Here is a 53,148-nt window from a genome sequence, read left to right as displayed (position 1 = left end):
AGGGGGGGGCCCTCCCCTGACCATTTCAACTGAACAACATTTCGCCTTGCGGCGGAAGTGGGTAGGTTACCTGCCCTTGCCCGGGCCGATCCCACTAACCCCTGACCTCCCCTAACTGCAGCAGAGTAACTGAGCCCCGATCCAGCCCCAGGGGCACTCAACATCAAGGGGGCATGACCAGGGGAAGCCGCCACACCAGCAGCAGCAACTGAAGGGGCAGATGCTGATGAGCCATGACCTGGGGGAGCCCGGGGCTGGGGACCACCCATACCAGCAGGAGAACCCACCTGAGCCGGACCCGCAGGAGCCTGGACCTGAGAACTTGGAGCCCCCTGAGGAGAAACCGGGGGACCTGCTGGTTGCACACCAGAGGCCACCATGCCCCCCAAAGGGGCGGGGCCCAGTGGGACCACCACCGAAGGGGAAACACCCTTAGCCAGGACTGTAGGGCTAACCTGCAGCTCAGACAATTTTGCAGGCATTATACCCGCTACCCCAGTGTCCAGAACCATCTCACCAACACAATCAGCAGAGTCCTTCTCCCCTTCCAGTGGCTCCCCTGCCTTTGCCAACACGTCCTTGGGGATGCGTTGCAGCATGACAAAGGCAGCATGCTCTTTCACCACCGGCTTAGCCGGCTTGCGGGGGATGACATCACTTTCAGCTTCTTCCTCTGAGTCCTCGGACGTAAACCTGAAGTCGGCTCCACGCAGCTCTGCAACCGCCTCTGCCAGGAACTGCAATCCGCCCACTATCTCCTCCTCCTCCTCCACCTGGGTCCCCCAATCCACAGGCAGCTGCCCAGGGGGGAGGGACTCTGATGATCCTGCCACCACGCTGTCTTCCATGATAGACGCCATTTCCTCTGAGGGTGCTGTGGGCTCAACCTGCCCCTGCTCGCCTTCCACCAGCAACTCCCCCGACAATTCCTCCACCGAAGAGGCCTCCTCCACCGGACCCCGCATCGCCGCAACACTGCGGCTTCTTGCAGCCTTAAATCTCGCTTCATTCAGATACTTCTCGCTTAGGACGCCGCTCTGGCGCTGCAGCGCCGCCACATACCTCCCCTGCTGTGACACACGAAGTTCCAGCGCCTCCAGGTCCGGTTTCATTGCCTGCCGCTTAGTAGACCATACACGGTCGTAGGATGACCGGAGCTTCTTTAGCTCCAGAGTCAGCTTCTGGAGCTTGGCTTCCTCCTTCTCTATTAACCTGGCCCGAGCGGCCACACGGTCCCGGTAGGCAGAATAAACTTCCCCCTTCCTAGGGGCCATTCCCAGGTCCTCTACTGGTGGAAAAGAGAGGCCGGTACTAGGCCCCTCCAGGGCCTTCTCCCCGCTGGACCCAGGCCCAGGATCCGCCATCCTGCCTGGGCTGGGCAGGGCACTTTAGCCCCAGGCTTCTCGGGCCTTTCTGGAGCTCAGCAGACAAGTGCAACACACCCTCTCTCAGGAATGAATTCACCAATAATGGTGGGACTCACCTGCCTTGTGGGTTGCAGTACCAGGACTGGCCAGCGGGTGCTCTCAACAACCAGAGGCTCACTCCGGCAATTAGCCACCAGCTGGGGCTGATTGCAGGTGGTGTATTTAAGGGATGGCCAGACCTGCAGTCAGTGCCTTGTTGTACTGTTTGCTTGGCCCTGGTTTCCTGATCCTGTTACTTCTGTCCTGACTCTGCTTGAACTCTGCCTGTACTGACCTCGGCTAGTCCTGACCACTCTCCCGCCTGCTCCTGGTACTCCGTTTGCTACCGACCCTGCCTGCCTGACTACTCTTGTATTGTATGTTTGTTATCTGTTGGAGGTTTGGTTCAGTTTGTTTGCACTGTGTTTATGTTTAGTTTTGCACTGCGTTTGTATTGTTAGTCTTAATAAATTATATTATTTACTATATCTGAAGCCTGCGTTTCCCTGTGTCAGTCCACACACTTCTGGTCATACCCGCATCCCTGACACCGTCATTTGACTATAGGCCGGGCGGCAAGTGGCCTCCTGGAGGGCGTCATATGATGTCCTTCCTGGGTCGCGCTTTTTGCATGCCCTCAGGGCTGCGCTGTGGCAAGATCTATCACTGGCTATGTACCGCGGACATGGTCGCTGACATATCTTTTCCCCCCCGATACTAGTACCATGTGACCTGCTGTGACCAATCACAGCAGGTCACATGACAGCTGTGAATGGCCCAGTGGGCCAATCACAGCCCTTCTGTGTTATGTGATTAGCCATGGCCAATCACAACAAAAAAAGCTGAATGAATCGATTTCATTCAGTTAAATGCTTGCTTATAGCAAAGAAATTCTTTGCTATAAGCAAGCAAATTGTGTAAAAAATAAAATAGAATCACTTTCCCAAAGATGTCCAATGTTACTATGGTAACATTATACTACTTTGGTCATAGTGTAATATGAAAAAAAATCTTTAAAAAGAGAAAAAAATGTTACAAATAATAAAAAACTAAAAAAAACCTGAAAAAAAATCATCAGTTTTTTTTTTTCTCTTATTGTCACCAGTCAGTGTCCCTAATCACTGCCACACCAGTTATATAATGACGCTGTACTGCACTGGTGACAGTATGTAAAAAAAAATGTGAAAATATTTTTTTTTAATTTCTTCATTATCCAAAACATTATTACAAAAAAAGCAATTTAAAAAAACTCGCCATGCCTCTTATGAAATAAGTCGGACTGTCTACTTTGCAAAAAGGGGTAATTTGGAGGACATTTTTGGGATTCAAGAAATTAGATTAGCCATCAGTACTTCAGGATTGATCAATTTTCAGATATATCCCATAGTTTGTGAACTCTATAACTTTCCTACAGACTAAATAATAAATACTGATTTGGGTTATTTTCACCAAAGACATGTAGCAGAATACATTTGGCCTAAATTTATGAAGAACAATTATTTATTTGCAAACTTTTATAACTTTTATAATTTTTGGTCTTTTTTTGTTAATTTAGCAAAAAATAAAAACCCCAGCGGTGATTAAATGCCACCAAAAGAAAGCTCTAGTTGTGCGAACAAAATGACAAAATTTTAGTTTGGGTACAGTGTTGTATGACCGTGTAATTGTCATTCAAATCGTGAGAATACTGAAAGCTGTAAATTGGCCTGGGCAGGAAGGGGGTAAAAGTGCCCGGTATTAAAGTGGTGACAAAACTTCACCAAAAACGCTTCCAAGAGGAGTTTTTAAAGCGCTTTTCAGGCGTTTTAACTCGCCAAAGATGCTGAAAGCAGACGTTTTTACACCGCACCGCAAGCGAAACGCCTCAGTGTGAAAACATACATAGATATACATTCATGTACACAGGGAAGCATTTATCTTGAGCTTTTCAGACGCTTTTTTACCGCAAAAACGCTGCAAAAACTCCTCAGCAACAGCCTTATTGTTTCAAATATGATTATCTGCTATGATCGACAGCGCCATCTAAGGGCCATAATGCAGCCACTACATGGATTTGATGATCACAGGAGAAAATCATATTACAAACAATACGGCAAGTTTTTTTTCTTATTCATGTTTCAGGACTGTGTTGCAAAATATGAGACACTTGGCAAAAAAGGGATCAGGTCAGGTCTTTGTTTAATCAGAGAAATCAAGGGAGATTTGTGCATTATGTAGGGTGACAGGGATAAAAAAACAGGGTGAGTTGACATGGATGCTTATAGTAAAATAAAATTTATTTCTCAGGATATGCTGGAAATTCAGCAACATTGCTATATAGCTTCCAACTGTCCCTATTTTAGACTCTTGTTTTTTGTTTCTCTTTTTTGGTTTAACCACTTCAATACTGGGCACTTTTACCCCCTTCCTGCCCAGGCCAATTTTCAGGTTTCAACGCTCTCACACTTTGAATGACAATTGCGCGGTCATACAACACTGTACCCAAACTAAAATTTTATAATTTAGTTCAAACAACTAAAGCTTTCTTTTGGTGGTATTTAACCACCACTGGGGTTTTTATTTTTTGATAAATTAACAAAAAAATATCGAAAATGTTAAAAAAAAAAGTTTCTTCGTTTCTGTTATAAAATTTTGCAAATAAACAATTGTTCTTCATAAATTTAGGCCAAGATGTATTCTGCTACATTTCTTTGGTGTAAATAACCCAATTCAGTATTTATTATTTAGTCTGTAGGAAAGCTATAGAGTTCACAAACTATGGTATACTGTATATCTGAAAATTGATCAGTCCTGAAGTACTGATGGCCAATCTAATCTCTTGAGGCCCAAAAATGTCAGAACAGTACAGATATCCCCCAAATGACCCCTTGTTGCAAAGTAGACAGTCCAACGTATTTCATAAGAGGCATGGCGAGTTTTTTTGAAGTTGTAATTTTTTTGTCATAATTTTTTAGAAAATGAAGAAATTAAAAAAATTATGTTCACAATTTTTTTTTACATACTGTCACCAGTGCAGTACAGCATCAGCATATAACTGGCATGGTGATGATCAGGGACACTGGTGACAGTACGAAAAAAAAAATGTATAATTTTTTTTCAATTTTTTTATTTTTTATTAAATTTTGTTCTTTTTTTTAAGATTTTTTTTTTCATATTACACTATGACCAAAGTAGTATAATGTTACCATAAGTAACACAGTACTACTTTGGGGAAGTGATCAGTATTTTTATTTTTTTATTTGTGATTAGCCCAGCCTGTGCATGTGACCACTGTGACCATTCACAGCTAGATACACTTGTATACAATGGATGGAAGCCATCCATTGTATACAATTGTCATGTGACTTGCTGTGATTGGTCACAGCAGATCACATGGTACTGGCAACGGGCCGGTACACAGGTCTGTCATCGGACGTGTCCGAGGTACACAGCCAGTGACAGATCTCACCACAGCGCAGCCCTGTGGGCACGGCAAGGCATGATCCGGTAAGGTATGTCATATGACGCCCTACTAGAGGGACGAGTGGTTCGCCTGGCCGTCATTTTACTATAGGCCGGGCGGGAAGTAGTTAATACAGGGGTCAGCAACCTGAAGCACATAATGCCATCTGACGTGGCACACCATGGCTTGGCTGTACTTGACAGCTCCCTAGGCTGTAATGTAAACTACAACACCCAGCCCACCCACCTCTCTCAAGCTGAGTCATTTTGGTCCTCCTGACTTTTTAACTGTAAAACCAGGCGGATTATTTGTTATGGGTTTTGTTAATGTCTCTGCATTGTTCAAATGTCGTTTGTCTTAGGTTTTTAATAGTTTCTGTCATATTTCAGGTTGTCAGTAAAAATGTAGCTTGTCAGTAAATGTTATAGGTTTTGTCAGTAAAAACAGTCATGGGGGCTTGGCAGCCCTGCTTACCACATCCCCACTGCAACATTCAAGCCTGTATGGTGTTGGCTGGTCTTGGAAATAGAAGGGGCATGATGTCATACCACATGATGTCTACACTATATAAGTCATCTTAGACTCTATTTAACCACACCCCTTTAAGTCACACCCAATATTTAGCGCAAGTCTAGGGCCCAATTTATGATCCTGCACACATGCCCACTGATTTCTTAAAACGCCCCTGCTGCTGTACCCTGTAATTCTGCGAGATACCAGATCTTGACTAAGATTACAAAAGACCCAAGGAACTTTTGGAGGGGAAAAAAAACACATTCTACTGTGTGTGCTGCATGCTGTGGCAAATGGTTGTTATGGTCAGAACCCGAGCTTAGTCTCTCTATACACTGCATGTCTATGCCACAGCCTTTTTACCAACAAAATACTCCTAATTACTGTGTTACAATCGGCAATCTCACAGACACACACATAAACCTCTGGGCATTTAAAAAAAAATGATACAATTTTCCATTATGTTTGCTTTTTGAACACAGAATGATATCACTTTGTCTGTCTAAACCTACCTTAACCACTTGCCTACTGGGCACTTTTATCCCCTTCCTGCCCAGGCCAATTTTCAGCTTTCAGTGCTGTTGCACTTTGAATGACAGTTGAGTGGTCATGCAACACTGTACCCAGCTGAAACTTTTATCATTTTTTCACTCAAATAGAGCTTTCATTTGGTGGTATTTAATCACCACTGGGTGTTTTATTTTTTGCTAAATAAATAAAAAAAGACCAGAAATTTCGCAAAAAAAAAAAAGGGTTTTCTTAGTTTCTATTATATATGTTGCAAACAGGTAATTTTTCTCCTTCACTGATGTGTGTTGATGAGGTTGCATTGATGGGCACTGACAGGCTGCACTGATAAGGCGGCACTGATGAGGTGGAACTGGTGGGCATTGATGAGGAGGCACTGATGAGGCTGTACTGAAATGCAGCCCTGATAGGCGGCAATGATGGGCAATGAAGGGCACTAATAGGCAGCATTGAAAGGTGGCACTGACTGATGGCATTTATAGGTGGCACTGACTGGCAGTACTGATGGACACAGATTTGCATCACTGCTGGTAACTGATTGACATTTATAGTCAACACTGCTGGGTACTTTTGGGGCTGCACTAATAATCAGGGTACTGATAATCAGTGCCCTGATTATCAGTGTAGATGCTTCCTTTCAGACTTGCCGCTGTGACAGCATGAGATTGGACACTAGTACACTGTGACAGATGTTGATCGTCCACTGGCAGACACCAACAGATGTTGATGTTGTAATGGAACAATATTGCAGATGTTTTTGTGCAATATTACACTGTTACAGATGTTGATGTGACACTGGTATACTGTAACAGAAGTTGATTGGACACTAGTACACTGTGACAGATGTTGATGTGACACTGGTATACTGTAACAGATGTTGATTGGACACTAATACACTGTGACAGAAGTTTTGAGCACTGATACAAATGTTGATGTAACACTTGGGCAGGGACAGAGATAGATGGTGCTTGGTGTACTGTGTGGGGCTGGCTGCAATCTGTGTGTTCTCTGCATAACTGAACACTAAAATCATCAGCTATACAAACAGCTTTCATAGGCTACAGCATTGCCCCCCCCTACTGAGCTCAGCAGGAAGCTCTGACACAGAAACACATCTTTATTTACTCTCAGTGATGGCTGTGATTGAACACAGCTATCACATGATTGGGACGGTCAATCACAGCGCCCTTGTCCTGGTCTGTGATGTGCTGTGTCTGGGGGAAACAGCCATTACAGGATCGTGCCGCTGCATGGCCCTGAGGCAGCGCAAGGTGCACATTCTGACAGGACGTTCAGGAATGCCCATTTTGAACGGGAATTCTGGACTACACCTAACTAATCTTAAAAATGTTCCCCCCACCTACACTGACTAACCTGTGTAAGAAAGATATATACAGTTACTTATTCTCAGGCCGCTCCTGTTTGATCCTTTGATCTCCTCTAGGTCAGCCAGTGGTGGCTGCAGGGGAGAGGAGAAAGTGCGCTGACAACACCTACAATGCCTAGGAATGGTGATGTCACCCATAGGCTTCAATGGTCCATTGGTTGTCAGTGTTCCCTCTTCTCCCCTGCAGTTGCGACTGGCTGACTCAGGGGAGATCACATGACTGGACTGAAGCAAGTATATAGATTAGGGTTGCCACCTTTTAAAACCGAACACATATTAATTACACAGGTTCTGGGGCTAATTTAATGCAGGTAAGTCCTAAAGAGAGTTTAATTGTCACCTTAATCAGTCACAGAACCTGTGTAATTAATATGTGTTTGGTTTTAAAGGCATGAGGTGGCAACCCTAATACAGATCTTTCTTACCCAGGTTAGTCAGCAAAGGTTTTAGGAAGGGGGATGGGATATTTTAAGACAAGTTAGGTGCAAGCCTGGAATTCTACTTTAACCGCCTCCTGCCCACCATATAAAGAAATGACGGGAGGGTGGTGGCTCTTATTTTGGGAGGTCATCATATGACCTCCTCCCATTCTAGTTGCGCATGTGCCTCTGGGGTCACACGGCGTGGCGATTGGTGGTGCACTGTGTCCCTGGGATCACCAATCGCAGTAAAAAGCCAATGACACAGGCTCTATCATGTGATCAGCTATGTCCAATCACAGCTGATCACATGTAAATAGGAAATGCTGGTTATTGCCAGTCTTCTTCTCATGCTGACAGGAGAGGAGAGGTAGTAAGCGGCATTCCTTAGAGGGGACATCTACACTGATCATCAGGACACTGATCATCAGTACCATGATTATCAGTGTAGCCCCATCTGTGCCCATAATTGCCACCTGTCAGTGCCCATCAGTGCCACATATCAGTGCTCATCAGAGCTGCCTGTAAGTGCCACCTATCAGTGCCAGTCATTGCCACCCATCAGTGCCATATATGAGCGATGCCTTTCAGTGCCCATTGGTGATGCCTGTCAATGCCCATCAGTGTTGCCTATCAGTGCCCATCACTGCAGCCTTATTACATCAGTGGAGAAAAAAACTTTTTTAGTTTGTTTAGCAAAAAATAAAAACCCAGTGGCAATTAAATACCAAGAAAAAGCTCAATGTCTTATAAAAATGTAGTTTGGGTGCAGTGTTGCATGACCGCACAATTGTCAAAGTGCGATAGCACTGAAAGCTGAAAATTGGCCTGGGCAGGAAGGAAGTAAAAGTGCTTGGTAGGCAAGTGGTTAAGACCTCTCTGGCAGTGGCATCTCCACCAGAAGGAAACGCTCCTGGCAGCCTTGAGGGTCACTTGGACACCCATTCTACAGAATCCTGGAAGCATTTGTCTAGTACAAAGCCAGGATCAGACAGTGCTGAAGAATCTGTATAACAAGGTCAGCTGACTGGTACAATGTCACCATGACCTGTTCCCTTCACGTGATGACAGGGCGTGATGGGAAATGCAGTCCTGGCCTAGGGTCATACATTTCCTCATTGGACGAGCGTAGCGCGATTCACGCCGGGAAATGTAGTGCGTTCTGACGTTCGGCTATTGCCGCCTGTGATTGGTCGGAGTCAGAGCAGGTATGCTAGGACATGTAGTTTTAGTAGTGACGGTTGCTTTGTGATTGGCCGGCCGGTGAGCGGTGGCTGATGGGCCTTGTAGCGTGTGAGTGGTGTAGGGCCGGATCTCGCGGCGGGTGTTGTAGTGATTCCGGCTGTGTTGGGTGTTCTGGTTCTCTGCATGGCCGGGAGCTGTAGGATTATCAGCGCCTCAATAGCTCAGCTAGTGCTGAGGGGCCGGGGAGCTGCGCTACTGAGGAGAGGAGTGCCCGGGGTACAGAGCTGTCTGCTGGGAAGACTGCCGGGGAGCGTGCAGGCCCCGGGGCTGAGCAGGCCGTACAACGCTGCCTTCTGCACCAACTCACAGGTATGCGAGTGAGACGGGAGGGGGCGCCTTCCACCCCTCTGTTATTCAGGACGGCCACCTTCACTGGCAGCACATGGCTTGTCATAGGGAGAGTACAGCCCTCCTCTGGGAGTGAGGGGAGCTGCCACTGTCACCCCCATACACCTCCATGAGTCCTAGGCACTTATATCTTCACTCAGGGTCCTATAACTTAACCACTTCAATACCGGGCACTTTCACCCCCTTCCTGCCCAGGCCAGTGTTCAGCTTTCAATGCTGTTTCACTTTGACAATTGCGCGGTCATGCAACACTGTACCCATATGAGATTTTTGGCATTTTCTTTTTTTACAGAGCTTTCTTTCGGTGGTTTTTAATCACTACTGTTTTTGTTTTGTTTTTGTTTTTTTGCTAAACAAACAAAAGACTGAAAATTTTGAAGAAAAACTTTTTTTTGTAGTTTGTTATAAAATTTAGCAAATAAGTAATTTTACTGCTGCGTTGGTGAGGCTGCACTGATGGACACTGCTGGGGCCAGCTCAGGGGCTGGATGATCAATGCCATATTATCAGTGTAAACAAAGCACTGTCAGGATTTCCAGTTATCAGCTTTCATTTCCTCACACTGTTTCAGCACTAAAGGAGGAAAAAGTCGATAACCATCAATCTGTTTTACACATCCCTTCCCCCCCCCCCCCTGCGGGGTCACTCCGATCCCGACTTTGAAATCATGCAACTTACAGGGAAGTCGCACAATTTCAAAGTTGAATGTCATTCTGACTTGCGGTGTGATTTGCAAGACCTCTGCCTACATGTCAGTTTTATTTATTTTAGGTACTTGTATAGCGTCAGTTTACATATATATTGTACATTCACATCAGTCCCTAACCCTCAAGGGGCGTACAATCTAAGATCACTCTCATACATACACATATTAGGGCAATTTTAGACTGGATCCAATTAACCTACCAGCATGTCTTTGGAGCGTGGGAGGAAACCCACGCAGACAATCTACTTGTCCAGATAAAAAAAAAATACATTTGAACCAACAGTGTTTTTGAATCGGAGGTAATTTTGGGAATGTCTGGGGCTTTTAAAATTAAAAGGGTTAATCTCCAAAATAAACAACATCTTGATAACCCCGAACCCCTCATTAGCACTCCTACACATCGGGATCGAGAAACTCCCTCCTTATTCCCGAACAATTATTAGCCACATACTCTTTGCCGCCAAAATTAACATTACCAGATTATGGAACACAAATAATACCCCCTCAATCACTTCATTAACTACAGACCTTAACACCCAATGTCAAATGGAAAAACTATCCGCAATTAATACTTCTTCCTATCACAAATTTAATAACCAATGGACCTGATGGCTAAACCACTCAAAATGTTCTGTACAATCCTGATGACACTTTATTAGTTGAATTACCGCCCAAACCAAGACTGGTATTTCCTCAATTACCCAGTTATTTCCCTTCTCCCTTAATCCTCTCCTCCCCCACCCCCCCTAACAACCCAACTCCCCACCAAGGTTCATCATACATATATGAATACCTCTGATGATATTGCTAAACAAGATCTACACCTCCACCTACCATTGGGTGGAACAACAAAAATGTTTAACTATATATCGTCTAAAGTAATACTGTATGAATGAACTATATTGCACTTCCTTGATTTTCTCTGAAAAATTTAATAAAAGTATTGAAATATAAAATTAAAAGGGGCTTTATGGCGACTTAAACGTGTGATAATTTTAACATTGTGCTGTTTATCTCCTACTCCCCTCTGCCTGTCTACAGCACTGCATTCGGGGACTAGCAGGGAGGGGAGAGACCTTGCAGTGTAATGAGCACCGATTGGGTGCTTATCAGGAAAGGGGAGTGTCTGGCTTATCCTTTATCCCTTTCGATGCCAGAGCCATTTTTGCGTTTTTTGTTTTTGCACACGTTTAAAAAATAATTTAAGGCCTGAAGATTACACAAAACCCCCAAACATATTTTCTGAAAGCAGACACCCTAGAGAATAAAATAGTGGTAGTTCCAATTTTTTATGTCACATGATTTTAATGCAGAATTTCAGGAAAAAGTACAAAGCAGTTAATTTTATGTCACAAAAAAAGCAATAAATGACTTTTTTTTTTTTGGTAAAATATAAAATACAAGGTTACACCAAATAAATAGATATCCAACATGTCAAAACTTAAATTTGCGACCGCTTGTGAAATGGCGACAAACTTCAGTACCCTGTAATTTCTGTAGGCGACACTTTTAAAGCCCCTTATAGGTCATCAGTATAGTGTTACGGAGGAGGTCTGGTGCGAGAATTATTGCTCTCATTCTGGTGTGCACGGCAATATGTAACGTGTAGATATGTGGAGGGTCTAATTTTTTTTTTTGGGGGGGGGACGGGTGGTGTGATGTGCTTGGATGTTTTACAATTAAGTAAAAAAAAAAAATTTTTTTTTTTTTTTTTTAATTAAATTTTCTTTTTCATCACATAGGGTGCTTTGTCCCCTATGTGATGATTTTTGGTGACAGGGTCTCTTTACTGAGACATGCAAGGTCTAAAACACCCTGGATGCCTCCCCTGAATGTAATACAGTGCACATGATACTACATTACATTCTTTCCTGGCTTCGATGGCCGGGAAATATTTGAACAGGGACCCGGAAGTGACATCATAATGTCACTTCTGGTGCAGGGCAAGGGGGGGATGTTTCCGTCTCTTTCCTCCTCTCCAGCCGGCGGCGGTGAGCAGGTCCCAGGCCCGCAGATGGGCAAGCGGAGCTCGGGAGACAGTGAGCGGTTCACACGGGGGGAAGCGGAGGCTGGCACTGTATGGAAGCAATCGGTGGCAGTTCTGCCTCCCTAATGTTTCCCCCTGACAGGTAAGCCCTGCTGCTTTCCCGCAGGAGGGCTGAACGATAAAAAAAACTACCTGCCCAGTACCCGGAACTACATGTCCCAGGCATCAGGCAATATGAATTCAACATCCCTGAATTGGGTGCGACTTGGCATGCAATTTGCAAGTCTCATGGCATGCATATTGCATGCCAAGTCACACCTAGTGCGACCAGGGTTCTACTCGTGATCAGCTGTGATTTGACACAGCTGATCACATGTTAAAGGGTCACTGCGATCAGCCCTTTACAATGATCTTTGATCGCTGTATCCAAAGGACACAGCAGTCACAGATTGCATCCTAGGCATGTTCTGGGAGGACATCTATAGATGCCCACCCAGAACGAGAGCGCCACGCTGTAGCTTTTGGCTATAGTGCGGTAATGAGATGGTTAAAGTAGAATTCCCGTCTAATCCTAACTATACCTTATGCCCCATATACAAGATCAAAATATTGTACGAAAAATGCCACTTTTAAAGCGATAGTCTAATCGTTAGTGCACAGCAATCATCCAAAGAAAAAAAAAATAGAAGGGAAAAGCACGAAAATATTTATCGTACGATAATGGATTGTACAATTTTCAGTTAACCAGTACAGTAGTCCGAAAATACAATACAAATAAATGATGTTCAGAATTTTTATTCCGTCGTTTAGGAATTTTTCGTAACTTTAGGAACCTCTTTACTTTTGATATGAGACTAGCATGCAGCAAAAAAGCAGACGATCATTCATCTGATATTCTAAAGTGTATATGGGGATTAAATCTACTCCCACCCCCATTCTAAGCCTATTCTACTCTCTAAATAAAAGGTGTCTATACTTACCTATTCTGAAGTCCCTCTGGTCACCTGATAGTCTCTGAGTGCTGGATTCAGTGTCAGGGGTGTAGAAAAGTTTGAAAAAACTACTTGTCCAAGGACTGAATTGGTGTCCCAATCTACTGGTGCTTCATGACAATCTACTTGTTCAGATCAAAGAAAAAAAATAATACGTTTTAACCAAAACTGTATTTAAATTGAAGGTGCTTTTAGGAATGTCTGGGGCTTTTAAAAACAAAAGGGGCTTTATGGTGACTTAAACGTTTAATATTTGTAACATTGCGCTGTTTATCTCTTCCTCCCTGCCTGTCTCCAGCACCACACCTGGGGACTAGCATGGAGGAGAGAGACCTTGCAGTGCTATGAGCACCAATTGGCTGCTCATCAGGAAAGGGGAAAGTCAGGCTTTCTAAAAGACCCTGCATGTCTTCCCTGTACTCCACTGGTTGCAATGCAGTGCACATTGGCTCAATGGCCAGGAAATCTGTCAACGGGGACCCGGAAGTGAAGTCAGGACAGGGAGGGGAACGACTGTGTCTTCTCTCCTCCCTCCCCTATACCCGCTGGCACCAGCTGAACCGGTCACAGGCCTGCTGGTGGTCTAGGGGGCAGAGGCTGGCTGTGTAGAAGCAATGGAGTGGAATCACCCTAATGCTTCCACCTGACAGGTGAGCCCCACTGTTTCCTACAGCAGGGCTAAAGGTTAAATAAAAACTACTTGCCTGGCGCCTGGAACTACATGTCTCGGGTGATATAAATAGTACATCTCTGAATATAGAGGAGTACTTGCTGATAATGGCTGCAGATTCTGGGAGATTGTCACTTATAGATTTACTATGGGGCATCCATTGTCAGCTGTCCCTCCTCTACACTGAAGCCAGTGTGGGAACCAATAATGTGACCGAACCGGAGCAACTTCAGAATAGGTGAGTTTCTAGATCTTTCCTCTACAGTGTAGCTGTAATAGGTTTAGAATGGGTGAGGGAGTAGGTTTAAGTCTAGTTGGGAGTTAATTGGACTTCCACTTTAAGGCTATGTTCACACTGGTATTGAAAGCTGGAGTTTGGGGCACGTTTTTGACTCTCCCTAAATTCCTAGTCAAGCAGTCTAGAATCAATACTATGGACAGCACTCAGTGCTGTTCACATTATCAAAACATGAACCGTTTGCATCATAGCGTCTTGCAGTGTTTCAAAAATGAAGCTTCATATGGAGTTTGGAAGGTGTTGAAGCATCTCCACTCCTTTGCACGTCTATGGAAACGCACCATAAGCTCACTGGCATGTTTTTGCAGCGCTTTTGCAGGGAGTTGGGCCTTGTTCACAGGAGCTAAGAAAGAAATCTAGGCATCTGTATTTTTAATGCTTGTCAAACTCATGTCAAAAGCACATAGGGCATTTGGGGAGTGCTTTTAACTTGCCTTTAACATGCATTAAGTGCGATACAAACGGAACAAACAACTCACTTTAGCGCTATAGATGTGTGTTTAAGTGTCTGTAGTTTGAGCAAATGTGAATAGGACCTTCACCAGGGTGGATTTGATATAAATCAAAGTTTTCTACATAAAGACTAATTCTTGCTGGTATAACTTTAATATGCAAGTAGATGAAGATTTTTAGAATAACAACTTTTCATATTAGTTTTTTTATCCCCAGTTTAATAGGCTAATCAGTCATATTTAGACAACTTTTCTGTTGTACTTAGGAAGGAGAAAAATAATCATTACCTTAATAATAACAATTTAAATAGATTTATTCAACTGAAACAATAACATTACAGCATGTTATTAGCTTAAACATCCATGTTTGTTAACTAATTTGGCTAAACAAAATATATATATTTTAAGAAACTTAGACTGTCAGCCCCTTCCTCCTCACACTTAGTTTCACTTTCTTCTTGTGCAGATCTATTCCACTCCAAACAATCAGAAAAATATTGTTTCTATTCTATTCACTGAACTTCTTGAAACTTAGCAGTGAAGGGGTTGATTCTGTATTCATAGGTTTGTAGAAGTTGGAATTAAGGTCTTTTTCTTAACTCTGTTCATGTTATAACATTTTTGCTGTGAAGAAGAGGCATGTGATCTCCGCTGAGTCAAATTCAGTTTTGAGAACTGCAAAAGTAAACCAAGCATCTGTGATAATATCTTGTAGGCAGAGAAACTGCCCAATAATCTTACAAAAACCTCTGGAAGAGCATGACATTGTGAATGGATTAATGGAATTTATTTACCAAAAAAATTAAACCTATACAGCCTTATTCTACATAATTAAAAAACTAATCTTTATTTCATGATGGAATAACCTTTTGGATGGCAATATATTTTCCTCAAAAAGCATTTTATTTACAAAAAATCCGATTTAAATAAAAAAAATCAGATTTTTTTTTTTTTTTTTTTTTTTTTTTTTAAAATCATTGTTTTTTATCCACCCTGACCTTCACCCTTCTGGCTCCTCCCACAATTGAATGATCGTTTCTTAATTCTTTAAAGATTTCTGACCATTGTTGCCTACAAGTAATGCACCTCCTGCTTCCAGAAATGTACATATCACACATCCTAATTCTACTTTGTTTTCCTTTTCAAGCAAAGTGAAAATGTAAACTTACTCCAAATATCCTGCCTACTCCTCCGAGCCACACTGCACATAGCAGCTCGTGATGCCCCTTATGCCTGTATAGCAGTCCATACACCACAATACACAGCCCTGAAGTGAACATCCATCATAATGCTCACAATTACAAAGGGAGGGTGGAGGTCATGTGGGGGGCAGGGGGACAGGTGCAGCACAATGGAAGTTCAATGTGCAGGCGGACCAGGAAGTCTAAAATTTGGGACCCAGGGGCCTGGTCTGTCCAGAAAAGAGTCAGTGACTCCAGGCCTGCATGGCAAAATGAAAGTACTCACGGCCTTTGGGAGATGCATTCAGCCTGGGTCAGAACGAGGTGAATCCGTCATTGGAGGGACTGATGGAAGAAAGCATCTCCGGTTCTGGACCCTCTCCCAGGAACAGCCTGAAAGTGGAGCTGGTGATCTGGCGATTGCCCACGTTGGGTTAGAGCGTTTCTCCTTGGGAGGCAATAGATGTAGTGCAGACAGGACCGCTTGAGCTTCATCCGGAGTGGTCACCGTGTGGGTGCATCCCTTGTAAGAGAAGGCTAGCTTGAACGGGTAGCCCTATCGATAACTAATTCGGTTGGCAAGGAGGGCTGACGTGTAGGGCTTCATCTGGCGCCGTTTCCCGATAGTGGTCTGGGATAAGTTGGCGAAGATCTGATAACTGTTGTCTTGAAATTGTAGATCTGAATGTTCTCTAGCCGCCCGCAGGAGGGTTTCTTTTGTGCGGTAGAAAGTGAATTTAATGTCCCGAAGAGGGCCATCAGATTTTTTTGGGCCCAGTGCACGGTGGATCCGATCAATTCCAGGTGGTCGATTGGAATTGCCAGGACCAATTCCTGAAACACGCAGTGGGCATGGATGTAAGATCAGTGATCATTTCAGGGAGGCCTCAGAGACGCAGGTTACCCCTGCGGGCTCGATTCTCAAAAACTTCCAGTCGGAGCAAAGTGTTTTGTAAATCGGTGAGGTTCTGTTTGTGGTTTTCCAGTACTGTCGTGGCCTCATCCATCTTCTCTTCTAGCTCATTAGTGCAGGAGCCAAGTTCCCTAATATCTTTAATCAACTTCTGGTGAAGCCATTCCTATGTTGATTTGGATTAGAGATGAGCGAATCGAACCAGGCGAACCGGAATTCGAGTCGAATTTCAGGAAATATTCGATTCGCGTCGAATCCAAAATTTTGCCTACTTCGGGTGCGCGAATCGAATATTTCCCGATCAGCCGGCAAAAGTGTCCCTGCAGTGAGCTCCGCTATTTCTGACAGTTCTCTGACAGAAGGAACACATGTTTAGCGGTTGAAACATTGTATCTATTAGTTTCCATTTAGGATACAGATGTTTCAACCGCTGTACATGTGAAGAAGCTGTCAGAGAACTGTCAGAAATAGAGGAACTCTGCACATACACTTTTTGCCGGCTTGGAATTATTCTTATTTTCATCCTACTTCTTCTTCTTCATCCTCATCCTCAGAAGAAGAAGAAGAGGATGAGGATGAAGAAGAAGTAGGATGAAAATAAGAATAATTCCAAGCCGGCAAAAAGTGTATGTGCAGAGCTCCTCTAAGTGTATCTGCAGAGCTCCTCTAAGTGTATCTGCAGAATAGAGGAACTCTGCACATACACTTTTTGCCGGAAACCGCTGTATGGAGGGAATGTCCCAGAACTGTCAGAAATAGACTATTTATGACAGTTCTGGGACATTCCCTCCATACAGCGGTTGAAACATTGTATCTATTTGTTTCCATAAATGACATTCTGCAGATACACTTAGAGGAGCGCTGCAGATACACTTTTTGCCAGCTTGGAATTTAATCTTATTTTCATCCTACTTCTTCTTCTTCATCCTCATCCTCATAAGAAGAAGAAGAAGTAGGATGAAAATAAGAATAATTCCAAGCCGGCAAAAAGTGTATCTGCAGCGCTCCTCTAAGTGTATCTGCAGAATGTCATTTATGGAAAAAAATAGATACAATGTTTCAACCGCTGTATGGAGGGAATGTCATAGAACTGTCAGAAATAGACTATTTCTGACAGTTCTGGGACACTCACTCCATACAGCGGTTGAAACATTGTATCTATTTGTTTCCATTTGTTTTCATCTCCAAGGGCATTTAAATTAAAGGTACAGTGTTCTGCACTAATTTAAAGGCTCTCTGAAGCCTAGAAACCCTTTTAATAAGTTAAATTCGTAGCGAATTAATTCGCATCGAATCGAATTTCATACTGGAATTCGCCGAATCAGCCGAATCGAATTTTTGAGAAATTCGCTCATCTCTAATTTGGATGTATGCTTTGGGTTATTGTCATGCTGAAAGATGAAGTTCCTCTTCATGTTCAGCTTTCTAGCAGAAGCCTGAAGGTTTTGTGACAATATTGACTGGTATTTGGAACTGTTCATAATTCCCTCTACCTTGTCTAAGCCCCAGTTCCAGCTGAACAAAAACCGCTCCAAAACATGAGGCTGCCACCATGCTTCACTGTGGGTATGGTGTTCTTGTGCAGTGTTGTTTTTGCGCCAGACATATCTTTTGGAATTATGGCCAAAAAGTTCAACGTTGGTTTCATCAGACCAGAACATGCTTTTGGGAGACTTCAGATGTGTTTTTTGCAAAATTTAGCCGGGCTTAGATGTTTTTCTTCGTAAGAAAAGACTTCTGTCTTGCCACTCTACCCCATAGCCCAGGCATATGAAGAATACAGGAGATTGTTGTCACATGTACCACACAGCTAGTACTTGCCAGATATTCCTGCAGCTCCTTTTAATGTTTCTGTAGACCTCTTGAGAGCCTCCCAGACCAGTTTTCTTGTCTTTTCATCAAATTTGAGGGACGTCACTGTTGCGCCATATTTTCTCCACTTAATGACTATCTTCACTGTGTTCCATGGTATATCTAATGCCTTAGAAATTCTTTTGTAGTCTTCTCCTGCATGATGCCTTTTAACAATGAGATCCCTCTGATGCTTTGGAAGCTCTGTGCGGACCATGGCTTTTGCTGTAGGATGCGACTAAGAAAATGTCAGGCAAGACCTGCTAGAACAGCTGAACTTTATTTGGGGTTAAGCAGAAGCACTTTAAATGATGGCAGGTGTGTACTGACTCCTAGTTAATATGACTGAATGTGATTGCTTAATTCTAAACACAGCTACATCCATATGTATGTGTATCTATCTATCTGTCTGTCTATCGTACACACTCTTCCATATATATTTGAACACAGGCACAACTTTCATACTTATGGCTCTGTGTGCCACCAGAATAAATGAAAACAAAACAATCCAAATGAATCTGAAGTGCAAGGGGTTGAACATAAATATTAAGTACAAATTTTAGGAACTGTAACCATTTTTATACACAGTCCCTCCATTTTCAGGGGCTCAAATGTAATTGGAAAAATGAATATAATCCATAAATAAAATGTTCATTTTTAATATTTTTTTGAGAATCCTTTACTGGCAATGACTGCCTGAAGTCTGGAACCCATGGGCATTACCAAAGACTGGTTTCCTCCTTTTTTGATGCTTTGCCAGGCTCTAACTGCAGCTGTCTTCAGTTGTTCTTTGTGGGTCTTTCTGCCTTTTTAGTTTTGCCTTCAGCAAGTGAATTGCATGCTCAATTGGGTTGAGATCAGGTGATTGACTTGGCCATTGCAGAATATTCCACTTCTTTTCCTTCAAAAGCTCCTAGGTTGCTTTTGTAGTATTTTGGATCAATGTCCATTTGTACTGTGAAGCGCCGTCCAATTAATTTGGCTGCGTTCGGCTGAATCTGGGCTGTCAGTATATCTCTAAACGCTGCAGAATTCATCCAGCTGCTTCTGTCACATCATCAATAAAAACCAATGACCCAGTGCCACTGCATGCCCATGCCATCACACTGCCTCCACCATGTTTTACAGATGACGTTGTGTGCTTTGGATCTTGAGCTGTTCCAAGCTTACTCCACACTTTTTTTTTCTTCCCGTGATTCTGGTACAGATTAATCTTAATTTTATCCGTCCAAAGAATGCTTTTCCAGAACTGGTCTGGCTTTTTTTAGATATTTTTTGGCAAAGTCTAATCTGGCTTTTCTGTTCTTCAGGCTTATGAATGGTTTGCACCTTGTGGTGAACCCCCTGTATTTGCTCTAGTGAAGTCTTCTTTTGATTGTAGACTTTGACAATGATACGCCCACCTCCTGGAGAGTGTCCTTCACTTGTCTGGATGCTGTGAATGGGTTTTTCTTTACCATAGAGAGGATCCTGCGATCATCCACCACTGTTGTCTTCTGTGGATGTCCATGCCTTTTTATGTTGCTGAGCTCACCCATGCATTCTTTCCTCAGAATATACCAAACTGTTGATTTGGCCACTACTGATGTTGCTGCTATCTCTCTGATGGAATTTTTTTTTTTTTTTCGTTTTTAAGCCTTACAATGGCCTGTTTAACTTGCATGAACAGCTCCTTTGAACGCATGATGTAGGTTCACAGCAATAGATTCCAAATGCAAATACCACACTTAGAATCAACAACAGACGTTTTATCTGCTTAAGAAATAACGAAGGAGTAGCCCACACCTGGCCATGAAAAAGCTTTTGATTCAATTGTCCAATTACTTTTTGTCCCTTGAAAAATGGGGGATGGCTACTCTTAAGAGCTTTAATTCCTAAACTCTTCCTCCAATTTGGATGTACATACCCTGAAATTAAACCTGAGAGTGAGCACTTTCAGCCCATATCCATCATATAACTATAGCTTGAATATGTTTTGGTAAATACCTAAAAAAAAAAAAAATAAAATTGTGCCTATGTCCAAATATATATGGACCTAACTGGTGTGTGTGTGTATATATATATATATATATATATCCAGAGATGTTGAATTTGTATTGCCCAACGCCCGGGACATGTAGTTCTGGGCACTGGGCAGGTAAGTTTTTTGTTTACCTTTTTAGCCCTGCTGCGGGCAAGCAGCAGGGCTCCCCTGTCAGGTGGAAGCATTCGGGCACCGCCGATTGCTTCCACACAGTGCCAGCCTCCACCATCGAGGCTGAGAAAGAATGTAATGCAGTGCACATCGCACTGCATTACATTCAGGGTAGGGACCCTGGATGTCTCAAAGAGAACCTGTCACCAAAAATCATCAGATAGGGGACTTTGTCACCTATGTGATGAAAAGTAAAAAGAAATACAATAGCAAGTTACACCCAAGCACATAACATCCTCCACCACCACCCCAAAAAATTGGGGCCCCACCCCCTCATATACGCATGTACAAATGTAAGTACACACTGGGGCACCTACACATGAAAACATGGATTGCGATACACGTTCCATATCACCGTGCACGCCAGAATGAGAGCAATAATTCTAGCATGAGACCTCCTCCTTACACTATACTGGACTTTTAAAGTTTTGCCTACAGAAAATATAAGGTACTGAAGTTTGTTGCCATTTCATGAGCGCACGCAAATTTAAGGTTTGGCAAGTTAGATATACATTTACCCTGTGCAACCTCATCTTTTATATTTTACCCAAAAATAGAGTAATTGGGCAATAGGGTATTGCTTTTTTTGTGCCCTAAAATTAACTTATTTTTTACTGAAATTTTGCACTAATATGTGACATAAAAAAAATTGGAACTACCACTATTATATTTTCTAGGGTCTCTGCTTTCGGAAAATATCATCAACATCATGTTTGGGGGTTTTATGTAATCTTTGGGCCTAAAATGATTTTTTTAAACTTGTGCAAAAAAACGCAAATATGGCTCTGGCAGTGAAAGGGATAAAGGATAAGCCGGACACTCCCCTTTCCTGATGAGCATCCGCTCATTACTCTGCAAGGTCTCTCTCCTCTCTACTAGTCCTCGGGTGTGGTGCTGGAGACAGGCAGGGAGGGGAGGAGAAGATAAAAGGCGCAATGTTAAAATTATTACACAATTAAGTCGCCATAAAGCCCCTTTCGTTTTTAGAAGTCCCAGACATTCCTAAAATCACTTCCGATTTTAAATACGGTTTTGGTTAAAATTAATTTTTTTATCATCAGGACAAGTAGATTGGGCACCGATTTAGTCCCTGTACAAGTAGTTTTTGCAAAAATTTCCACACTCCTGAGTATAGCATCAAGTCAATGAGTCTGTTTAGTTAAGTAGTGTATAGGGATAAATGTGATCCTTACTATCTCCTCCATCATAACAGTACATCTTAATGAAATAACTGTAATAAAAGTGTTCAATTATATCATAAGTACATGAGTGTCTTAGAGTAAATTCCATTACACTAGTAGTGGCTATTATTATTATGCATATATACATATACACAATTATAAGTTGATATATACAACATTTAATATAAATTGCATTTTTCTATTTGTAATAAGCAGCTAAAATGGCGTCTGAATCATTTCTGTTTTCTTAAACACATGTTCCTTTTGATCCACTATACATACAGGTGTTGGTAAACTGATAAGTAATGATGGGTGTAGCCTGTGCTAAAGAAACCCTATAAAAATGTGAACTGTGTTCAACTCAATCAGAGCACTAGGTGGCCAGAGGGCGTGCTCTCATACAGCTGTATCTTCACCAATAAATATGAAATTTGGAGCTCTCGTGCTGACAGGTTGATCATTTCAGGTTGAAACCACAAAATTGCATACTCAGTAGCAGAGGGGTTTGTTAATCAGTCTCAGCTGCTTTGGTGTTAATGAAATGAACAGGTGCACTAAATGGGCAACAATGAGATGACACCCAAAACAGGAATGGTTTTACAGGTAGAGGCCACTAACATTTTTTCTCTTCTCATTTTTTCTGACTGATTTTCACTAGTTTTGCATGTGGCTAGGGTCAGTGTCACTACTGGTAGCAGAGGTTGCACGGGCAGTCCCAACTCCTCCAGGATGGCACATCAATACGTGCCATTGCCAGAAGGTTTGCTTTGTCTCACAGCACAGTCTCAAGAGCATGGAGGAGATTTCAGGAGACAGGCAGTTACTCTAGGAGAGCTAGATAGGGCCGTAAAAGGTCCTTAACCCATCAGCAGGACCAGTATATGCTCCTTTGTGCATGGAGGAACAGTTTGAGCACTGCCAAAGCCCTACAAAAATGCCTCCAGCAGGCCACTGGTGTGAATGTCTCTGACCAAACAATCAGAAACAGACTTCATGAGGGTGGCCTGAGGATCTGATGTCTTCTAGTGGGCCCTGTGATCACTGCCTGGCACCATATAATGCGATTGGCATTTGCCATTGAACACCAGAATTGGCAGGTCTGCCACTGGCTCCCTGTGCTTTTTACAGATAAGAGCAGGTTCATCCTGAGCACATATGACACGTGAAAGGGTCTGGAGAAGCCATGGAGAACATTATGCTGCCTGTAACATCGTTCTGCATGACCGTTTTTGTGGTGGGTCAGCGATGGTCTGGGGAGGCATATCCATGGAGGGACACACAAACCTCTACAGGCTAGACAATGGCACCCAGACTGCAATTGGGTATCGGGATGAAATCCTTGGATCCATTGTCAGACCCTACACTAGTGCAGTGGGTCCTGGGTTCCTCCTGGTGCGCGACAATGCCCGGCCTCATGTGGCGAGAGTATGCAGGCAGTTCCTAGAGGATGAAGGAATTGATACCATTGACTGGCACCCACGCTTGCCTGACCTAAATCTAATAGAACATCTCTGGGATATGTTGGGATATGAGAAAAATCAGACATGTATAATGAAGAATCGAAAAATTATAAATTTTGATGGCTTTGTTCAACCCTACATATTCTGTGCTAATCAAAAAGATTTGGAGTAGTGGCCATTTATAAATAACAGTAACCCAAGTAGAATGCGGTTGCTGTTTTGAGACTTTGCCAACAGGTTGGTTGGCAGTATTGGGCCCTTACCATCTGTTATGAAGACTATGGGGCTGATTTATTAAAGGTAAAATACTGTGCACCTGCAAGTGCATTTCAAATGCACTGCAAGTGCATTTGCTTTATATCGGAGGGGAAGCTCTGAAATGTGATTATTTGCTGATTTCTATTCATCCAATCGTGCAAGCAAAAATGCTGTGGGTTTTTTTTTTTTTTAATTTTACTTGCATGTTCCCCTAAGATCTAGAGCAACTGCGCTGTCCATGCACTTGCAATGCATAGACTATTTACCTTTAGTAAATCAACCCCAGTATGTGATTCTACACACAATGCTGACTCGCTTTTGGTTATTAATGTAATACTCATCACATCATTAAAGTTATAGACAAAATCTGCTTTCTAATCAATCTGTGACTTTTTTCCTTTCCTAGGATTCTGGTGATTTACGTGCAGTTGATGAGTACCCTGCCTTATCAGAGTATGATCCACATGCTATAACTGGAGTCCCAAAGAAGATGTTCATTGTGCGTGCTAGAGGGCTACCTTGGTCTTGCACTGCAGAGGATGTGCTTAATTTTTTTTCTGGTATGTATTCCAATATGTTCTACTGTTAGGTTTGGAAAGAGGAGTTTAGAGGATATCCAAGCATCTCTCTAGTCCATCAACATCTAACAATCACGCTGTTTTTTACACCAGTTAACCCTGAGTTGGGTTGTTCCTCACCCCTCAGTACACATAAACAAATGGTAAGGATGCTGGTGATGTAATTGGCCTTTTATTACCAACCCATTGCCCATATTTAGTCAGTGTTATTTAGTTCAGTTTTTTTTTTAACTTAAATTTTTTATTTGATTTTTATAGTTGTATGGGCACCCAAAGAGTTTTCACAAGTGTGTGTGTTTGTGTATGTCTGTCTCTAAATATAGGCCTCTTAAATGATATGCTGTTAAGCAGGGTTGCTTAACCTTTCGAAGAGCACGGGACACCTAAGTGGTTTGGTAAACTAGTCACGGGCCACAAAGAAATGAAATTCGTTCAGAATTTGGATTTTTTTTTTTTTTATTTGAAATCGCATAATGAAGAATCGAAAAAACAGTCAGGATCATCATTTTCTGTACTTTTTTTGTTTACAAACTGTTTTATTTTGCAAAAATAGACTGTAAAACAACAGTACAGTTTCAAGTGATACAGCAAAAACAAGGCACCTTTGAAAAGTACAATACAGAAAAGTATATCAATATAAGAAAGAGAGGAAATAGAAAAGAGTAGATTGCAAGTACATGAAAAACATAGACGTTAAATAGGTTGAATGATACATCAGTCAACAGTATATGCCAGTCAATCTTCACATGGAATGTTGCTAATCATGCAATAAATGTCTATAGTCCCTCCAGGATTTCCATTTATTATCAAATAAGTGCATCTTATCCAGTAAGGTATAATGAATACGTTCCATGAGCATCACAGCATCAACTCTGTGTAAAACGGAGGCTAAGGGTACAGTATTGGATTTCCAATGTAAGGCAATAGCCCATAAAGTGGCAATACAAATAGTATATATCAATCTCATAATGGCATCAGAGACCCCCGGGATATGAGCCCCCAACAAACAGGTCTGTATAGACAAACGTACCGGGAAACCAGCCAATGAGGTAGCCAAATCAAAGATATGGTCGGGCAATCCCAGAACGTATGAACCAAAGTACATGTGAGGCCACAGCCCCGGAAACATAAAGGGGACGTTTGAGGGAAAAATACGTGTAGTCTTGATGGGGTATAATACCATCTGGTTAAAACCTTAAGGGCCGTCTCATGAACGGAAAGAGATCTAGAACACTTACATATGTTATCCACCATGGAATCCCAATCCTCATCTGAAAAAGTGATACCACTATACTCTTTCCATCTTTGTCTATATAAAGGGGGCGTAGGAGAAAAACAGATCAAAAATTGGTGATAAAGATCAGAAATAAGACCCCTACCCCTAGGAGAGTCACGTCTGATACGTTCAAAAAATGAAATCGGAGAAGAGGGTATGAGGCCAAAATGTGAATTAAAAAAATGTCTAATCTGTCGGTAACGATGGTATTCACGAAGAGGAACTTCAAAAAGCACGCGCAGCATGTCAAAAGTAATATAAGATCCTCCTCTTTGAAAATCAGAATATCTAATAAAGAAAATCGATCATACCACCAACGAATTGTTTGAGGGGAAGAAAAAGCTGTAATAAAAGTAGGATCACCAAAAAAATTAAACACCTGGAGCAATAGAAGAAACTAGATTTAATTTAAATTTGTATTTGGACCAAGGTGTCAGTGAATGGGTCACTATGGAGTTATGAAAAGTAAGCAATCGAGGGGAGATTTTGGACCACAAAATACCCGGTAAATAATATGGGCGTATAGACTGAGATTCAAACTTAATCCACGGGATCTGAGAGTTAACAGTTGCCCATCATTTTCTGTACTTTACCTCTGTAACTATATAGTTGTTGCTTTAAAGAAATAGTAGTTTCAGATTATAATTTCTGAAACCGTACACCCAAAATTGTTTTGCCCATACCTATGATTTTTATTTTGTTCGGAAAATGAATCATTAGCTAGTCACTTTTGATGTTTTACTACACAGATGTCTTATAGAAAATGTAGTCACCAAAGGTGAACTTAGTTCACGAGTTGTGTTTTCTTTTTTTTTTTTTTAATCATTTTATAATGTATATGATCTTTTCAGCCAGCCTTTTTTATTTATTTCTCCAGAATGCAATGTTTGTAATGGTATAGATGGGGTTCACTTCATCTTCAACAGAGATGGTAAACCACGAGGAGATGCAATCATTGAATTTGAAACAGCAGATGACTTGATGAAAGCTTTGGAACAGCACAAAAAGTACATGGGGCAACGCTATGTGGAAGGTGAGCAGATGACTACTTATTATCTTACTTGCCGTTAGAAGGGTAAAAGCTGTATACATGGGCAATTTTCTAAGCTTTATATTTTGGTGATGCATAAAGATGAATTCTTGTGCAGAGAAACGGCTTTTTACGTAGCATTTTTACTTCTAATGTGGATTATTTACATTACAGTTTAAATTAAAAAAAAAAAAAAACGTCCAAAACTGCTGCATGTGATTGAACAGGACTTTTGTTTGTTTATAAATTTTAAGCAAACGCAAAGCAAAGTGATTTGAACTGGGTTGGAAATCCAACCAAAATCCCATTCAGTTGGTTGGAATAAAGGTGGTTTTGGTCAAATTGCTGTGAACTGATCGACTTGCTGAGATACTTTGGTTTTCCACAAAAAAAAAAGTTGCCATAAGGCAAAAAAGATCTCTAATCATACATAGGTGTTTTTCTTTCCACGTGTGTCTATCTTTTTTGTCTTTTATTACTTCATTTCATTTGTTGTGTTGCAGTTTAAAGTATTATGCCTGAATAGGGAAAATGTGGACTTACTTTTTAAGCAGCCTGTTTGGTATATTGCAGTGTTTGAAATGAGCCTCAAGGATGCAGAGCTACTACTGCATAGAATCCAGACTTCTATGTCACCGACTAGAATGTCATCAATGTCCCAGACTGCACAGGCATTGCCTGCTAGTCCAAATGATGCCACAGTGAGGCTTCGTGGTTTGCCCTTCAGCTGTACGGAACAGGACATCATCAATTTCTTTTCAGGTGACTCCACACTGATTTATGTGCTGATATTGATTTGACAATTACACACACACACTTTTCTTTTTCTGTGCATTTTGCTAATCTAATGTATTTGGTGAAGATTCCTTGGAGATAGCCCGTTGTCTTTGAAAGAGACCTTACCAATGACAAAGCAAATGTACTCAAACAGTCACTGTCACCTTGCCTATGCAGAGCAAAATGACAATGGCTCTGCAACCGACAAAACCTTTATGCTTGCCTTACTTTGCAGCTCCTTTCGCGTTTGTGGCCAATGATGAAAACCGCAACCCTGGGGAGTAGTGACATGTATCAGTGCTTGAGCCTTGACTCTTTGGTTGGAGCACTGTCACAGGTTAGCAGGTAACATGCTCCTCCATACCTGGAAGGTCAGGCTATTTCCATCATATCATGTAAAATGTGTCTGCAAGGCAAGTATAAGGGGTTTGGGGGATGCCTGATGCGCGCACACACAATCACTTTTTGTTTTGTTTTGTTTTTTTTTTGTAAATCTGTACTTTGCTCTTGCAAAGCCTATTTCCCAGCAGCACATACTCCTGTCCTTTCACTCCCCCACTGCTGCATTCAGCTGCTGGGATAATAGAGAAATACGTGGCACAACTGGGTGTGGAGGAGTATGGCACTTGTTCACCTTCCTGCCACATGACAACACTGATTCTTATAGATTGGTTCAGTGCAGTGCTGTCACATGAGGGCTGGAAGCTTCCTTCCTTTCTCCTGATGGGTGGGGTGTGCAGAGGTGATCATAGGGAATGTAAGGATATGTGGAGGGGAGGTAGTTAATTGAACTTGTATATTTGCACCGCACAAGTTCACTGTAAAACTATAATTTTGTAGAGCGCATGGAAAAATAAAACGAAGTTTGTATTGCCAAAAAAAATGATTTGTGCATAGAGAAAAGTGTGGTAAGTTGCAGATACACATCTCTAAAGAAAACCATATACCCCAGTATTCATCCAATCGATATTGCAAAAACATCATCCCATCAGTGATCCCTCTTTAAAAAAAAAAAAATGTTTAGTCTTAAGAATTTCTACAAAAAAGTATACAACTATACACTTGTTAAAACTTGCTTAATTTCAGACATGTTAGATACCACTGCCATTTATATTTTCTCCACAGAGGTCAGTGACTTTTCGCATAGTTAAAGCGCTAGCGTGCTGCAAGTAGTTTTAGGGGGCCTCATGAAAATGCATATTGTGCAGGCAGTTAGAGGAAGTTAAAGTGGTATTAAACCCAAAGACAAAAATGTATTGAATTGCAACTTGCCAATTCTTAGATGTAGTAGCTGCATTGATTTTTGTTTTAGGTTTCTTTTGCACCTGGCAATCCAGCCAGTAAGTCTGTTATTTTTTAACTTGCTTTAAGGCTACGTTCCTACTAGTGTGACTTGTCATGCAACGGTGTCCAAAGATTTCAATTTGGCCCATTCCAGTATATGCGACTTTGTAAAGGTTCCTGCACTACTTTGATGCAACCTTAGTGCCAGAGAGTGAAAGTCGCAGTTGGTCCAAGTCAAACAGTTTTTATCCTGGAAAAGAATGCTGCTGTAAAAAGTAGATTAAATAAATCTTCATGCTTTACACATTGATGTGTAGGGTCTTGGCATGTGTTCTCTGTGGACAGAGACCAAATAATTTTCTTTTGACAAGAAAAAGATACATTTTTTTTTTAGTTTGTTTTATTTATCCATACCTTCTACAGAATTATAGTTTGCATTGAACTTGTGCAGTGCAAATATGCAAGTTCACCTAACTACCTCCCCTCCACGTATCCTTACATTCCCTTTGATTCCCCCTCTGCACACCCGAACCACCAGTAGAAAGGAAGGATGCTTCCAGCCCTCATGTGAGAGCGCTGGACCAATCAATAAAAAAACAGTGGTGTCATGTGGAGACCTTCGCCAGCAAAAAGATGCATTGCTAGAGGGCACACCAACAGGAGGAAGAGGTTCTGATTCCTCTATATAGATCTTTAGTTAGACCTCATTTAAGAGTACTGTGTCCAGTTCTGGAGGACCTCACTTACAAAAATATATTGACAAGATAAGAATGAGTATAGAGACAAACAACAAAAATGGTGACAGGTCTGAGGGAAAACTTTAAATAAATCAAGGGAGTGAATTCTGATCAGGCAGCATTTTCGATATGAAGCTAAGATCAAGAAAACCGTGATATGACCTCCAACTAACAGGAATAAACTAATCTCAGAAATTATTTTTATTTAAAGAATAGTTGATTGGAATAGACTTCCATAAGAGTCGTTCATCAGTAGGTGGATTCAGATATGCTTGGGACAAACAGATCTATACTTAGACAAAAAAAAACATGGGCAGACTTGATGGACCATTTGGTCTTTATTTCTGCTGTTGCTCTTCTGTGTGTCTAAAAATCAGGCCATTTTCAAAGACATTTCAAACTGTAAATCTCCCAGCAATCAGCTCTGGTTGGCATGTTAGGGTGCTTCTGCTTTTCGCAGTAGGCAGAAATCTTGTATGCTCTTTTCTAATATAATTTGACAATGTTGTGATGCTATGTTTACAGGACTGAGCATTGCAGATGAAGGTATAACTTTTGTTTTGGACCAGAGAGGACGTAAATCTGGGGAGGCATTTGTACAGTTTGTCTCACAAGAAAATGCTGAAGAGTCACTTCTGAAACACAAGCAAGAAATTGGCAGCAGGTAATGTTAACGATCTGCTGGTAGCTAAACTCGGTCAGAAGCTTTGGCCTCATTACTTAAATTATGGGTGTAGTTATAATAATAATATAATACAAAATATACACACACTTATTTTTTAATGATCACACTTGCCCACATGCAACCTTATACATCTGTTTGTTCTGTTTTTAGGTATATTGAGATATTTCCAAGCAGAAGAAGTGAAATTCAAAATGCCCGCCTGAATTTTAGAAGAAAGAAAGCTGTTACATTTGCCCCTACCATGAAAGACTTTTATGAACCAGATATCTCCCTTAACCATGCTAGTAAAGATATGCATGCTGATGTAACCACTGAAAATAATGACATAGATGGTAAGATGGTGTAAATTTTTTTTTTTTCTTTTTTTTTGTCTCATTTCCTCACTTGAGTTGCCCCGATATAGGTAATACAGCATACTGCCTAATATTCTTTCTGTAAGATGTAGACTACTGATCCTGATCACTCATCCTTCCCTGTATGATGCAGCAGTTATGGAAACAGTAGTTGTGTGTTTAAGATGGGGACCGTATTGGCACATCATGCTGCTTTAGGCACACCTGAATAATAGCTTTTGACAAAGCTCTGCCCCTTGTGCATTTGATTATTTTAGTAAAAGCTATGCTTTGAAAGTGCTTTGGAGGCATCATGCTTTCTGTTTTCTATGCATAACTACTTTTCAGCTGTACAGACCACCAAATAAGAGGTGTAACATGGCTTCACGCTTTATTAAATGTAAAGAGCCGGCTCACACCTTTTAACATCCCCTGCACTCCCTCCTCTCTACACTTCTATAACTAAATTTAAGCCAAATATTTCACAGTTTGTAAATTTTAAGTATTGGTGCTGCCCCCTCTAACCCTTCTGCCCCCTAGGCATATATTTAGGATTGCTCTTATGGTAAACAGCCCCTCATTATCATTAAAATTGTTAAATGTATGTAAAATGGCAGCTAATGTAAGGAATCCTTGCATTGTACCCAGTGTTGATCTCCTTGGTCCCCCAGAGCGCTTGGTGGTTTCACTTGTTGACCTTCATGTCCCCATAGTATACTGTAATGATATTGAGGTTAAAGGGAGAACCAAGGAGAGTGACACTTCCAGAAGAATTTCTTATAAATGGAGTGGCATCCTGACAGCATGAGTAACAAAAATAACTTTCACATTTTTCTCAAATAGGTGTACTTGTACTGGATTTTTTTTTCTTTCTTCTTAAAGGGGGTGTTTTACAGAGTTCCAATTCAGAAAGTAAAGGCAAACGTTCGGTAGTAGTTACTGTAAGGAACTCTCGCCTTTCCAGAGCCTTGTAAAAAGTATCTGCACATATATTGTGGTATAAAACTCTCTGAACCCCGCCTACGTTTGGATGCATACTACCCTGCCTACTAAGAGACCAGTTACTAGGCCAATGTTCTGTTACCCTGCCTTTTGGGTTCAGAGGTTAATGTTGTGGTGTTTTTTTCAAAAGTGAACACACACAAAAATGTTCACTTAACCATTTGCTAACTGCGCTATAGCCGAATGACAGCTACAGCGCGATTTTCCAATTCTGAGAGGGTGTCATATGACATCCTCCCAGAACGCTCCCTCCCACATGCCCCCAGCACTCTCCATGTTTGCTGTGTCCTACGGACACAGTTGATCACATGATGAGGTAAAAGGCCAATCACAGCAGCAACTAATAACATTTTCCTTGTGAGTTTCACACTTTTTGAACAGTCATTTTGATTCCCTTTGATTAAAATAAGCAGCAACTCCTTTTTCAAGCATTATGTTGATCTGTTTGCTTTTTCAGAGTATGTAAAGGAGATGTCTGGCAAGTGTATGGATTCTCAGGACTTCTCAGTAGGATTACCTGTCCATGACATCCACATCAGAGGGCTCCCATTCCATGTATCTGGGCAGGATATTGCCAATGTAAGTTAACGTTACTTTAGAATAAACCTGGTAAATGGCTTAATATGCTTTTAAAATACATGTGTTTCCCTTCCAATAGTTTTCAAGTTAGTGCAGATCTATAATCACGCAGTTTAGCCAGGCAGTTGACACCTATTTCCCTTTTCCACCTTGCAGCTTCATGTGTCACCTGCCTGTTCATTGGAGAGTAAATCTGCTTCGTTACAGTGCTGATTCATGGTCCATTGACATAACAGGTGACAGATAAAGCTGAACCTGGAAATAACTGGCACTTGGCTATACACCTCAAAAAAATAATTTAGAAGGTAAATTGGTTTACATTTATTTCTGGCATACCAAGATCCTGGTAGTTAAACGTTTTTGTCAGCTACTGGTGTATGGTGTTACTGGTAAATGTACAATATACGAAGAACTGTGTTTTCTCTTTAGTTTTTCCATCCTGTCATGCCCCTGAAGATTAATATTGAGTTCAGTGCGGATGCAGGGGGTACTTCTGGGGAAGCTGTTGTAAGATTTCTGACTCATGAAGATGCCATAGCTGCCATGGCCAAAAACAGATGTCATATGCGTAAGTCAATCTGCCATCTTCAAAAATTATTTCTACAATGCTTATTGAGTGGTTATTTGTGGTTGCAAATTATATAGTTTCACATCAACCTGTTGATTTAGCCCATTAATATATTTTTGATATACATGTACTTCTATTAGATGTAGCAGGCAGTGCACGTATGTCCTACCTTTCCATGAAGGGATTTTCCATGTCCCTATTTCTTTAACTGAACTGTGATCATAGTGAAAAGTTTGGGGTCTGTGGGTACACATGTTTATCAGTCTGTTACAACTGATGGACTATGATCATTTTACAGATCAGTTATGTTAAAGTAGATTTGTCATGAAAAATTATGCTGGCCTACTTCTGAAAATGCTAGCTTCCCCCCCCCCCCCCCCTTCCTGGCTGTGTCTAGCTTAATAATTCTGAGCACCAGATCAAGAATAATTATGCAGTAAATCAGAAATGTAATTTTTTTTTTTTTCCATCTTTACTTGTTCTGGGTGCATGATAACTAGCATATTTAGGGTAAAGTAGTCAGTTTTCAATGTGTATGCTGTACATTCTCTGAAGTAATACAAATTCTGTTTGTAACCGTAGCAAAATACGTTAACACAACCCTATACTCTCCTAATCTGTAATATTGTATAGCTTACTGCCTAGTAATGTATTAACAACACTTTACTTTTAGGGCTGGTTCACACCAGTTGCAGTACAGTGCATTTTTAATTCTGCAATAAAAACACATGGACAGTGTTTAATTTTAATGGCCCTAGTTCACACTAGTGCAGTGCATTCCAGTGTACTCAACATCAGTAAAACATGTTGCAGTTTCTGTATGGAATGCAGAAAAACAGATTAAAAATGCATTGGAACACCCCTGTCCTCAATTGAGAAGTAGAAAAATAGGGGAAAATGCATCAAAAAAGCACCGGAACTGATCAACCCAGAAATTGTGGTGTGAACCTACCCTTAATACTGTGTCATTGAATAACCTTGAAACAGTAGCTGGAAAAGTTGACATCCCACTGTAGGAGCCTACAACATACAGGCTGTGTTAACACCAAAAATGAATGTTAACACTGTTGCAAGTTTCATTCATTTGCCTTGAATGCAAGTTATTGCACTGTAGCATTAGACTGAATGCAAAACAGTGCAGGTCCTATTGAAAACATAATATTTCTGATACAAACAAGCCCACAGAGAATTATCCAGTGTTTAGGTGATGCAATAATATAAAGTATTAAATCAATGACTAGAACATTGTGGCTGGTTGAAACCTAAATGCAGGATAGTCAATACTCTTCAGACTATATATATATATATATATATATATAGACGCACGCACGCAAAAAAGTATTTAGTCAGCCACCTAGGTAGACCTCAACTATGAGAGACAAAATGAGAAAAAAAATCCAGACAATCACATTGGCTGATTTGGAAAGAATTTATTTGCAAATTATGGTGGAAAATAAGTATTTGGTCACCTACAAACAAGCAAGATTTTTGGCTCTCACAGACCTGCACCTTCTTCTTTAAGAGGCTCCTCTGTCCTGCACTCATTACCTGTATCAATGGCACCTGTTTGAACTTGTTATCAGTATAAAAGACACCTGTCCACAACCTCAAACAGTGACACTCCAAACTCCACTATGGTGAAGACTAAAGAGCTGTCGAAGGACACCAGAAACAAAATTGTAGACCTGCACCAGGCTGGGAAGACTGAATCTGCAATAGGCAAGCAGCTTGGTGTGAACAAATCAACTGTGAGAGCAATAATTAGAAAATGGAAGACATACAAGACCACTGATAATCTCCCTTGATCTGGGGCTCCACGCAAGATCTCACCCCGTGGGGTCAAAATGATCACAAGAACGGTGAGCAAAAATCCCAGGACCAGATGGGGGGACCTAGTGAATGACCTGCAGAGAGCTGGGACCAATGTAACAAAGGCTACCATCAGTAACACACTACGCCGCCAGGGACTCAGATCCTGCAGTGCCAGATGTGTCCCCCTGCTTAAACCAGTACATATCCGGGCCTGTCTGAAGTTTGCTAGAGAACATTTGGATGATCCAGAAGAGGATTGGGAGAATGTCATATGGTCAGATGAAACCAAAATAGAACTGTTTGGTAGAAACACAACTCGTCGTGTTTGGAGGAGAGAGAATGCTGAGTTGCATCCAAAGAACACCATACCTACTGTGAAGCATGGGGGTGGCAACATCATGCTTTGGGGCTGTTTCTCCACAAAGGGACCAGGACGACTGATCCATGTACAGGACAGAATGAATGGGGCCATGTATCGTGAGATTTTGAGTGCAAACCTCCTTCCATCAGCAAGGGCATTGAAGATGAAACGTGGCTGGGTCTTCCAACATGACAATGATCCCAAACATACCGCCTGGGCAATGAAGGAGTGGCTTCGTAAGAAGCATTTCAAGGTCCTGGACCCCATAGAAAACCTTTGGAGGGAGTTGAAAGTCCGTGTTGCCGAGCGACAGCCCAAAACATCACTGCTCTAGAGGAGATCTGCATGGAGGAATGGGCCAACATACCAGCAACAGTGTGTGCCAACCTTGTGAAGACTTACAGGAAACGTTTGACCTCTATCATTGCCAACAAAGGATATATAACAAAGTATTGAGATGAACTTTTGATATTGACCAAATACTTATTTTCCACCATAATTTGCAAATTCTTTCCAAATCAGCCAATGTGATTGTCTGGATTTTTTTTCTCATTTTGCCTCTCATAGTTGAGGTCTACCTATGATGCCAATTACAGGCCTCTCTCATCTTTTTAAGTGGGAGAACTTGCACAATTGGTGGCTGACTAAATACTTTTTGCCCCACTGTGTGTGTATATATGTGTGTGTGTGTGTGTGTGTGTATAAAGATATCATTTTTTTTTTTTTTTTTTTCCCCACGAACGGCTTCAGTCAATTTTTAAGAGCAATCTACATTTTTTGGTTTCCCCTGTGCGGGACTTGTATTTACATACAGTCAGGTCCATAAATATTGGGACATCGACACAATTCTAACATTTTTGGCTCTATACACCACCACAATGGATTTGAAATGAAACGAACAAGATGTGCTTTAACTGCAGACTGTCAGCTTTAATTTGAGGGTATTTACATCCAAATCAGGTGAACGGTGTAGGAATTACAACAGTTTGCATATGTGCCTCCCACTTATTAAGGAACCAAAAGTAATGGGACAGAATAATAATCATAAATCAAACTTTCACTTTTTAATACTTGGTTGCAAATCCTTTGCAGTCAATTACAGCCTGAAGTCTGGAACGCATAGACATCACCAGACGCTGGGTTTCATCCCTGGTGATGCTCTGCCAGGCCTCTACTGCAACTGTCTTCAGTTCCTGCTTGTTCTTGGGGCATTTTCCCTTCAGTTTTGTCTTCAGCAAGTGAAATGCATGCTCAATCGGATTCATGTCAGGTGATTGACTTGGCCATTGCATAACATTCCACTTCTTTCCCTTAAAAAAACTCTTTGGTTGCTTTTGCAGTATGCTTTGAGTCATTGTCCATCTGCACTGTGAAGCAGTGTCCAATGAGTTCTGAAGCATTTGGCTGAATATGAGCAGATAATATTGCCCAAAACACTTCAGAATTCATCCTGCTGCTTTTGTCAGCAGTCACATCATCAATAAATACAAGAGAAGCAGTTCCATTGGCAGCCATACATGCCCACGCCATGACACTACCACCACCATGCTTCACTTATGAGGTGGTATGCTTAGGATCATGAGCAATTCCTTTCCTTCTCCATACTCTTCTCTTCCCATCACTCTGGTACAAGTTGATCTTGGTCTCATCTGTCCATAGGATGTTGTTCCAGAACTTTGTAGGCTTTTTTAGATGTCGTTTGGCAAACTCTAATCTGGCCTTCCTGTTTTTGAGGCTCACCAATGGTTTACATCTTGTGGTGAACCTTCTGTATTCACTCTGGTGAAGTCTTCTCTTGATTGTTGACTTTGACACACATACACCTACCTCCTGGAGAGTGTTCTTGATCTGGCCAACTATTGTGAAGGGTGTTTTCTTCACCAGGGAAAGAATTCTTCGGTCATCCACCACAGTTGTTTTCCGTGGTCTTCCGGGTCTTTTGGTGTTGCTGAGCTCACCGGTGCGTTCCTTCTTTTTAAGAATGTTCCAAACAGTTGTTTTGGCCACGCCTAATGTTTTTGCTATCTCTCTGAGGGGTTTGTTTTGTTTTTTCAGCCTAAGGATGGCTTGCTTCACTGATAGTGACAGCTCTTTGGATCTCATCTTGAGAGTTGACAGCAACAGATTACAAATGCAAATAGCACACTTGAAATGAACTCTGGACCTTTTATCTGCTCATTGTAATTGGGATAATGAGGAAATAACACACACCTGGCCATGGAACGGCTGAGAAGCCAATTGTCCCATTACTTTTGGTCCCTTAATAAGTGGGAGGCACATAAGCAAACTGTTGTAATTCCTACACCGTTCACCTGATTTGGATGTAAATACCCTCAAATTAAAGCTGACAGTCTGCAGTTAAAGCACATCTTGTTTGTTTCATTTCAAATCCATTGTGGTGGTGTATAGAGCCAAAAATGTTAGAATTGTGTTGATGTCCCAATATTTATGGACCTGACTGTAGGTCCACTAAGTGACTGGCTGTTTGAACCTGCCAGTTGGACAGGAGTGACAGCAAAAGCTACGCACCAGTACCGTTTAACAAGAAGTATATAGGCCCGTGTTGACAGGCTTTTGCCAGTTTCCATACTGGAGTTGCAAAACTCACTTGAAGCAGTTCAGAAGGTTAACTGCACTTGTCAGTGTATATTATAAATAATCTCAGAGGTATTTCAAACTGATGTCAAATGACATTGATCGGAGGTAGGGTATCAGGAGGGTTTAGGTCCACTTTTAAGACTTTTCACCAAATGCAGTACATGGTTTTAACAAATCCATAATAATGTTCAAGAAATGCTTTCTTTACCTGTATTAAATGTATTTTTTTCCCTTCTAGAACAAGGATATTTAGAACTTTTTCTGAATTCGTCACCAGATGCTAAATGAAGTCCATATTCGTGATGGTATTGGCACATATAAAAGGCAAGTTTCACTTAAGACAACTGTCTCACAATTTTTTTTTTTTTTTTTTAATTTCCTCTTACCTTTACTCAGAGACAAAACTTTTGATAGGCTCAGAACCAGTGAGTTAATTCCACCCATTTTCAGGAGTAGGATACTAGGTGCAGAATACTGAATAGGCAGCTAGGAGGACAGCCCCCTTGAGTGGCTTAAACTCCCTCCCACTGCTGTCAAGGAATTTGTTTTTTTTTTTTTTTGGATAGTTTAGCGTAGTAAAGACCTGTTTTTCTTGAAGTTCCGGAGCCTCCTTCATAGGCTGTTTCTTTTTATCAAGACACTGTCTGGTAGGATTTTTTTCCCTTGTCATCTCCCAAATCTAGCTTTGTGCGTCTCTGTATCTTGTTTTCCACCAAGACTCATGGTGACCACTGTCTCTTCACATGTACAGTGGCTCGCCTTTTTTGCTTCTATGCACTTAAATGGATATGACAGGTAATGTTGGTTTGCTTGTCACTTTTTCTCTTGTAAGGCCCCATGCATGCTGGGCATTTAGCCCCAGTGCATGGGGCTTTGGTATTCAGCTGTGGGCGGAGGACACAGGTGTCCCATCCAGCCCTTCTGTCAGCAGCCTGTAAAACGGAGTTTGACTGCAGCTGGGTGGTGCACAGAGCTGTATAAAAGTTTTCAAGCCAGTTTTTAGGTGTGTGCTCAGGGACAAATGCCCAGAATGCAGGAAATCTTCCAGGAGTTCATCTGTGAGCGTATCCCACCCTAAATAGTATGTACAGCTAGGTGCACCGTCTTCCTGCAACAGCTGTCAGACTTTCATAGTTTTACAGGCTGCTGGTGGTGGGGCTGGGTGGGACACCGCCTGATGTTAAACGCCAGAGCCCCATGCATCTGGGCTAAATTCCCAATGTGGATTGGGACCTAAGGCTGCAGGGCCCCAAATATCTGGATTCTGAAAGCTGTCTTGCCCCATCTAACTCCATATGACTAAATTTTTTTACTGTTTTCTCTTATGGCTGCATGCCATGGGTGTCTATTATGTTTTAATTTTCTTGCCACTTTGGTGTCTTTTTCTTCATCTTTTTTTTCCTTTTCTTATTTCTGTTTTAGTCTCCGCTGCCTGCGTGCCTTTGCTTAGCTAGTCAACAGGTTGCACTGTGACGGTGCAGCCATGTCAATTCTATCTGCACAATTTCCACTTCTGCCTGATCAATGAGATGCAGTACATGTGCACCCTGGGGCCCATGGCTTTCAACTTTTGATGCAGCTGCACTTTCTCTTTATATTGCAGTAGTGTAGCCCTATTCGAACCTGTGGTTTATTTTCTTTTTACTGACGTCAGTCTTTTCCTCCCTTGGGTAGCTGTCGGTACATATAGTACTCTTGTATAGTGGTTTACTGTTGGTGATTTTATTTTTTGTACAGGGACTTGTGCCTTTACTGAGTAACATGTCTGATGCCAAGAAGAGATCCAGACGTCCACTGCTGTTTGACCCCTCTGCTTCGGGTCCTTATGTGTGTATTGTTTGCCACACTACCACAGACGCTAACCAGGTAGATTCCCTTCTTGCGTCTCTTCCATCCTTCACCCTGGAATCCCTGACTTCAGTTATGGATGGGTTTGTGTCTGATTGTTTATTTCTGCTCCTGAAAGAGTGTCTTGATGATGTCCTCCAGAGTCTCCTTTCAATTCATACTTGTCTGAAGGTGAAGGTGCTAAGGTGTTGGTTGGTCATGAAGTTAGTTACTTTTTTACCATCACGAAAACTCTGAGACCTGTTTTAGCGTTGGCTCTGGTCTCTGATTATCACAGAGTGGGCCAGACTTTGCGCATGGCCCTTGCAGCAGAACGGGATCCCTCTACATTGCTGGCATTGATTGACCAAATGGTTCAAGCCCTAAATTTTTTTGTGTAGGCGCTTTGGACTCTAGTTGTTGTCTTGCTTTTTTGCTTCTACAGTAGTTTTTGTTTCGAATTGTGCAGGTATGTCGATCAAGCTTTTTTAAAAAAAAAACTAACTATGTATGATCTCATCAAAAACTTTACTGGAATCAAGAATACCCTTCTTTCCCAGCTCAAAAGGTCTCACAAGAAGAGGCATAAGCCTGGACCCTTGGTTACAGCTCACAGACATTCCTCTTGTTCCCATGGGAACTCTGACAAGGTAGTTAGACAGGTCATAGCCTCTGATTCCTTGTGATCTCAGCATCTTTGCAGAAAGGTCCTGCGTTCTTACGATCACTACATTTTTATAAGGTAGATGTGGGTGCATTGGCTGCTGCTATGGCTGTGACTGCAGTTCTACAGTCAGCAGTGTAATTTTATCTGTGTACGTTAAGGACTTTTTTTAGTTGATGTGTTGCCCACTCCTCTTGTTTGGTATTGCCTGTTGACATCCAACTGGGGCAATTATTTCCTTGTATGGCCCTCTGCAGCAGCTAAAAGTTGGCGGCTTCTCCTCTCCCTCCCACTGGCTTTCAGCTGCTGTAGAGAGAGCCATCCGGGGGATCGATTCCAGTAACTGCACCCATGACCATCCCTGTTCACCATATGTTTCCCCCTGCTGCCCAGGTCCCCCCTGTGTGCCCCTACCCCACAGTGCCACTGCCTCCCTTCTATGCTTCCCACCAGCAGCTGCAAGCACATAATAGGATCCTTCAGGATGGATAGTGGGACAAGGTTCCTGTAAATGTCACATTTACCAGCCCCTTCCTTTCCTGAATGAACACAATGAGTGATCGGTACCAATCACTCGCTGTGTTCATTCATAACTGAAGCATAGTAAACTGTTTTTTTTTGGTGGGGGGGTTTATTGGGGGGCCCTGTCAGGTTGGCTGTATGGAGCCCCGTGGTTTCTAACAGCAGTTCTGCTCAATGAACTCGGATAAAATAGTTTTACGGAAAGTGCAAAATTCTATTTTTTTTTTTTTCCCCTCCCTTTGCAAAATTTGAATTACGATTGTTTACCTTGGTCTACTTTTTCTAAGTAGTGTCCTGTAGTTTGTATGGTGACTTATAAAATGATAGCTGCAAACAATGGATTATACAGTTACAGTAAGGGTGTTAATATGAACTGATGCCACATGCTTTTTTTCCGGTTTTTTGAACCAAAATTTACTTTACATAGAGTTAGGGATCATTCTGATGATGAGGTCTTCTTTGAATGAGTTCTGGTTTTCCTTGTTTTTCCTGCTGCAAACATTTGCAATGCCATGAAGAAATTGCTGCAGCCACTCATCTTTGTGTGATTCCCTGCACCTGGCACTGCAAAGGTGATGGGGTGCCTCTCTAATGTGGTCAATGTTGCAGCTGGAGGGCCACTGGATGTATGCCCAGAACCCTTGAGGTTAATTTGCTGTGCCTTGGATGTTGTGGAGGATCATCCCATGCAGAATCCACCTTCACCATGTTTGGATAAACTGTCTTTCAAACGTTGCTGTATATGGTGTTATAGCTGAGTCTTTTTGCTAAACAGCAGGAACTACAGGGCTCACAGGAGTAATAGAGCTCATTTCTCTTTCATGGAATGATGGAGGGTATTCCCCTCACCTCTTCACCTGTAGATGTGTCAAAACATTCTTTCTAATGTTTGGAAATCCATTAGGCACCCAAAAGAATTGTGGGACCTGTGAACAGCAAAAATCTAGAGTGCTCTCTCATATCAAAGCAATATTAAATCCAAAACCAAAAATGTAATATAATGCATATTCTCCTGTGTTTTCATTTGATAATCTGGCGAGTAACATACCACTGGTGTTACAGTGCCCTCTCTCTGAAAGAATGAACAAAGGAGGCAGCAACATTGACAGCCTGGGGGTGGCGGAGTGTTGGATTTACTAGCAAATTTAGATACACTAACAAATGAAGCCAAGTTAATGCTTTATGAGCAGTTACAGCAATGTTTAGGTTTTTTATTTTTTTTTTTTGAGATAAAAGTTTTACATAAGTAAAGGCTTGTCATTGTAAGCACCCTGTTAGTGTCACCCTAGGTTCACACCTAAGCGTTTTCCGCTGTGTTTCGCAGAAACACACTACAGTCTATTGAACATGATTGCCTATGGGACACATTCACATATCCGCGTTTTCACCGTGTGGTTTTTGGAAACTGTCAGGGACTTTTTCGAATGCAAAAAGTTGCGTTTTTGGTTCTATAGACTTCAGTAAAAACACTGCAGCAAAGCATGTAGTGTGTTTTTGCCACATTTTGCGTTTTAAATCTGCCTAGTGACAAGAAATAAAAAAACAAAAATATGCAAAACGAGCTGCAGAAACGGATCAAATGCAAACTGCATAGGTGTGAACCTAGCCTTAAATGGTTTGTCCAAATGCTGTAACTGATGCATTTGGAGGAGAGTTTGTTCTTTTGAAAAACAGACATACCGGCCAGATCACCAGGTAAAAATAGAATAAAGCCTAAGAAAGACAAATGCAGCCATCACATTTAAGAATTGGTAAGCTGCAATAAAATAAATGTTCGCTTTTTGGTTTAGCACTGCTTTAATTTAAATGTGTCAGAAACAAAAACCTCATGTGGCAGGAGTTAAGATTAGCTCCTCTTGTAATCATTGTCATCAATGTTCAGATTCAAGAGAAATTAACTGGCATAATTTTTTTACTCTGTTCCTTTTTATCTCTCTGATCTGTTATATAAAAAGAATAGTAACCAAAATAAAAACAGATCACACTGCATTAATAATCCCAGGTATACCTTTTGGTTCTGTGTCAAGTCTACAATACTAGCCAATTGTAAAATAATCACATTAAAGTCTTTCAGCTAGTGTTAGATCTGTAGTAGTAGGAGACATTGTGAGTATCTGGGGAAAAAAAGTGTTTGCTAATTCCCCAAGGGAACACTTGCAAGATGCTGATATCATTTAGGCTCAGTACAATGCTATGATACAGATATTACCATTTGAATCCATGTAGTGTGCTTAAACCAGAACACCCAGGAGATTTTTTTTTTTTTTTTTCCCCCTCATGCAGTGGGGCTGCTTGTTAACTGCTTGTTTTTGTCTAGGAGAGGGGAGATCCACCGATTCCATCCAGCGCAAGATCGGTCCCTGCTGCTCCTGCCCCCCTTAGTCTAGCGGTCTGGTGTGATGGACTGTTCCTGACGTGATCACTCCTATAGCCTGGCTCTGGATGTGAGGACGGCAGGTACAGTCCACTGCTGGATGTGGGGGAGCATTGTTTTCTAGAAGATTGAAGGATCAGGTGAGTACAAGCTCTGTGTTTGCCCCTAGATGAATTAAGCAGTTAACCTGTGCAGTGCAGGCACAGCCCCACTGCGTGGGGAAAAAACATTTTCCTGGAGTTCTGCTTTTAAGGGGATACCCTTAAATATTCAGGCCAAACCCATGTCAGGTTATATGATGTGATAATGGAATGCTTTGAACCTCTCTTAGTTTTAAATCTTTATTGCTTGATACCCTGTGGTCGGCATTATTCTGCAAATCCCACTTTTCCATGTTCAGACGGTATTGCATTGAGTACTAGAAAGGGAGCCCAGTTGTGGGCAGCAGCTGAAGAGAAGTTTATCCCTCTGTGAAAAAAGCGGATCTGATTTTTACACGCTGCCACCAACACAATGTTTCACTGCTACACTTTTGGTCTGGAGTGTGGAAATGAAACCTCACACTACACCAGGAATGAAATATTAACATTTGTATCATAACATTGTATTGAACGCTTAGGATTTTGGTTACTTTTGAGTATCCCCTAGGGAAAATGGTGAGCAGGCGTTAGTCTGATGTGCATAATGTCTCCCTATTACCACAGGTCCACTAACTTAATTGAAAGAACTCAATGTGATAACTTTACATTAGAAAGTATGAGCTTATCTTGTGGACTTCATGCAGAATTATATATGTACTGCTCAAAAAAAATTAAAGCAACACTTTTTTTTAAGCAGAGTACAGCATCAAGTCAATGAAACTCCTGGGATATTGATCTGGTCAGTTAAGTAGCAGAGGGGGTTGTTAATCAGTTTCAGCTGCTTTGGTGTTCATGAAATTAACAACAGCTGCAGAAATGGTCTTACAGGCAGAAGCTACTGACATTTGTTTCTCTTCTTCACTTTTCTGACTCTTTTTCACTAGTTTTGCATTTGGCTAGGGTCAGTGTCACTACTGGTAGCATGAGGTGATACCTGGACCCTACAGAGGTTGCACAGGCAGTCCAACTCCTCCAGGATGGCAGATCAATACGTGCCATTGGTCAGAAGGTTTGCTGTGTCTCCTAGCACAGTCTCAGGAGCATGGAGGAGATTCCAGGAGACAGGCAGTTACTCTAGGAGAGCTGGACAGGGCTATAGACGGTCCTTAACCCATCAGTAGGATCAGTATCCTGCTCCTTTGTGCAAGGAGGAACAGGATGAGCACTGCCAGAGCCTTACAAAATTACATCCAGCAAAACATTGGTGTGAATGTCTCTGACCAAACAATCAGAAACTGAATTCATGAGGGTGGCCTGAGGGCCCGATGTCCTCAACTGGGCCCTGTGGTCACTGCTCTGCACCATAGAGCTCAGGTGGCATTTGCCATTAAACACCAGAACTGGCAGGTGCACCACTGGCACCCTGTGCTTTTCACAGATGAGAGCAGGTTCACCCTGAGCATATGTGACACTGTTTTGGTGGTGTGTCAGTGATGGTCTGGAGAGGCATATCCATGGAGGGACACACACATCTCTACACCCTGACTGCCATTAGGTATCAGGATGACATCCTTGGACCTGTTGTCAGACCCTACTCTGGTGCAGTGGGTCCTGGGTTCCTCCTGGTGCACGACAATACCCGGCCTCATGCAGGCAGTTCCTGAAGGATGAAGGAATTGATACCATTGAATGGCCCCCATGCTTGCCTGACCTAAATCTAATACAACACGTCTGAGATATCATGTTTCGGTCCATCCGACGCCACCAGGTTGCACCTCAGACTGTCCAGGAGCTCAGTGATGGCCTGGTCCAGATCTGGGAGGAAATACCCCAGGACACCATCCCTCTCATTAGGAGCATGACCTGACATTGTCAGGCATGCATACAAGCATGTGGGGATCATACAAACTACTGAGTACCATTTTGAGTTGCTGCATTGAAATTTCAGCAAAATGTTCTAGCTTGCTACATAATTTTTTCACTTTGATTTTCGGGGTGTCTTTGAATTCAGTCCTCTGTAGGTTAATAATTTTCATTTCCATCAAACGATGGAGCATCTTTACGTTACTAACACATTACCCAGTCCATCAGTATACAGGTGAAACTCGAAAAATTAGAATATCGTGCAAAAGTTCATTTATTTCAGTAATGCAACTTAAAAGGTGAAACTAATATATGAGACTCATTACATGCAAAGCAAGATAGTTCAAGCCGTGATTTGTCACAATTATGATTGATTATGGCTTACAGCTCATGAAAACCCCAAATCCACAATCTCAGAAAATTAGAATATTGTGAAAAGGTGCAATATTCTAGGCTCAAAGTGTCCCACTCTAATCAGCTAATTAAGCCATATCACCTGCAAAGGGTTCCTGAGCCTTTAAATGGTCTCTCAGTCTGGTTCAGTAGGAATCACAATCATGGGAAAGACTGCTGACCTGACAGTTGTGCAGAAAACCATCACTGACACCCTCCATAAGGAGGGAAAGCCTCAAAAAGGTATTTGCAAAAGAAGTTGGATATTCCCAAAGTGCTGTATCAAAGCACATTAATAGAAAGTTATGTGGAAGGGAAAAGTGTGGAAGAAAAAGGTGCACAAGCAGCAGGGATGACCGCAGCCTGGAGAGGATTGTCAGGAAAAGGCCATTCAAAAGTGTTGGGGACTTTCACAAGGAGTGGACTGAGGCTGGAGTCAGTGCATCAAGAGCCACCACCCACAAAGCGGATCCTGGACATGGGCTTCAAATGTCGTATTCCTCTTGTCAAAATGCTCCTGAACAACAAAGAACGTCAGAAGCGTCTTACCTGGGCTAAAGAAAAACAGACCTGGTCTGTTGTTCAGTGGTCCAAAGTCCTCTTTTCTGATGAGAGCAAGTTTGCATCTCATTTGGAAACCAAGAACCCAGAGTATGGACTTCAAGCATCTTGCACTGTGTGCCTCTCCATTCTTCCTCCAGTGTGACGTTTCCACAGTCTGTGTTGATTTGGGGAGCCATATCATCTGCTGGTGTTGGTCCACTGTGCTTCATTAAATCCAGGGTCAACGCAGCCATCTACCAGGTGATTTTGGAGCACTTCATGCTTCCTTCCGCAGACGAGCTTTATGGGGATGCTGACTTCATTTTCCAGCAGGACTTGGCACGTACCCACACTGTCAGAAGCACCAAAACCTGGTTCAATGACCATGGGATTACTGTGCTTGATTGGCCAGCAAACTCGCCTGACCTGAACCCCATAGAGAATCTATGGGGCATTGCCAAGAGAAAGATGAGGCATGAGACCGAACAATGCAGAAGAGCTGAAGGCCACTATTGAAGCATCCTGGTCTTCCATAACACCTCAGCAGTGCCACAGGCTGATAGCTTCCATGCCATGCCGCATTGAGGCAGTAATTGCTGCAAAAGGGGCCCACACCAAGTATGGAGTACATATGCATGCTTATACTTTTCAGAGGTCCGGTATTGTTCTATGTACAATCCTTGTTTTATTGATTGCATCTAATGTTCTGAGATTGTGGATTTGGGGTTTTTATGAGCTGTAAGCCATAATCATCACAATTATGACAAATCACGGCGTGAACTATCTTGCGTTGCATGTAATGAGTCTACCTCATATATTAGTTTCACCTTTTAAGTTGCATTACTGAAATAAACGAACTTTTGCACGATATTCTAATTTTTCGAGTTTCACCTGTAGATATCCAGCACGATATTTTTCCCCATTGAGATCTGATTTGTTTTTCAAAGCATTCCTTTAATTTTTTTTTGAGCATTGCAGTTTGACCTGGAATTATTTAGTGCAAAGTGATCTGTTATTTTGGTTTATAGTGAGAATTTCTGAATGGACTCAATGCAGAGTTGCACACTTGCAGATGTATAGGTCATTTCTCTCATGTGATGTAATTGTGTAGAAAGAATATTAATGTTGAGTATTTTTTCCCATTGCAGAGCAAAGTAAGAATGATTTCTCCACGTCCCATCTGACTTGATTTTATCAGCCTGGAATCCTTCTAAATGCATACATAGGTGGTAACCTGCAGAAAACAATAAATAAGTTGTACTGGTTCAGCAGGAAGTTATGCCTTGTACTAAAGAATAGTTAATGTTAAACATGGAAAACACCACATTCCTGGCCTGTTGGTTGAAATTATTGCAAACCAGCCTTTTTATTGTTGCATCAAAGTGCCTAAGTTCATGCAGAGATGTGACTTTCAATGTGAGGCTTCCTGCTGGAATATTATAAATTCAAACCAGTGGACAGAAGCTGGTGAGGAATAAAATATTAGATTTATACAGTAGTTTATACATTGTGAATGATCCCATTTTTAGTTGTTAAAAAATGGATGCTGGTAAGAAGCACAGCGGACAAGTCAGTTGCCTAGCGTCAGTGTTTTATTTTTTGCTTATTTAAAAACACCACTTGGGGATCTGTTCCTTTCATATTTAATGTGCGATCAGTTCTAAATATATTAAAAGCTGTTCAATGATTCCAACTTTTTTTCTTTGGTTTGGAAAGGGATCAAGAAGAATAAACATTTTTTTTTCGTTGTCTTGAATAGATTTTATTGTCCTATGTGCTTTTGTGAATATATGTATGCTATCTGGATTAAAGTGGTAGTAATTACTGCACGGTCACTTGTTCCTGCAGTTAAGCATATAACTCTAGGTACAATGAATATCTCCTAAATGTGCACAGTTTTGGAGATATTCACAATTTATTCAGCTGTCACTGGCGAAGGCACACTGTGCCATCAGGCCAGAGCTTTGTGCCCCGATTGTGACTCTTGAGCCTGCTAACCTGAGCGGAAGACCGGGTGAAGATGGAAGTGCTGTCGGCAGTGACGGTTCGCTGTATCAGGGATATCTTGTTTGGGTAAGTCTGTTGTAATGTGCTAGTATGGAGTGCATACTAGCATGTTATGCCATTTACTTGCACTGTGTTTTTAGACAAAAGAAAACCCCAAACATACAAAAAGGAAAAACACTTCACCACTGGTGTAAATAATATTCTAGCTGAGAATGGCACAGTTACAGCTAAGGTAATTGTTTGAGGTTTTGCAGCCAAAGACTCCTAAGAAAACAATATGTAACAGAGAACATTTACCAAAGCTAACCCTGCCACTGCTCTGCTATTGTGGCTCTCCAAACCGACCCCCTCCCTCCTTCCAACCCTCCACAGTTCTTTTTATTTAAGCTTGTGTAATACAAAATTACAGAAAATGAGGCTGTAAAAGTAATGCACCCTCTCCCCGTGTGAAATTACATTACATATTTTTTTTTTGCTGCTGAACTATAACAGATCTGTTCTCTGTCCTGAGAAGAAAAATATTTCTTTGTTCAACCTCTATTCTTTTTTTTTTTTTCTCCCATCAAGCACTTCTCTTCAATTGAGGCATAAAAGGATATGTCTTGCGCTGCTTACTTATAAATGAAAAAAATAATCACCATCCCAGACATTCCATATAGTGCAAAATATAAATAACCTGAATCCAAAAAATATAACACAATCCCATCATGTGTAAGTCCAACAGAATACAGTGTTTGATTCTCCTGCTGGAGATTATACCCTCTTCCCCAGTGCTGTCAAATCCTCTCTGTGCAATACTGCAAATTGTGTGTCTGCAATGAACCCTCACCTTCCCAATATTTGATTAAAAACAGGTCAGGAGCACTTTCTCCCCATCTCTGGGGGATCTGTATAGATGTCTCTGTGGGGCTCTAGTCTCTCTCTTGCCTCCACTGCACACAAGTAATGGTAAACTCCCACTGCTGTCAGTCAGATAAAGCTCACAAGGACAAAGGAAGCTGCCATAATGTATATAAATGCAGAATGATTTTTATTAAAATTACACTCACATAAAGAAGCTGGTAGTAAGCCATTAAGAAGGACAAGGGCTTTCAAACTTTGACCAATCCATGATCTCTCCGACACGTTGGCTCTCCTGTCATATAAACCTGCTAACCCTGTGGAAGTCAATAGAATCACAAACCGAGGAACAGTTAAAACTAAAATTCACTTGATTGTTGGGTTAAGAAGAATGACATGTAGGTGTGCCCAGATTGATAAATCACCAAACGAGTCAAGAGGACATGATCTGAGAAAGGGGAAAGTCCCTGAAACATGTTATGATGACTGGCTTCTCTGGTTTGAGATGGTATGAGTGCTCCCCTAGGTTTCCAGTTTGCCCTCACCAGCCCTTGTTTGGGCGATCTCTCGCCAGGTGTATGGCATAACAACCAGATCTGGGACACGTGATTTACGGTGGACACACCATCTTAGTGATCCCAGTGGCTGCCATCCTTACACCCTTCCCGCTGTCCAGAAGCTTCTGGGCTGAGCAACCTACTGTTGGGTCCAGGATCATGTGTCATCCTCCAGCTTTTAGAAATGTGTTTCTCCTCTCCACTGGCTTGGTGATGCATCAATCTGGACACTCCTACAAGTCATGCTTTTTAACCCAATATTAAAGTGAATTTCGATTTTTAACTGTGCCTTGGCTTGTGACTCTGTTATAGACTTCCACAGGTTTGGGAGGACTCCTTTATTTTTTGTGTAATACCATCACAGTGTAATACATGGTACAGTTGTGCTCAAACATTTGTATACCCTGAAAAAAACCATGAAATTTTAACATTGATATTGAAAATATGACTGGTCATGTCAAAAAACTGCCTTTTATTTAAGGATAGTGATCCTATGAAGCCATTTATTACCACATAGCTGTTTGGCTCCTTTTTAAATCAGAATGATAACAGAAATCGTACAAATGGCCATGATCAAAAGTTTACATACCCTGGAATGTTTGGCCTTAGTACAGATAAAAGATGACACACACAGGTTAAAATGGCAATTCAAGGTTAATTTCCCATATCTGTGGCTTTTTAAATTGCAATTGGTGTCTTTTTGTAAAAATAGGGGGATCAGAAAACAACTGTCAAAAGACCTGGGTAACAAGGTAATTAAACTTTATAAAGATGGAAAAGGATATAAAGATATCCAAAGCCTTGAATATGTCAGTCAGTACTGTTTAGTCACTTATTAAGAAGTGGAAAATTCGGGGATCTCTTGGTACCAAGCCAAAGTCAGCCAAAACTGCCTGAAGAATTGTTTGGGATACAAAGAAAAACTTACAGGTAACCTCTGCAAAAATACAGGCTAATCTAGAGAAAGACAAAGCGGTTGTTTCAAGGAGCACAATATGATGATACTTGAACAAAAATGAGCTGCATGTTTGAGCTGCCAGAAAGAAGCCTTTACTGCACCAATGCCACAAAAAAGCCTGGTTACAATAAGCCTGACAACATTATATTGGTATTATAAGTAAACTTATTTGTTTCCATATGTAAAGGCCTTTTTTGCAGTAGATTTTTAGGGTTCAATGACAGCATTTATTATAATGTGGAAGTGAGCTGCTTTAAACATTGGTAAATAAACTACTTTTTTAAATATATATTTGTAAACATTTGTGCATACATGTGTGTGTATGTATGTGTATATATATATATATATATATATATATATGTGTGTGTGTATATACAGATATATATATCTATATCTATATCTCAAAGTACAGAATCAATTCCAACAGGGACATCTATAAACAATGGTTTAGTGTCCTCTCCTTTTAAAAACACTAAATATCTGGGTACTGAGGAGATCGTTTCCTGGAGTTTTGGGAGAAAAATGTCCCATTCTTGCTTGGGCATATACTGCTCTAAAACCTGGATATATCTTTTTCTAATGTGAATAAAATATGGGTTTATGAGATTTACATATTGCATTCTGTTGCAGATGTAGATTTTACACAGCCTTCCAACTTTTTTGGAATTGCTGTTGTACATTTTTGCAGGTCCTAGTACCCTTTCCTCTGATGGTTGCCACCATTTGATTCCACTCCTGCTAGTCATTTGGCTGGGCCATCAGTCACAACAGCCTTAATTGTCCTCCAGAGTGGAATTTTCTGCCACATGGCAGAATTTCTGACTTTGTTGAGGCTCTGGACAATGGGCCATGCCCCTTGACTTCCCCTCCTGCATCAGCCTTTGACTTTGCCCTTGAGCTAGACACAGTGCAAGAAGAGGAGTTGTCAGCTGATGAGGACTGCATGATTTCAAATGCATCAGATCAGAATGATACTTCTGCTGCAGGTATCTCCCCTAAGCTCAGAAGCTATTGCTACAATTACTGAAGCTCCACACTCTTGTTAGGGTTGGAGCAACTGGAGTCTGCTCGTCACTGTGTGGTCTCTAAAATTCCATACACCAGCTAAAACCATCCAGTCCACGAGCTGGTTAAACCTATCCTTTATGCAGATTGGCCTCACCTAGAGAAGATTTCTTTTTTTTCTCCAAAACATGCTAAAAAAAAAACTATTAAGAAAAGGTAAATTATGAATTGGGCAAATCCTGTGGTAGATCTGGCCCTTTTGTTCGAGGATAATTACATGTTTAATGGTAGTCTGTCAGGCCATCACTGTCTGGACCAAACATATGGTCTGGAACTCCTTCTCCATCCTTACAGATCCCTGTCTCCTGTCATCTAATATTTTTGCCTTTTTCCCTACACAGTAGTAAATGTCTTGGCAGATACACTTTGCCAGATTTTTGCATGAGTCTTTTATCTGTCAAAATGTCAAGGATTTTTTGGCTCAAATGCTGTTCAGCATAACTCCCTTGTGACAGACACCTTGAGTTATTACCTGTAGGTGAGCTCCTGACATAGTCCTTACCAGCCACATCTGGTGTAAAGGCCTCTGTACAGTGATTGGGCTCCCCACTTCTTAGGGTGGGGGTTATCTGTTGGCCCTCTTGTTTCATAAAATCTCAGACACCAGGGTTATTTCTAGTGGCTAGAAACTGAAGTTTTAAAATATACCTCCTCCCTGCTTCATGCTCTTCAACTCATCTCCATCCCTATTAATGCTTGTGGCTGCTCTTGTTGCTTTTCAACTGCTCTTGAATTAAGGAATCATTACCCTGTATCTAGAGATAATGTTTTCAAGGCTTCTATTCAAATTTCTTTATGGTTGCCAAGCTGAATGGGTGAGTTTGTCCTATTCTGGATCTGAAGCTTCACAACTTGTTTCTCACGGGCTCAGAAGTTTTGTATGGAAAATTCCGATTTTGTCATGGTCTTTCTTCCAGGGGATTTTCTGACCTCAATAGACATCCAGGATATTTATCTTTACATTCCTGTGTTCCTGCCTCATTAATGTTACCTGTGCTGTGCGGCATGCAAGCAGCATTATCAGTTTATAATTTTTTATTTTTTTTTGCCTAGCCATGACCCCTTGGATTTTCACCAGGGTACACATTAAGGAGTACCTGAATTATCTCCTGTTAAAGGGCCAGTCCTCAATGCCCCTCACAGGCTGCAGACACTGCAGTGGTTTATGTGAATCTTCAACCTCCAGAAGTCATTGTTGGACCAACCTTACAGATTGGATTATCTGGCTCTGCTGCTTTACCTTGTCCAGATCCTTTCTGTGGCAGAGCGAATCTTTGTCCTTGTCATTCTCATGGCAAGGGCCTGCAGGCCCGGAGGAAGCCCTCAATTTGCACTTGCACGAGGGTCTTGGGTCTCATGATGGCCTCCTTTTGAGGCAGCACCAAAAGTCCAGTTTCACTCCAGGCCAATTAAATGCAACATTTGGGCTTTATGGGACAAACAGCCTCAGTCCTTGGATCGCCCGCCCTAAGCATCTAAACCCCAAGACCAGACTCTCCTTGATCTGGTAAATTTTCAGTTTGGAGATGGAGAAGCCCTTTCCTCTTCAGTCATGGTAAGTTATCATGATGGATGTCAGACCAGGGAGTTGTTCTGAACATCTGATGAGAAACAAGTCATACAGTGCCAGCACCATGGCCTTCTTCAATGCTCAAGGAGGCACCATATGTGCTGCTCTAGGTGAGGCAAACTTAATCCTGTCTTGGGCAGAACTTCACATACCAGCCATGTCCAGTGTCCACATCCCAGGTGTGGAATATTGGTAGGTAGAGTTTCTCAGTCCTTTGTTACAGGTGCCTAATGACATATGTGGATATCCTGGCATCTAGATTCAACAACAAGCTTGACAGGATTGTTGTCAGGTTCAGATACCCCCTCGATCTTCACAGTGGACACTCTGGTGATACCATGGCATCAAGTAAACCTGATCTACACCTTGCTGTCCACTTGCATATTTCACAGGATTGAGAAGAAGGGTGTCCCAGTGATCCCACTGCATTGGCCCAGGAGGACATGGTACTTCGTGATACTCAAGCTCCTGGCAAATACTTCATGGACTCTTTCAGATTATCCTGGCCTCATGTCTGCAGTTCCATCCTGCTTCTCAGTCACTGACTTTAATAGCATGGTTGTTTGAAATCTCAGTCTTGGAGGTTATCACAACCCTCTAGAAAACTAGGAAGTCTACCGTTGCTCCTTGAAGGTCTATTTTACGTGGTGCAAGTCTAGGAACCTTTTACCTTAGAAAGTACACTCTGGGACACGTATCCTGTCTTTGGTCCAGTCTGCCCAGGACCACCAGTTGATCCTGAGTTCATAAAGGGACAAACCTCAGCTTTAGTCATTCAGTTTCAGAAACCTTTGGTTTCTCACTCTAGTTAAGGTTTTTGTTTTGGAAGTAACTT

The 53,148-nt window shown here is 41.7% G+C and overlaps 1 protein-coding gene across 1 annotated transcript; it reads left to right on the top strand.

The window, feature by feature from the left end:
- Nucleotides 1–8,957: 8,957 nt before the first annotated feature.
- Nucleotides 8,958–47,076, top strand: GRSF1 (G-rich RNA sequence binding factor 1). Its single transcript, XM_089679577.1, has 10 exons — nucleotides 8,958–9,249; nucleotides 23,838–23,991; nucleotides 26,163–26,318; nucleotides 26,889–27,077; nucleotides 29,639–29,777; nucleotides 29,949–30,130; nucleotides 31,590–31,711; nucleotides 32,141–32,279; nucleotides 37,289–37,374; nucleotides 46,465–47,076. Exons 1-9 carry the CDS (start codon nucleotides 9,064–9,066, stop codon nucleotides 37,336–37,338), a joined length of 1,317 nt encoding a protein of 438 aa, XP_089535703.1. The 5' UTR covers nucleotides 8,958–9,063; the 3' UTR covers nucleotides 37,339–37,374; nucleotides 46,465–47,076.
- Nucleotides 47,077–53,148: the final 6,072 nt, after the last annotated feature.

This window comes from Staurois parvus, unplaced genomic scaffold, assembly GCF_062004578.1.
Source record: "Staurois parvus isolate SC_StPar_1 unplaced genomic scaffold, SC_StPar_1.0 ptg000227l, whole genome shotgun sequence".
In the NCBI taxonomy this organism is placed as follows: domain Eukaryota; kingdom Metazoa; phylum Chordata; class Amphibia; order Anura; family Ranidae; genus Staurois; species Staurois parvus.
Note: the sequence above shows the minus strand (reverse complement) of the source record. Positions and strands in the feature narration are given on the sequence as shown.

Coding starts and splice junctions, on each gene's coding strand:
- GRSF1 (XM_089679577.1), top strand. CDS start 9,064: ATGGCCGGGAGCTGTAGGATTATCAGCGCCTCAATAGCTCAGCTAGTG. Junction 23,992..26,162: donor TGTGCTTAATTTTTTTTCTG/GTATGTATTCCA, acceptor TTATTTCTCCAG/AATGCAATGTTTGTAATGGT. Junction 26,319..26,888: donor GGGGCAACGCTATGTGGAAG/GTGAGCAGATGA, acceptor GGTATATTGCAG/TGTTTGAAATGAGCCTCAAG.